We start from the raw sequence: 68304 nt of genomic DNA, 5'->3' as shown, positions 1-68304 counted from the left end.
TACTATACGATGTTCTTCAACAGGGACTTCCAATGACAGTTGTGCCTCAGTGGATCGAGACTAAAGGTGACATGTCAATGGTTAGCTTACGACAAAGATATCCTACATTGCACATGAGTGCATTCAAAATTTCTGAAAGCGAAGAATGCTTAATAGTGAAAGATTGGAGCAAAATTGTTAACGATCGCAGAGAAGTACTAGGGGGCAGCAAGGAGAAGCGCAACCCAAGATTAGGAGACAGATTCATTTGCATGCTCCAGTATGATGAATCAGGAGAGCTATACATGTTCTATGCTATTCTACCTGAGAGGGAGCAGCACTAGTTCATGCTCTTAATTAGTGTCTCATGTCCGTGTCCTGAACTTCGATGTTGATGATGATTATGTTGAACTCGATGATATCTTTGCTTCTGTTACAAAGTGAATGTTTCCTCTTTAAGCTGGCCAGTGTTGGTGATGATTAGATAGCTAGCGGTAATGACTATGATGATTAAATAGTGGTAATTAGACGACTATGATGATTTTTAGCTAGCTAGAGTTTATTTATTTATTAATATGCGATGATGATGATGATGACGACTACAACTCATTATAACGTAAAACAATCCTAAATTAAATTGATAACACAAATTTAATTGAAAAATATAAAATAAAACAAAAACCCACAAATATTTAGTACCGGTTGGTGATACCAACCGGTACTAAAGGGCTCCCGGCCCCCGGAGCTGGCTCGTGCCACGTGGTTTCCCTTTAGCACCGGTTCGTGCTGAACCGGTACTAAAGGGGGGGGCCTTTAGTGCCCACACTTTAGTGCCGGTTATGGAACCGGCACTAAAGGGCCTTACGAACCGGTGCTATTGCCCAGTTCTGCACTAGTGTATGAATCTTTGGCCCTTATCTCTTGGAAGTATGCAATTGTGCTCCCAACGTCCTTGTGGCGGTGCTCTAAGCGGAACTTAGCTCGTTGATTAGCAATGTCTTGTGTCGTGTAGGGTACGTCTTTAGCGCTCCCGTAGAACCATGACATCAGCTGCACCTGCCTCGCAGTCTCAACGTTGCATCCGTGCAGAACCCTCAAGAAGTCCTGCTCCTCCTTCGGAATGTACCGATGTGATGATAAGAATTTTGTTAGGGACGGCTTTTTGATCAGGGGGTGATTGTGGGTGTCCTCGAAACGGTTAACAGTCCACCATGCATCATCGTGGGATAGGTACATGTGCGCTTCACATTCAATCCTAACAACTTTCTATTTTTCCTTTTCTTGACAATGCTGGCTGGGTTTTCCACATCTTGCAGCTCATCCCCGTCCTTGCGTCGTTTGCCATATTTTGTACAAACTAGTAGCACCCTGCTTATAGTTCCATCAACCCTCTCTTTCTTGAATTTCTGCCTAATTGCAAAGCCAGTCCTGCGCGCGTAGGTGCTGTAGTGGTCACGTGCGCTCTCCAGGGTGTCAAAATTTTGTCCCTTGTAAAGGTGAGTTAGGTGTGGAATATGAAGGAAATATGCCCTAGAGGCAATAATAAAGTTATTATTTATTTCCTTATATCATGATAAATGTTTATTATTCATGCTAGAATTGTATTAATCGGAAACATAATACTTGTGTGAATACATAGACAAACAAAGTGTCACTAGTACGCCTCTACTTGACTAGCTTGTTAATCGAAGATGGTTATGTTTCCTAACCATAAACAAAAGAGTTGTTATTTGATTAACGGGATCACATCATTAGGAGAATGATGTGATTGACATGACCCATTCCATTAGCTTAGCACCTGATCGTTTAGTATGTTGCTATTGCTTTCTTCATGACTTATACATGTTCCTATGACAATGAGATTATGCAACTCCCGTTTGCCGGAGGAACACTTTGTGTGCTACCAAACGTCACAACGTAACTGGGTGATTATAAATGAGCTCTACGGGTGTCTCCAAAGGTACATGTTGGGTTGGCGTATTTCAAGATTAGGATTTGTCACTCCAATTATCGGAGAGGTATCTCTGGGCCCTCTCGGTAATGCACATCACATAAGCCTTGCAAGCATTGCAACTAATGAGTTAGTTGTGAGATGATGTATTACTAAACGAGTAAAGAGACTTGCCGGTAACGAGATTGAACTAGGTATTGAGATACCGACGATCGAATCTCGGGCAAGTAACATACCGATGACAAAGGGAACAACGTATGTTGTTATGCGGTCTGATCGATAAAGATCTTCGTAGAATATGCAGGAGCCAATATGGGCATCCAGGTCCCGCTATTGGTTATTGACCGGAGACGTGTCTCGGTCATGTCTACATTGTTCTCGAACCCGTAGGGTCCGCACGCTTAAAGTTTCGATGACAGTTATATTATGAGTTTATGAGTTTTGATGTACCGAAGGAGTTCGGAGTCCCGGATGAGATGGGGACATGACGAGGAGTCTCGAAATGGTCAAGACGTAAAAATCGATATATTGGACGACGGACATCGGAAAGGTTCCGAGTGATTCGAGTATTTTTCGAAGTACCGGAGAGTTACGGGAATTCGCCGGGAGAAGTATTGGGCCTTATTGGGCCATACGGGAAAGAGAGAGAGGCTGCCTAGGGCAGGCCGCGCGCCCCCCCAAGGCCTAGTCCGAATTGGACTAGGGGGAGGGGCTGCGCCCCTTCCTCGTTTCCTACTCCTACTACATGGAAGGACTCCTAGTTGGACTAGGAAAGGGGAATCCTACTCCCGGTGGGAGTAGGACTCCCCTAGGCGCGCCATAGAGAGGGCCGGCCCTCCCCTCCTCCACTCCTTTATATACGGGGGCAGGGGGCACCCCATAGACACACAAGTTGATCCACGTGATCATATTCTTAGCCGTGTGCGGTGCCCCCTTCCACCATAATCCTCGATAATATTGTAGCGGTGCTTAGGCGAAGCCCTGCGACGGTAGTACATCAAGATCGTCACCACGCCGTCGTGCTGACGGAACTCTTCCCCGACACTTTGCTGGATCGGAGTTCGGGGATCGTCATCGAGCTGAACGTGTGCTAGAACTCGGAGGTGCCGTAGTTTCGGTGCTTGATCGGTCGGGCCGTGGAGACGTACGACTACATCAACCAAACGCTTCCGTTGTCGATCTACAAGGGTACGTAGATCACACTCTCCCCTCGTTGCTATGCATCACCATGATCTTGCGTGTGCGTAGGAAATTTTTTGAAATTACTACGTTCCCCAACAGTGGCATCCGAGCCTAGGTTTTATGTGTTGATGTTATATGCACGAGTTGAACACAAGTGAGTTGTGGGCGATATAAGTCATACTGCTTACCAGCATGTCATACTTTGGTTCGGCGGTATTGTTGGACGAAGCGGCCCGGACCGACATTACGCGTACGCTTAAGCGAGACCGGTTCTCCCGACGTGCTTTGCACATAGGTGGCTTGCGGGTGACAGTTTCTCCAACTTTAGTTGAACCGAGTGTGGCTACGCCCGGTCCTTGCGAAGGTTAAAACAGCACCAACTTGACAAACTATCGTTGTGGTTTTGATGCGTAGGTAAGATTGGTTCTTGCTTAAGCCCGTAGCAGCCACGTAAAACTTGCAACAACAAAGTAGAGGACGTCTAACTTGTTTTTGCAGGGCATGTTGTGATGTGATATGGTCAAGACGTGATGGATCATGTTTTGTTGAAGTTATCGCAACTGGCAAAATCCTTATGGTTGTCTCTCTATTGCATAAGATGCAAGCGCCCAATAACTGCTTTACTTTATCGCTATGCGATAGCAATAGTTGCAAGAGCAATTGTTGGCGAGACGACCACGTGACAACACATTGATATAGATCAAGATGATGGAGATCGTGGTGTCATGCCGGTGACGATAGAGATCATAACAGTACTTTGGAGATGGAAATCAAAGGCGCAAGATGATGATGGCCATATCATGTCACATATTTTGATTGCATATGATGTTTATCTTTTATACATCTTATTTTTGCTTAGTTTGACGGTAGCATTTTAAGATGATCTCTCACTAATTATCAAGAAGTGTTCTCCCTGAGTATGCACCGTTGCGAAAGTTCTTCGTGCTGAGACACCACGTGATGATAGGGTGTGATAGGCTCTACGTTCAAATACAACGGGTGCAAAACAGTTGCACACGCGGAATACTCAGGTTATACTTGACGAGCCAAGCATATACAGATATGGCCTCGGAACACGGAGACCGAAAGGTCGAGCGTGAATCATATAGTAGATATGATCAACATAGTGATGTTCACCAATGAAACTGCTCCATCTCACGTGATGATCGGACATGGTTTAGTTGATTTGGATCACGTGATCACTTAGAGGATTAGAGGGATGTCTATCTAAGTGGGAGTTCTTAAGTAATATGATTAATTAAACTTAAATTTATCATGAACTTAGTCCTGGTAGTATTTTGCAAATTATGTTGTAGATCAATAGCTCGCGTTATTGCTTTCATATGTTTATTTTGATATGTTCCTAGAGAAAAATTGTGTTGAAAGATGTTAGTAGCAATGATGCGGATTGGATCCGTGATCTGAGGTTTATCCTCATTGCTGCACAGAGGAATTATGTCCTTGATGCACCGCTAGGTGATAGACCTATTGCAGGAGCAGATGCTGACGTTATGAACGTTTGGCTAGCTAAATATGATGACTACTTGATAGTGTAGTGCACCATGCTTAACGGCTTAGAATCGGGACTTCAAAGACGTTTTGAACGTCATGGACCATATGAGATGTTCCAGGAGTTGAAGTTAATATTTCAAGCAAATACCCGAGTTGAGAGATATGAAGTCTCCAACAAGTTCTATAGCTAAAAGATGGAGGAGAATCGCTCAACTAGTGAGCATGTGCTCAGATTGTCTGGGTACTACAATCGCTTGAATCAAGTGGGAGTTAATCTTCCAGATAAGATAGTGATTGACAGAATTCTCTAGTCACCATCACCAAGTTAGTAGAACTTCATGATGAACTATAGTATGCAAGGGATGACGAAAACGAATCCCGAGCTTTTCATGATGATGAAATCGATGAAGGTAGAAATCAAGAAAGAGCATCAAGTGTTGATGGTTGACAAGATCACTAGTTTCAAGAAAAGGGCAGAGGGAAGAAGGGGAACTTCAAGAAAAACAGCAAGCAAGTTGCTGCTCAAGTGAAGAAGCCCAAGTCTGGTCCTAAGCCTGAGACTAAGTGCTTCTACTGCAAAGGGACTGGTCACTGGAAGCGGAACTACCCCAAGTGATTGGCAGATAAGAAGGATGGCAAAGTGAACATAAGTATATTTGATATACATGTTATTGATGTGTACTTTACTAGTGTTTATAGCGACTCCTTAGTATTTGATACTAGTTCAGTTGCTAAGATTAGTAACTCGAAACGGGAGTTGCAGAATAAACAGAGACTAGTTAAGGGTAAAGTGACGATGTGTGTTGGAAGTGGTTCCAAGATTGATATGATCATCATCGCACACTCCCTATACTTTCGGGATTAGTGTTGAACCTGAATAAGTGTTATTTGGTGTTTGCGTTAAGCATGAATATGATTTGATCATGTTTATTGTAATACGGTTATTCATTTAAATAAGAGAATAAATTGTTGTTCTGTTTACATGAATAAAACCTTATATGGTTACACACCCAATGAAAATAGTTCGTTGGATCTCGATCGTAGTGATACACATAATCATAATATTGAAACCAAAAGATGCAAAGTTAATAATGATAGTGCAACTTATTTGTAGCACTGCCGTTTAGGTCATATTGGTGTAAAGCGCATGAAGAAACTCCATGCTGATGGGATTTTGGAATCACTTGATTATGAATCACTTGATGCTTGCGAACCATGCCTCATGGGCAAGATGACTAAGACTCCGTTCTCCGGAGCGAGCAACTGACTTATTGGAAATAATACATACTGATGTATGCGGTCCGATGAGTGTTAAGGCTCATGGCAAGTATCGTTATTTTCTGAACTTCACAGATGATTTGAGCAGATATGGGTATATCTACTTGATGAAACATAAGTCTGAAACATTTGAAAAGAATTTCAGAGTGAAGTGGAAAATCATCGTGACAAGAAAATAAAGTTTCTACGATCTGATCGCGGAGACAAATATTTGATTTACGAGTTTGGTCTTCAGTTAAAACAATGTGAAATAGTTTCACTACTCACGCCACCTGGAACACCACAGCATAATGGTGTGTCCGAACATCATAACCGTACTTTATTAGATATGGTGCGATCTATGATGTCTCTTACCAATCTACCACTATCGTTTTGGGGTTATGCATTAAAGACAGCTGCATTCACGCTTAAAAGGGCACCATCTAAGTCCGTTGAGATGACACAATCTGAACTGTGGTTTGACAAGAAACCAAAGTTGTCGTTTCTTAAAGTTTGGGATTGTGATGCTTATATGAAAAAGTTTCATCCTGATAAGCTCAAACCCAAATCGGAGAAATATGTCTTCATAGGATACCGAAAGGAGACTATTGGGTACACCTTCTATCACAGATCCGAAGGCAAGACATTCGTTGCTAAGAATGGATCCTTTCCAGAGAAGGAGTTTCTCTCGAAAGAAGTGAGTGGGAGGAAAGTAGAACTTGATAAGGTAATTGTACCATCTCCCTTATTGGAAAGTAGTTCATCACAGAAATCTGTTCTTGTGACTACTACACCAATTAGTTAGGAAGCTAATGATGATGATCATGTAACTTCAGATCAAGTTACTACCGAATCTCGTAGGTAAACCAGAGTGAGATCCGCACCAGAGTGGTACGGTAATCCTGTTCTGTAAGTCATGTTACTAGACCATGACGAACTTGCGAACTATGAAGAAGCGATGGTGAGCCCAGATTCCGCAAAATGGCTTGAGGCCATGAAATCTGAGATGAGATCCATGTATAAGAACAAAGTATGGACTTTGGTTGACTTGCCAGATGATCGGCAAGCCATAGAAAATAAATGGATTTTCAAGAGGAAGACGGACGTTGATAGTAGTGTTACTATCTACAAAGCTAGGATTGTCGCAAAAGGTTTTTGACAAGTTTAGAGTGTTGACTACGATGAGAGTTTCTCACTCGTATCTATGCTTAAGTCTGTCTGAATCATGTTAGCAATTGCCGCATTTTATGAAATCTGACAAATGGATAAACAAAACTGCATTCCTTAATAGATTTATTAAAGAAGAGTTGTATATGATACAACCAGAAGGTTTTGTCAATCCTAAAGGTGCTAACAAAAATATGCAAGCTCCAGCGATCCATCTATGGACTGGTGCAAGCATCTCGGAGTTGGAATATACTCTTTGATAAGTTGATCAAAGCATATAGTTTTATACAGACTTGCGATGAAGCCTGTATTTACAAGAAAGTGAGTGGGAGCACTACAGCATTTCTGATAAGTATATATGTATGACATATTGTTGATCGGAAATAATGTAGAATTAATCTGCGAAGCATAAAGGAGTGTTTTTAAAAAAGTTTTTCAAAGAAAGACCTCGGTGAAGCTGCTTACATATTAAGCATCAAAATCTATAGAGATAGATCAAGACGCTTGATAAGTTTTTTCAATGAAAACATACCTTGACAATATTTTGAAGTAGTTCAAAAATGGAACAGTCAAAGCCCGACCACGACAGAAAATAGAAAGAGAATGAAAGTCATTCCCTATGCCTCAGCCATAGGTTCTGTAAAGTATGCCATGATGTGTGCCAGATCTATTGTATACCCTACACTGTGTTAAGCAAGAGAGTACAATAGTGATCTAAGAGTAGATTACTGGACAGCGGTCAAAATTATCCTTAGTGGAATAAGAAAATATTTCTCAATTATGGAGGTGACAAAAAGGTTCATCGTAAAAAGTTTTGACACAGATCTGGATGACTCTAAGTCTCGATCTAGATACATATTGAAAGTGGTAGCAATTAGCTAGAGTAGCTCCATGCAGAGCATTGTAGACATAGAATTCGCAAAATACATACGGATCTGAATGTGACAGACCCGTTGACTAAAATTATCTCACAAGCAAAACATGATCACACCTTAGTACTCTTTGGGTGTTAATCACATAGCGATGTGAACTAGATTACTGACTCTAGTAAACCCTTTGGGTGTTGATCACATATCGATGTGAACTATGGGTGTTAATCACATGGTGATGTGAACTATTGCTGTTAAATCACATGGCGATGTGAACTAGATTATTGACTCTAGTGCAAGTGGGAGACTGAAGGAAATATGCCCTAGAGGCAATAATAAAGTTATTATTTATTTCCTTATATCATGATAAATGTTTATTATTTATGCTAGAATTGTATTAACCTGAAACATAATACTTGTGTGAATACATAGACAAACAAAGTGTCACTAGTATGCCTCTACTTGACTAGCTCGTTAATCGAAGATGGTTATGTTTCCTAACCATAAACAAAAGAGTTGTTATTTGATTAACGGGATCACATCATTAGGAGAATGATGTGATTGACATGACCCATTCCATTAGCTTAGCACCCGATCGTTTAGTATGTTGCTATTGCTTTCTTCATGACTTATACATGTTCCTATGACTATGAGATTATGCAACTCCCGTTTGCCGGAGGAACACTTTGTGTGCTACCAAATGTCACAATGTAACTGGGTGATTATAAAGGAGCTCTACAGGTGTCTCCAAAGGTACATGTTGGGTTGGCGTATTTCGAGATTAGGATTTGTCACTCCGATTGTCGGAGAGGTATCTCTGGGCCCTCTCGGTAATGCACATCACATAAGCCTTGCAAGCATTGCAACTAATGAGTTAGTTGTGAGATGATGTATTACGAAACGAGTAAAGAGACTTGCCGGTAACGAGATTGAACTAGGTATTGAGATACCGACGATCGAATCTCGGGCAAGTAACATACCGATGACAAAGGGAACAACGTATGTTGTTATGCGGTCTGACCGATAAAGATCTTCGTAGAATATGCAGGAGCCAATATGGGCATCCAGGTCCCGCTATTGGTTATTGACCGGAGACGTGTCTCAGTCATGTCTACATTGTTCTCGAACCCGTAGGGTCCGCACGCTTAAGGTTTCGATGATAGTTATATTATGAGTTTATGAGTTTTGATGTACCGAAGGAGTTCGGAGTCCCGGAGGAGATCGGGGACATGACGAGGAGTCTCGAAATGGACAAGACGTAAAAATCGATATATTGGACGACTATATTCGGACATCGGAAAGGTTCCGAGTGATTCGAGTATTTTTCGGAGTACCGGAGTTACGGGAATTCGCCGGGAGAAGTATTGGGCCTTATTGGGCCATATGGGAAAGAGAGAGGGGCTGCCTAGGGCAGGCCGCGCGCCCCCCCAAGGCCTAGTCCGAATTGGACTAGGGGGAGGGGCTGCGCCCCTTCCTTGTTTCCTACTCCTACTACATGGAAGGACTCCTAGTTGGACTATAGGAAAGGGGAATCCTACTCCCGGTGGGAGTAGGACTCCCCTAGGCGCGCCATAGAGAGGGCCGGCCCTCCCCTCCTCCACTCCTTTATATACGGGGGCAGGGGGCACCCCATAGACACACAAGTTGATCCACGTGATCATATTCTTAGCCGTGTGCGGTGCCCCCTTCCACCATAATCCTCGATAATATTGTAGCGGTGCTTAGGCGAAGCCCTGCGACGGTAGTACATCAAGATCGTCACCACGCCGTCGTGCTGACGGAACTCTTCCCCGACACTTTGCTGGATCGGAGTCCGGGGATCGTCATCGAGCTGAACGTGTGCTAGAATTCGGAGGTGCCGTAGTTTCCGTGCTTGATCGGTCGGGCCATGGAGATGTACGACTACATCAACCAAACGCTTCCGTTGTCGATCTACAAGGATACGTAGATCACACTCTCCCCTCGTTGCTATGCATCACCATGATCTTGCGTGTGCGTAGGAAATTTTTTGAAATTACTACGTTCCCCAACAGAATATGCCTCCATGTTGCTGCCTTCCATATCAGCATCAATCCCAGCAGATTCTGGAGTTGCTGGTTCGCTTATTGTCTGCTCTCCAAGGCTCCCAGCTCCTGTGCTTGCATTTGTTCCAGCACTATGTGCACTTGTTCCACCACTGGGCAAGCTGTTGTTTGCGCTGATTGCCCGAGCACATGCAATTTGGCCTGGTAGATTAGTGGAATATTACATGATAAGTAACAGTTTTTCATCATGGTAGTTTTCTGAAGATTCAGTGAATGTATCTTTCTTTTCTGCCTAAACAACCCTGGTAATTTGCATACTCTGAACCTGGTATTATGAGTGCACCAATGCTGGTAATTTACAAACCCACTTCAAAAGTAAAGCATTCTTTCTGCCTAAAAAATCCTGGTAATTTGCATTTTTTAGACCTGGTAATATGTGTGCACCAATGCTGGTAATTTTCAAACCCACTTCAATAGTAAAGTATAAGACTGGGTTTTTTATTCCATGATAATATGTAAACAGTAATGTTGGTAATTTTACCTGTCCCCATGATGTTTGGGTATGCTGAATTGTTGCTTGGTGTGCGCGCTGCATCGCCTTCTTCATGCATTCTACCTCCTCCTCCATCCTCTGCATTATCTCCTCCACTAGCATCCATTTATCTACTCCTACTTGATTTGTTTTTACGTTTGCACGTTAGTATACATTTACACGTGTTCACTCTTTTTTTGAAACTTATTGTTTTGTTTACTCTCTACATAGGTGTTTGAAGGCAAGAATCGCAGGGGTGATTGGGAAGAACACTAAACAGGACAATTTACAGTACAACATGAGCATCTCCATTAAAAGGCAGCACTTTTCTTTATCCAATGTTAGTACTTAGCTGAAGTGGATGATAACTTTTACTATGTACAGATTGATAACTTGTTTACTTCATGTAGTGTAACATTCTTGTAGACTGAAAAATGAATCTTTTTTGTAATGCATCTTCCATTGTATGAGAGAATGATTTTTGTGGTCAATAAAGGTTCCTCTTTCCTATATTTTGTCTTTATTTTTCCATGATAGACACAAAATCTATGTTTAGTGTAGCAAGGGAATGGGGTATTTTTTGGGTACTCTGTTTTGTTGCATAAAGTTGGTAACAAAAACTTGGGGGGGGGGCTGGTAATTTTGCACTTAGTTGATTGGTAAGTCACTGCAATAGGCAAAATTATGAGAGAAGTCTGCTTATTCTGTTTTCTAGAGGTGAAAGGATGGTAATTTTTGCACAGATTGGGAGGGGGGTGGGGTGGGGGTGGGTAAGTCTTTGTGTTAAGCAGAATTTTTTGGAGATTTTGGATGAGTCTTTGATTCTTACTAGGGTGAGGTGATGTTGCCTGGTGATTTCTTCGCCTATCCCTGGTAATTTCCACCGCTTCCCTGATGATCTGGAGGAGGGGTAGGTCTTTGGTGTTGACTTTGAGCAGCTGTGTAGGGGGGAGGGGCGGGTGGGTGGTGGGGAGGGGCGTGTGGGTGGTGGGGAGGGTGAGAGAGGGTATATACTTATGTGGAAGGTAAGGAGGGTGGGGGAAAGTTGTGATCTAGAAAGTGCGTCGTGGGGGGGGGGGTGGCATTTTCTGTTGGGCCTTATACAGCGATCGGCCTGGTGTTCTAGCGGGGTGATCGGCCTGGTTAGCTGGCGGGGTGATTGGCTTGGTTAGCTGGCGGGTGATCGACAGGTAAGATAAATTTTCTATCGAGCACACTATTGCCAAATATTACTGTCCACAAACGAAAAATGTAAAACTACAAATAATGTAGGCCTCAAAGTCTAGCCAAACGGCAGACGCGTGGTTAAGCCGTTTGTAACTCTACCAACCCGTTGAACAAATTTCCTACTTCTCTAACGGATCCCTTATATCTGGTTAGTTAAGTAAAGATCTCGGTTTACTTTTCTAATCTGTACCTACACGAACTATTAAAATCGTTAAGTGAGTAAAAAAAATTACTCTTCGGTATCGCAGACTCCTAAGTATACTCGGCCGCCATCCAACCGAGTAAAAGTTGCGACCTCTTTTCCATGCCCCCAACCCCCACTGCATCGTTGCTGTCGGCGACTACCCACCGTCTTCGCCGCCTTCCTTTGCCATCACTGCCCGAGTCCGAGCCGCCCTTGTCGAGCTGAAAAGTCACCACCACCACATCAACCCTGTCGCCAGAAAGCACCTCGGATCTTCATCCTCGTAGCCTCATCCGCACCTCTTTGTGCTTGGCTGGTCACCTCCACGCCCCGCCGACCGCTAATATTGTCTCAGCATCGCTGGTCGGCTGTTACACCTCCGTGGCCTTGCAACTGTTCGACGGTTTACCTAGGTAAGTTAAAAAAAACATTTTTGCCTCATTTTTTCCTTTTTAACTTTTTTTGTCTCATTTTTTCTTTTGTCAATTGAATTCAACCAAATCACATACATTGAAGATGAAGAGGCTGATATAGATGATCTTCAAGGACTCTTCATCATCGAAGGAGGAAAAAGAAGATGACAGTGACTTCGAAATGGTTGTTGGCATGATCTTCAACGATGATATTCGGCGATTGAGGAGAGGATCACAATTTGACTGCACACAACTCAACCGTGATAGAGCGTAGGGCCATGCCAAGCTTATGAGAGATTATTTCGATCCTCACCAAACAAGCAAGGGGGGGGGGGGGGGGGGGGGGGGGCGCCGGTGGGGCTAACCCCGCGCGGCGGATTCCACCACGAGGCCGAGGATTCGCTGGGTTCCAGAACGAAGGCGACACCCCATCTGTTCAGCAGCTCCGCTGGGATGTGATGTAGCCCATCTTCCATTTTACCAACCCCTTGAATCCGCTGGGATGGGAGGTTTTGTTTGCGACTGTAGGTGATGGACATGTACACATGCTGGGGTGTACATGCCCATCTTCCATTTTACCAACCCTTTGACACTCCATCTCGCGAAGCAACCACATACGTACGTACATGACAGTTGAAATCTGAATCTGGATTTTGTTTGCTATTGCACGTGAGGAAAAGCGTAGAGAAAAGAATAAGATATGAACACAGTTTTGCAGGTGGTTAAAGTAACTTCTTTATTTACAACCAAATCGAATTTCAAAAGTAACAAATATGAGCACAGCTAAAGTATCCCGCTCTTCGATTTCACCGACCCCTTGAATCCGAACCTATCTGGGATGCAGACTACGGTTCTGTTTGCGACTTGGGACTGTAGGTGCTGAAACAATGAACATGTACATATGTTGTCAGTATTCAGTAGTGAACGGCACCCACATGCATGTCAGTTGAAATTTCTGAACCATGCTATGCTTTACAGAAAGAAAAAAAAGGAAAATCTGAATCTGGATTTAAGACATCGAATCCTCAGTCTGGTTTTTTGCTTGCAATTGCAGGTGAGGAAAAACATAGTAGAAAAAAAAAGAACAGTGAAGAAAGTAAATATGAACACAGTTTGCAAATCGATGAAGTTATTTCTTTACAGCCAAATTGAATTCCGAAATTCAAAGTAAAAGCAATAGCATTGGAGATTTTTGTCCAAACTCCAAGCCCTCCCACAGTGGAATTACTCCACTCCACAAATTAAATCACAATGCATAAACAAAAACAAACAAGACACAAATCACAAATGTTTCCCTTTTCATCCATCTTTCTCCTCATCAGTGGCTGGTTGGCGGATGCTCTTCTAGAACTGCATTGGCCTTTGGTTGTTCGACTCTTCCGTAGAAAAGAATGTAGGCCTGACACTCCAGTACCTCCTCTAGCAACACCTCTGTGATGCTCTCGTCGCTTGCACGAAACCACGTGGGAGTGCCACGGCTCTCCTGCTGCTGGCATCCAATCTGGCTTGCTCTCACATAAGCAAAAAAGTGTCCGTCACACAACCTTGGTCCACTGTGTACAATGACAGCAACCAGACAATACTTGTACTCGTCATCCTCCACATGTCTGAAAATTAGAGCAAAAATAGTGGTCAGAACTTTTTTTCTTGAATTGAAACCATAAAAAATGTTTTACCCACTAAAATATGACATTTAAAGAAGCTAAAATCTTCACGCACAGAAAAACGAGAAGCTAAAATCTTAGCTGTATTAAACTATTATACCTAGGGTCCATGAACTTTATTATATCAAGCGTATCCTGAAAGCTCACGCGGTCTTCCAACTTGTCTGGCCTATCTGCGTGGGAATAGTCAAATCTCTTCAGTTGAATGGTTAGTAAAGGTGCAGCCTTGCTAATGCGATACTGTACTGTTGCATCTCTGTATATCCTGTCTTCTTTTTTCAGATTGTTATGGCACTGTTCCATTTGATTTGCATAGTCATCATGCACCTTTAGTTTTCCGTTGTTCTGATCTGTTGCTCTTACTTGTCTATCACTATCAGCTAGATGGCTACACTCCTCCTTCCCGTATGTTTTGTTGTCCGGCTGTTCAGGTTGTCCATTGTTGACTGTTGTATCTTCTTGGTTCAAAGAGGTATTTCTAGCGGCAGAAGCAGCTGAACAGTCCATGCAGTGCCAATCCACGATCACTCCAGCGGCATATAAATCCAAACAGTCATCGACTGATGCAGGCTTCTTTGTTGGTATTGCCAAACTGAGATTAAGGTCCTCAGTGGTAACTGATGTGTGCTCACATTCTTTACTGGAGACATGTTTATCAGCCTGGCAATGGAAGAGTGACTCAACTATTGTAGGTTCCTCATTGTTCAAACCATCTAGCAAGGAACCAAGCATGTTGTTGCTGTCTTCCATCACGCCAGGTCTGAAATCTGAATTTGGTAGAAACTAGGGTTCTATCCGGTCTAGGGCGTAGCCTGTAAGGGAAGGAGGGAGGAGGGAGGAGGAGATTGCGCGGCGGCCGGCGGCCGGGCGCCGTCCTTGCGGCTGGTGCGACGGCGGCGGACGCAAGAGGCGGCTAGGGTTTAGGTCTCCCGGCTCCCTAAGGGAAGCCGAGCAAATATTGATTGCTTCTTACTTGATTAGATTGATACATCCCCTCTCCTTATATAAAGAGGTTTACTTGACTCCTAAGCAAACGATCCTAATACGATAAGATAATTGGGCTAAGCCCCTAATAATGATTAAGATACTTGGGCCATAACCCACTTGGCTAAGCCCCTAATATGCTGGTCATAACACTTCTCCCCACCTGCACAAACAGCTCGTCCTCGAGCTGTAAGGTGGGGAAGCGCTTGCTGAACTCCTCGAGGTGATCAACCAGCGTCAAACACCTTCGTGACAGTTGGGGCGGCAAGGTCGGCGGCGACGACGTCCTCCGAAATGTAGTCTGCAACCTCCAGGTAGAAGAGTCGTGGGCAGGCGTGGCCGGGCGTGTAGGGCTCGTCGCAGTTGAAGCACAACCCTTGGCGGCGACGCTCGAGTAGCTCGACCGAGGTGAGCCGGCGGAACGGGCGCGCCGCGGTCGCGGCGAGGGGTGCCGCGGAAGCCTGAGCAGGCCGACCCTGAGTGGGATCTGGCCAGGGTAGCGACCCAGTGGCCCGGGACGGTGACTCCTGCTGGACGGCCACCGCGCGGCGCTCGAATGCGCGGGCGTAGTACATGGCCGTCTGGAGATCCTGGGGTCCCCGAAGCTCCACGTCCACGCGAATGTGATCCGGAAGTCCACCGACAAAGAGGTCGGCCCGCTGCTGCACCGTCACGCCGGACGCGTGGCATGCCAGGGCTTGGAAACGGTCGGTGAAGTCCTGAACCGTGGAGGTGAAGGGAAGGCGGCCTAGCTCTGCCAGGCGGCTCCCGCGGATCGGGGGCCCAAAACGAAGGAGGCAGAGCTCGCGGAAGCGCTCCCAAGGAGGCATGCTGCCCTCGTCCTGCTCAAGGGCGTAGTACCAGGTCTGTGCCGCGCCATGGAGGTGGTAAGAGGCGAGCCAGGTGCGCTCCGAGGCGAGGGTGCGCTACCCGCGAAAGAACTGGTCGCACTGGTTGAGCCAGTTGAGGGGGTCCTTCGTGCCGTCATAGGTGGCGAAGTCGATCTTGGCGAACCGCGGCGGTGTCTGGGTCGGAGTGCCGTGTTGAGCTGGCTCGGAGGCGCGGAGCAGCGAGGCGGGTGGCGCCTGGTCGGAGTACTCCGGGTAGGGACCCGCGGAGCCGGATGGCCCGCCGAACTGCGGAAACGGGGTCGGCTGCTCTGGAGCCGTGGTGCAGACTGGCGATGGCGAAGACCCAGCCGCCCAAGCTGGTAGTGGCGACGGGGAGGGCGGGAACCGTACTTGGTGTATCGGCAGGCCGGCCGGTGACGGCAGTCCGGAGCTGGGCAGAGGTGGTGCCTGGAGTTGCAGCGGCTGCTGTGGAGAATGGGCGGACGCGGCGGTAGCCGCGGTGGCAGTAGGGGGCCACTGCGGCCAGAGGGGAGCCGTGGCTGGGGGTGGCTGCAGGTGCAGCAGCGGCGGTGGCAGCCCGCTGTGGTGCCCCGCCTGGAACGGCAGCAACGGTGTCCCGCCAATTGCAGGCGCGCCCTGGGACGGCCACGGCAGCCAGAGCTGGGCTGCGGCTGAGGGCGGCTGTAGGTGCAGCAACGATGGGGGCCCGCTGGTGTGTCCCGCCTGGAACGGCAGCAGGGGCGTCCCGCTCGGGCCAGACGTGTTCTAGATCGGCCAGTGCAGCGCCGGATGGCTATAGGTGGGGGGCGCAGCCGGCGGGGTGGCGTGCGGGCCGGCCAGGTACAGGGTGATGCCCTGGACGGCCGTCATGAGGTCCCGCAAGGTGCTGGACATCTCCTCCGGCGTGAAGACGGGGATCGTTGACGGCGGCGCGGAGGTGATTGGGGCCGGCGGTGTTGGGGACCCGGCCGTGGTCATCGGGGCGGTGGTGATGATGGGCAGCGGCGGCGTGGGTGGGGATGACGACATGATCGAACCTGAGTCTCTCGATACCAAATTGGTAGAAACTAGGGTTCTATCCGGTCTAGGGCGTAGCCTGTAAGGGAAGGAGGGAGGAGGGAGGAGGAGATTGCGTGGCGGCTGGCGGCTGGGCGCCATCCTTGCGGCTGGTGCGACGGCGGCGGACGCAAGAGGCGGCTAGGGTTTAGGTCTCCCAGCTCCCTAAGGGAAGCCGAGCAAATATTGATTGCTTCTTACTTGATTAGATTGATACATCACCTCTCCTTATATAGAGAGGTTTACTTGACTCCTAAGAAAACGATCCTAATACGATAAGATAATTGGGCTAAGCCCCTAATAATGATTAAGATATTTGGGCCATGACCCACTTGGCTAAGCCCCTAATATGCTGGTCATAGCAGAATTCATTAAGCACACATGTAAGAAGAGCTTCTCTGGATTCAGCACACCTCTTGTGCCATTGGTATTTGTTGTCATTATGAAGAGCTTCTGTATTTCCTGACCAAGGTTCCCTTTCAGAGCATCGGGTCCTAACATCCTTGCACGCAGCTTATCAAGTGCAAGGAGACTCTGCAGCACTGCATTGAAGTAACATGTGTTCCCGCCATTCTGCATCCCTCTGACCCCCATACTGCCACCTTGCCCATTCTGATGATCAGCCGTATCTGCGCTTGGCGTTTCGGTCCACCCATTCCTCTCCTTTGCATCAACTTGCTGCATCTCTGATCTCTGTATGACAGCTTCCTCTCTTTCTTTCTTTGGTCCTGCTGCACAAGTCTGCTGTGCATGCTGAGTGCTATTAGTTTGAACACTGTTATCCTGAGGTGGTGTTCCAGGGCCACCATTTTCATGCAAATCTTCCTCAGGCCATAATTTCCTCTTCTCGATTCCACAATGCCATAGCAATGCCCAAATATAGGTTATGAATTCCCCTCCTGACTCGAGGCACTCCTTGTGCGCCTCTGCGTTCCAAGTGGGGGCAATGTGCACTAGTAACTCTGCCCATACCCCAGACAGGATCTCCCAGCAGCCTTCTTCACTCTCTTGATCAATCAGTAACTTTCCCAGCTTTGCACCTTGTCGTACGACATCATCCTTCATGACGTTGTTAGCATCTTGGATGGCCTCGACTCCTACTTGCAACAGTTTTTCATACCTCTTCTGTAATGAGTCACAGTCCTTAAGAATACCATCACGAGCTTGTGTTACGGTTTCTTGGAAGACCATTTTGGGAACATAAAAGCTATCAGGGATCAGGTCGGGCTTTGAAACTAGCAGATATGCACAGTACCGAGACAAGCTATTGGCAGTGATATACATTTCCTGGATCTTATCGGGCAACTTCTCATTCACTTTCTTCTTTTCTTTCGTCGTCTCGTCCACATCCACAAGATATGGTTTTGATGAACAGCAACTTGTCATGTACGACAAGAGGGAGACCAGGAACCCATGTTTGCTTAAATCGACGCCATGTGCCCGAGCAAGCTTCATCTCGCTGAGGCTTGTTGCAATGTGCCACACAAGAATTACATGAGAGCACGTGGGCAGGCCATAGAAGGCCCAATCATACTTCTCCCTTCGGTTTCCAACAGCTTCAGGCAGTGATGTGATGAACTTTGGTAGAAAACGACTACCCCAAATGATGGGCTCCTCATGATTTATGTTAGGACTGTCTGCCTGATAATGTACGGTGTCAGGAGAGTTGGGCTTCTCTAGGCTTGCACAGAGCTTCTTCAGTATTGTAGGCCTGACACATTCTGGCACATCGATGGCATCACGGAGTGTTGCTCCATCATCCTTCTTTGGTGCCATTCCTGTGGTTATCTTGTGAAGCAGATTCCAAAATCTTGGTCTGTCATCATATGACTCCAAGAAGACATACTGGTCAATAAGCCCATGCCACTGCTTAGTAGTTACCCTAGATCTGAAAAGGGATGACATTGTTCTCTCCATACATCTATTTCTAGTGGGCTCTTCCTTCCGCCGTGCATAGCTGCACACAAGGAGCAACCTTGTCCAGTCTGAGATTATATAGCTGACCATCTCCCAGATCTCTTTGAACACCATAAAGAAAATGAATACAAATGTGATGAACATGTCGACGTTGAACCCATGCACCACATTAGCCCTGTGATTCTTCGGGGGATTGTACTGGTGATTTTGCGGGGGATCATTGTTATAGTTTTTGCAGATGTCCACAATAAGCCAGCAGACAAGAGCCAAATTCACCACAGAGAGAAGCAGATTTGAGAAGAGAGAATTGAACCCTTCCCAAAAGACCATAGGGTAACGGCTGTTGAAGTACTCATTTATGAAGGATAGTTGCAACTCCATGATCTTGAAGGCACGATCAGCATTCTGGTCCTCAAGGATCTTAGTCTTCACTAGCTTTCGGTTAATGCAGAAGATTTCTTGTTGCAGTGTTACATCCTCGAGCCTGCACCAGAGCAGTCTGGACAAGGCGAAGGCCAGAGAGAGATCCTTTGGATCATTACTCTTATTGTTTTCTGGGAGTAACTGGTGCCTACGACATCCCCAAATCATGTCTAGGGTGACCACTGACGAAAAACCACGCCCAGTAGCAGTATCGATGTCCAAGACATAGCGAGGCTTCTTGAATTTTATTCTCCGACGGTTTTTTTTTTTGAGAATGACGCGGGGGGGGGGGGGGGGGGGGGGGGCGAAAGCCCCACCGGTTGTTATATTACCCGAAAGCGACTTAGCGTCATACAGTGTTTTCCATTGAGGAGATAAAAAACATCAAGATCGGAGGCAAAAAAACAGAAAAAGAGAGAGAGGAAGACTAGGTGGCTGAGAAAAGGAAGGAGCGAAACAGGAGGAGCTGCTCCCTCGGTCCAGTCTCAAAGCGCTTGGACCACAGAAGCGTATCGTCGGCTGCTCGCCAGAGGACGTCGCAAGTCCCGCATATGATGGAGTTGAAGACCACATCGTTCCTGACTTTCCACACGCTCCACATCAGGATGTAGAGGCCATCTTTCCAGGCAGCAGCATCAATTTGCAGCGAGGGTTGAGTAGAGAGAATTTCACCAATTGAGTAGAAGGTGCCCAGGCCAAGCCTAGCCCAGACCAGAGCCACACGAGGACATGCAGCGAAGAGGTGGTCTGCTGTTTCCTCCGCCTGGCAGGAGGCACATGTTAGAGAAGAGGCGCAGTTTTTGGCGTACAAGTTAGCCCGAGTGCTAAGCCGATTGCCGACCAGTAGCCTCGCGAAAATCTTGATTTTGCTAGGGAGCCTGGAGCCCCAGATGTCGATGGAGTCCTGGTCGAGCACGCCATGTGGCGACAGAACACGAAAAGCAGCCCCGGAGCTGAAGGTAAGGTCGCCTCCCCACGCCATGAAGCGACGATCATGCACACCCAACAGATGAACATCGCGCAAGAGTGCATGCACGACACTGAGCTGACCGGCCGCCACCGCAGAGAGCCTCGGCTGGAGCGCGAGGCCGCCCTGGATAACTGCAGCGACCGAGGCATTGGGCCGCGTCGAGTGGGAGAAGAGCGCCTCGAAGGTGAAGCAGAGCGCGCCGCCTGGGAGCCACCGATCCTGCCAGAAGGAGGTGGTGCGCCCGTCTCCAAGCTGCACCCGAGTGATGGATCGGTAGGTCGGGAGCGCCGCCTGCATGATCGTCCGGAGGAACGAGGGCGCCGAGCAGGGGTCCCCAACGTCACCCCTGACGTTACGGAGGAACCAAAGCTTCCAAGGCGGGGAACCAAGCCGGTGAAGAGCGTCGACGAAGTTGAGAAGAAGGCACATGTTTTGCCGCCGGAGGTCGCGAATGCCAAGTCCGCCTTCCTGCACATCAACACACACTTTGTCCCAAGCAATTAAACAGTGGGCACTAGAGCAAGTATCCTTGCCGGTCCAAAAGAAAGCACGACGTCGTCGACGATCAATCTGCTCAAGCACTCCAGGGGGTAGCATAAAGGAACACATATAATAGGTGGCAAGGTTATTAAGCACGACATTACAGAGAACAAGCCTACCGCCCGAGGAAAGGAGAAGAGCGCGCCACCCGGACAGATACTTATCAAAGGAGTTGATGAGGGGGTCATAGGCAGAGATGGGGAGCTTTAGAGGGGAGAGGGGGAGACCAAGGTAGGGTTGAGGGAAGGTGGATATGGGGCATCCCAGGATAGCGGCCATCTGAGCAGATAGCTCGGAGGAGTAGTGCATGGGGACAAATCCAGATTTATGGAAGTTAATGGTGAGCCCGGTCGCCAAGGCAAAAGCATCGAGGATGTTTTTAAGATAAGTAACAGAAGGGAGGTCGGCACGACAAAGGATTAAAGTATCATCTGCGTATTGCAAGACGGGGCAAGGGAGGGAGGGATCGATTGGGTGCTGCAGCCGGCCGGCGGCACTTGCAGCCTGCGTCATGCGTTGAAGAATGTCCGCAACAATAATAAAGAGGTAAGGGAATAGGGCGTCACCTTGGCGAAGGCCGTTGCGGCAAAGGATCCAGTCACCTGGGACATTGTTGAGAAGCACCGAGGCGTGGCCAGTAGAAAGGATAGAGTGGATCCAGCCACACCAACGGTTGTCGAAACCCCGAGCAGACAAAATCATGAGAAGGCTCGACCAATTAACGGAGTCAAATGCTTTGCGAAAGTCGATCTTAAAGACCACCGTAGGAGCCTTGCGCAAATGGCAGGCTCGGAGAAGGTCGGCGGCGTAAACGATGTTCTCAGAGATACGCCGCCCAGGGAGGAATCCCGTCTGGTCAGGGTGTTGGGTTTCGTAGTAATTTCAAAAAATTTCCTACGCACACGCAAGATCATGGTGATGCATAGCAACGAGAGGGGGAGTATGATCTACATACCTAGTGGATCGACAACGGAAGCGTTTGGTTGATGTAGTCGTACGTCTCCATGATCCGACCGATCAAGCACCGAAACTATGGCACCTCCGAGTTCTAGCACACGTTCAGCTCGATGACGATCCCCAGACTCCGATCCAGCAAAGTGTCGGGGAAGAGTTCCGTCAGCACGACGGCGTGGTGACGATCTTGACGTACTACTGCTGCAGGGCTTCGCCTAAGCACCGCTACAATATTATCGAGGACTATGGTGGCTGGGGCGCCGCACACGGCTAAGGAATAGATCACGTGGATCAACTTGTGTGTTTCTGGGATGCCCCTGCCTCCGTATATAAAGGACTAGAGGGGGGGGGGGAAGCGGCCGGCCAAGGAGGGCGCGCCAGGAGAGTCCTACTCCCTCTGGGAGTAGGATTCCCCCCCCCCCAATCCTAGTTGGAATAGGATTCACGGAGGGGGGAAAAGAGAGAGAGGGGCCGCCCCCCTCTCCTTGTCCTATTCGGACCAAGGGAGGGGAGGGGCGCGCGGCCCATGTAGGGCTGCCTCTTCTCTTTTCCACTAAGGCCCATCATGGCCCATTTAGCTCCCGGGGGGTTCCGGTAACCTCCCGGTACTCCGGTAAAATCCCGATTTCACCCGGAACACTTCCGGTATCCAAACATAGGCTTCCAATATATCAATATTTATGTCTCGACCATTTCGAGACTCCTCGTCATGTCCGTGATCACATCCGGGACTCTGAACAAACTTCGGTACATCAAAATGTATAAACTCATAATAAAACTGTCATCGTAACCTTAAGCGTGCGGACCCTACGGGTTCGAGAACAATGTAGACATGACCGAGACATGTCTCCGGTCAATAACCAATAGCGGAACCTGGATGCTCATATTGGCTCCTACATATTCTATGAAGATCTTTATCGGTCAGACCGCATAACAACATACGTTGTTCCCTTTGTCATCGGTATGTTACGTGCCCGAGATTCGATCGTCGGTATTCCAAATACCTAGTTCAATCTCGTTACTGGCAAGTCTCTTTACTCGTTCTGTAATACATCATCCCGCAACTAACTCATTAGTTGCAATGCTTGCAAGGCTTAAGTGATGTGCATTACCGAGAGGGCCTAGAGATACCTCTCCGACAATCGGAGTGACAAATCCTAATCTCGAAATACGCCAACCCAACATGTACCTTTGGAGACACCTGTAGGGCTCCTTTATAATCACCCAGTTACGTTCTGACGTTTGGTAGCACACAAAGTGTTCCTCCGGCAAACGGGAGTTGCATAATCTCATAGTCATAGGAACATGTATAAGTCATGAAGAAAGCAATAGCAACATACTAAACGATCGGGTGCTAAGCTAATGGAATGGGTCATGTCAATCAGATCATTCACTTAATGATGTGATCCCGTTAATCAAATAACAACTACTTGTTCATGGTTAGGAAACATAACCATCTTTGATTAACGAGCTAGTCAAGTAGAGGCATACTAGTGACACTTTGTTTGTCTATGTATTCACACATGTATTATGTTTCCGGTTAATACAATTCTAGCATGAATAATAAACATTTATCATGATATAAGGAAATAAATAATAACTTTATTATTGCCTCTAGGGCATATTTTCTTCAGTCTCCCACTTGCACTAGAGTCAATAATCTAGATTACACAGTAATGATTCTAACACCCATGGAGCCTTGGTGCTGATCATGTTTTGCTCGTGGAAGAGGCTTAGTCAACGGGTCTGCAACATTCAGATCCGTATGTATCTTGCAAATCTCTATGTCTCCCACCTGGACTAGATCCCGAATGGAATTGAAGCGTCTCTTGATGTGCTTGGTTCTCTTGTGAAATCTGGATTCCTTTGCCAAGGCAATTGCACCAGTATTATCACAAAAGATTTTCATTGGACCCGATGCACTAGGTATGACACCTAGATCGGATATGAACTCCTTCATCCAGACTCCTTCATTTGCTGCTTCCGAAGCAGCTATGTACTCCGCTTCACATGTAGATCCCGCTACGACGCTTTGTTTAGAACTGCACCAACTGGCAGCTCCACCGTTTAATGTAAACACGTATCCGGTTTGCGATTTAGAATCATCTGGATCAGTGTCAAAGCTTGCATCAACGTAACCTTTTACGGTGAGCTCTTTGTCACCTCCATATATGAGAAACATATCCTTAGTCCTTTTCAGGTATTTCAGGATGTTCTTGACCGCTGTCCAGTGATCCACTCCTGGATTACTTTGGTACCTCCCTGCTAGACTAGCAAGGCACACATCAGTTCTGGTACACAACATCGCATACATGATAGATCCTATGGCTGATGCATAGGGAACATCTTTTATATTCTCTCTATCTTCTGCAGTGGTCGGTCATTGAGTCTTACTCAACTTCACACCTTGTAACACAGGCAAGAACCCTTTCTTTGCTTGATCCATTTTGAACTTCTTCAAAATTTTGTCAAGGTATGTGGTTTGTGAAAGTCCAATTAAGCGTCTTGATCTATCTCTATAAATCTTAATGCCTAATATGTAAGCAGCTTCACCAAGGTCTTTCATTGAAAAACTCTTATTGAAGTATCCCTTTATGCTATCCAGAAATTCTACATCATTTCCAATTAGTAATATGTCATCTACATATAATATCAGAAATGCTATAGAGCTCCCACTCACTTTCTTGTAAATACAGGCTTCTCCAAAAGTCTGTATAAAACCAAATGCTTTGATCACACTATCAAAGCGTTTATTCCAACTCCGAGAGGCTTGCACCAGTCCATAAATGGATCGCTAGAGCTTGCACACTTTGTTAGCTCCCTTTGGATCGACAAAACCTTCTGGTTGCATCATATACAACTCTTCTTCCAGAAATCCATTCAGGAATGCAGTTTTGACATCCATCTGCCAAATTTCATAATCATAAAATGCGGCAATTGCTAACATGATTCGGACAGACTCAAGCATCGCTACGGGTGAGAAGGTCTCATCGTAGTCAATCCCTTGAACTTGCCGAAAACCTTTTGCGACAAGTCGAGCTTTGTAGACAGTAATACCGTCAGCGTCAGTCTTCTTCTTGAAGATCCATTTATTCTCAATTGCTTGCCGATCATCGGGCAAGTCAACCAAAGTCCATACTTTGTTCTCATACATGGATCCCATCTCAGATTTCATGGCTTCAAGCCACTTTGCGGAATCTGGGCTCACCATCGCTTCTTCATAGTTCGTAGGTTCATCATGATCTAGTAGCATGACTTCCAGAATGGGATTACCGTACCACTCTGGTGCGGATCTTACTCTGGTTGATCTACAAGGTTCAGTAGTATCTTGTTCTGAAGTTTCATGATCATCATCATTAGCTTCCTCACTAACTGGTGTAGGTGTTACAGAAACAGTTTTCTGTGATGCACTACTTTCCAATAAGGGAGCAGGTACAGTTACCTCGTCAAGTTCTACTTTCCTCCCATTCACTTCTTTCGAGAGAAACTCCTTCTCTAGAAACTTTCCGAATTTAGCAACAAAAGTCTTGCCGTCGGATCTGTGATAGAAGGTGTATCCAATAGTCTCCTTTGGATATCCTATGAAGACGCATTTCTCCGATTTGGGTTCGAGCTTATCAGGTTGAAGCTTTTTCACATAAGCATCACAGCCCCAAACTTTCAGAAACGACAACTTTGGTTTCTTGCCAAACCACAGTTCATAAGGCGTCGTCTCAACGGATTTTGTTGGTGCCCTATTTAACGTGAATCCGGCCGTCTCTAGAGCGTATCCCCAAAACGATAGCGGTAAATCAGTAAGAGACATCATAGATCGCACCATATCTAGTAAAGTACGATTACGACGTTCGGACACACCATTACGCTGTGGTGTTCCGGGTGGCGTGAGTTGCGAAACTATTCCATAATTTTTCAAATGTACACCAAACTCGTAACTCAAATATTCTACTCCACGATCAGATCGTAGAAACTTTATTTTCTTGTTACGATGATTTTCAACTTCACTCTGAAATTCCTTGAACTTTTCAAACGTTTCAGACTTATGTTTCATTAAGTAGATATACCCATATCTGCTTAAATCATCTGTGAAGGTGAGAAAATAACGATATCCGCCACGAGCCTCAATATTCATCGGACCATATACATCTGTATGTATGATTTCCAACAAATCTGTTGCTCTCTCCATAGTACCGGAGAACGGCGTTTTGGTCATCTTGCCTATAAGGCACGGTTCGCAAGTACCAAGTGATTCATAATCAAGTGGTTCCAAAAGTCCATCAGTATGGAGTTTCTTCATGCGCTTTACACCGATATGACCTAAACGGCAGTGCCACAAATAAGTTGCACTATCATTATCAACTCTGCATCTTTTGGCTTCAACGTTATGAATATGTGTATTACTACTATCGAGATTTAACAAGAATAGACCACTCTTCAAGGGTGCATGACCATAAAAGATATTACTCATATAAATAGAACAACCATTATTCTCTGATTTAAATGAATAACCGTCTCGCATCAAACAAGATCTAGAAATAATGTTCATGCTTAACGCTGGCACCAAATAACAATTATTTATGTCTAATATTAATCCCGAAGGTAGATGTAGAGGTAGCGTGCCGACCGCGATCACATCGACTTTGGAACCGTTTCCCACGCGCATCGTCACCTCGTCCTTTGCCAGTGCCCGCTTATTCCGTAGTCCCTGTTTCGAGTTGCAAATATTAGCAACAGAACCAGTATCAAATACCCAGGTGCTACTGCGAGCTCTAGTAAGGTACACATCAATAACATGTATATCACATATACCTTTGTTCACCTTGCCATCCTTCTTATCCGCCAAATACTTGGGGCAGTTCCGCTTCCAGTGACCAGTCTGCTTGCAATAGAAGCACTCAGTTTCAGGCTTAGGTCCAGGTTTGGGTTTCTTCTCTTGAGTAGCAACTTGCTTGCTGTTCTTTTTGAAGTTTCCCTTCTTCTTCCCTTTGCCCTTTTTCTTGAAACTAGTGGTCTTGTTGACCATCAACACTTGATGCTCCTTTTTGATTTCTACCTCCACAGCTTTCAGCATCGCGAAGAGCTCAGGAATAGTCTTATTCATCCCTTGCATATTATAGTTCATCACGAAGCTCTTGTAGCTTGGTGGCAGTGATTGGAGAATTCTGTCTATGACGCAATCATTTGGAAGATTAACTCCCAATTGAATCAAGTGATTATTATACCCAGACATTTTGAGTATATGCTCACTGACAGAACTGTTCTCCTCCATCTTGCAGCTATAGAACTTATTGGAGACTTCGTATCTCTCAATCCGGGCATTTGCTTGAAATATTAACTTCAACTCCTGGAATATCTCATATGCTCCATGACGTTCAAAACGTCATTGAAGTCCCGATTCTAAGCCGTAAAGCATGGCACACTGAACTATTGAGTAGTCATCAGCTTTGCTCTGCCAGACGTTCATAACATCCGGCGTTGCTCCTGTAGCAGGCCTGGCACCCAGCGGTGCTTCCAGGACGTAATTCTTCTGTGCAGCAATGAGGATAATCCTCAAGTTACGGACCCAGTCCGTGTAATTGCTACCATCATCTTTCAACTTTGCTTTCTCAAGGAACGCATTAAAATTCAACGGAACAACAACACGAGCCATCTATCTACAATCAAACATAAACAAGCAAGATACTTATCAGGTACTAAGTTTCATGATAAATTTAAATTCAGTTAATTTACTTAAAGAACTCCCACTTAGACAGACATCCCTCTAATCCTCTAAGTGATTACGTGATCCAAATCAACTAAACCATGTCCGATCATCACGTGAGATGGAGTAGTTTCATTGGTGAACATCTTTATGTTGATCATATCTACTATATGATTCACGCTCGACCTTTCGGTCTCCGTGTTCCGAGGCCATATCTGTATATGCTTGGCTCGTCAAGTTTAACCTGAGTATTCCGCGTGTGCAACTGTTTTGCACCCGTTGTATTTGAACGTAGAGCCTATCACACCCGATCATCATGTGGTGTCTCAGCACGAAGAACTTTCGCAACGGTGCATACTCAGGGAGAACACTACTTGATAATTTAGTGAGAGATCATCTTATAATGCTACCGTCAATCAAAGCAAGATAAGATGCAAAAAGATAAACATCACATGCAATCAATATAAGTGATATGATATGGCCATCATCATCTTGTGCTTGTGATCTCCATCTCCGAAGCACCGTCGTGATCACCATCGTCACCAGCGCGACACCTTGATCTCCATCGTAGCATCGTTGTCGTCTCGCCAAGCTTGTGCTTCCACGACTATCGCTACCGCTTAGTGATAAAGTAAAGCATTACATCGCGATTGCATTGCATACAATAAAGCGACAACCATATGGCTCCTGCCAGTTGCCGATAACTCGGTTACAAAACATGATCATCTCATACAATAAAATCAGCATCATGTCTTGACCATATCACATCACAACATGCCCTGCAAAAACAAGTTAGACGTCCTCTACTTTGTTGTTGCAAGTTTTACGTGGCTGCTACGGGCTTAAGCAAGAACCAATCTTACCTACGCATCAAAACCACAACGATAGTTTGTCAAGTTGGTGCTGTTTTAACCTTCGCAAGGACCGGGCGTAGCCACACTCAGTTCAACTAAAGTTGGAGAAACTGTCACCCACAAGCCACCTCTGTGCAAAGCACTTCGGGAGAACTGGTCTCGCGTAAGCGTACGCGTAATGTCGGTCTGGGCCGCTTCATCCAACAATACCGCTGAACCAAAGTATGACATGCTGGTAAGCAGTATGACTTATATCGCCCACAACTCACTTGTGTTCTACTCGTGCATATAACATCAACATATAAAACCTAGGCTCGGATGCCACTGTTGGGTTTCGTAGTAATTTCAAAAAATTTCCCACGCACACGCAAGATCATGGTGATGCATAGCAACGAGAGGGGGAGTATGATCTACATACCTAGTAGATCGACAACGGAAGCGTTTGGTTGATGTAGTCGTACGTCTCCACGATCCGACCGATCAAGCACCGAAACTACGGCACCTCCGAGTTCTAGCACACGTTCAGCTCGATGACGATTCCCGGACTCCGATCCAGCAAAGTGTCGGGGAAGAGTTCCGTCACCACGACGGCGTGGTGACGATCTTGACGTACTACTGCTGCAGGGCTTCTCCTAAGCACCGCTACAATATTATCGAGGACTATGGTGGCTGGGGCGCCGCACACGGCTAAGGAATAGATCACGTGGATCAACTTGTGTGTTTCTAGGTGCCCCTGCCTTCGTATATAAAGTACTAGAGGGGGGGGGGGGAAGCGGCCGGCCAAGGAGGGCGCGCCAGGAGAGTCCTACTCCCTCTGGGAGTAGGATTCTCCCCCCTAATCCTAGTTGGAATAGGATTCGCGGAGGGGGGAAAAGAGAGAGAGGGGCCGGCCCCCTCTCCTTGTCCTATTCGGACCAAGGGAGGGGAGGGGCACGCGGCCCATGTAGGGCTGCCTCTTCTCTTTTCCACTAAGGCCCATCATGACCCATTTAGCTCCCGGGGGGTTCCGGTAACCTCCCAGTACTCCGGTAAAATCCCGATTTCACCCGGAACACTTCCAGTATCCAAACATAGGCTTCCAATATATCAATATTTATGTCTCGACCATTTCGAGACTCCTCGTCATGTCCGTGATCACATCCGGGACTCCGAACAAACTTCGGTACATCAAAATGTATAAACTCCTAATAAAACTGTCATCGTAACCTTAAGCGTGCGGACCCTACGGGTTCGAGAACAATGTAGACATGACCGAGACATGTCTCCGGTCAATAACCAATAGCGGAACCTGGATGCTCATATTGGCTCCTACATATTCTACGAAGATCTTTATCGGTCAGACCGCATAACAACATACGTTGTTCCCTTTGTCATCGGTATGTTACTTGCCCGAGATTCGATCGTCGGTATTCCAAATACCTAGTTCAATCTTGTTACCGGCAAGTCTCTTTACTCGTTCTGTAATACATCATCCCGCAACTAACACATTAGTTGCAATGCTTGCAAGGCTTAAGTGATGTGCATTACCGAGAGGGCCCAGAGATACCTCTCCGACAATCGGAGTGACAAATCCTAATCTCGAAATACGCCAACCCAACATGTACCTTTGGAGACACCTGTAGAGCTCCTTTATAATCACCCAATTACGTTGTGACGTTTGGTAGCACACAAAGTGTTCCTCCGACAAACGGGAGTTGCATAATCTCATAGTCATAGGAACATGTATAAGTCATGAAGAAAGCAATAGCAACATACTAAACGATCGGGTGCTAAGCTAATGGAATGGGTCATGTCAATCAGATCATTCACTTAATGATGTGATCCCGTTAATCAAATAACAACTACTTGTTCATGGTTAGGAAACATAACCATCTTTGATTAACGAGCTAGTCAAGTAGAGGCATACTAGTGACACTTTGTTTGTCTATGTATTCACACATGTATTATGTTTCCGGTTAATACAATTCTAGCATGAATAATAAACATTTATCATGATATAAGGAAATAAATAATAACTTTATTATTGCCTCTAGGGCATATTTCCTTCACAGGGTCCACCAGAGAGTGGATGAGTCGCTGAAGGCGGGAGCAGAGGGCCCTAGTGATGGCTTTCATGATGCAATTCTGAAGCGAGATAGGCCGAAAATCAGAGGGGGAGCGAGCCGCCTCTGATTTAGGCAAGAGAACTAAAAAGGCGCCGTTGATTCTGGAGAGATCAATAGTGCTGGCATAGAAGTCATCGAACACCGCCTGGACGTCGGAGGAGATCAAGTCCCAGAAAGAGACATAGAAGGATGGGCCAAAACCGTCGGGCCCGGGGCTAGAAAGGCGGTTCATTTCATAAAAAGTTGTCCGAACCTCGTCCGTGGAGAAGGGTCCTGACAAATAGTCAGGAAGGGGAGCGACGCCAGGGTAAAGATCAGATAAAGAGAACGTCCAGTCACAGTGATGCGCAGTGCCTAGGAGATCTTTATAATAATCCCGGAGGATAGCCGCTTTATCCGCGTGAGAGGTGAATTCCTGCCCCTCGAAGGAGAGGACCGGGATGCAGTTCCTGCGAAAACGGGCCGAGGCAGAAGCATGAAAAAACCCAGTGTTCTCGTCGCCCTCGATGGCGTAACGGAGTTTCGCACGAAGTTTCCAGTAGAGGACTCTCTCCTTAACAGAGGTATGAAGGGCACCAATGGTAAGGGTGCGAAGAAGTGCCTCGAGCAAAGAAAGGCGACGAAGTTCTTCAATGCGATCAAGAATGTCAATAAGCAGACGGCAATCTTGCTCGCGATGGGCTGCCGGAGCAACACGCTTCGCCCAACGTTTGCAGGTGAGGCGACACTGGCGAAGTCGAACCACAAGACGGGCAGTAGCATCCGGTCGAAAAGTTGAGGTCCAGGCAGAGCGCATAGAGGAGCGAAAGGACGGGTGAAGGGTCCAAGACTTCTCAAACCGAAAGATACAGGTTTTGGGAGCCGTTGAGGAGATGGACGCGACGAGAGGGACATGGTCGGACGTGGAACGGGTGAAGGATGCAAGCGTAGAGGTGGGAAACGTAGAGTCCCAAGCGACGTTAATGAGAACTCGGTCGAGGCGAGCAAGAACTGGAGAGGCCTGCCTGTTGGACCAAGTGAACTGGCGGTCACGGAGCGGAAGATCAATGAGTGCGAGGACATTAATGAAATCATTAAACCACATCGCCTCGACCCGAGAAAAGTTATCATTACTACGATCCTCAGGCGTACGGATGAGGTTGAAGTCCCCCACAATAGCCCAGGGGGTGGAAGTTGGAGGAGCATGACCGGCTAACTCGCTGAGGAAAGCCTCCTTAGCACTATGGACACAGGGGGCATAGACATTCGTGATTCTAAGCGGTGAGTTGTCAAGGCAAAGGGAGAGGTCAATAGAGAGGACGTGGGGGTGGCGAAGTGATTTGAGAGTGAAAAGATACTGGTATTCCAGGCGGAGCAGATCCCGCCCGAGGCGCCCGTGGAATCAATGGAGAGAAAATTACGGAGGGAGGGGGAAGAAACGAGTCGGTTTTTGCCAGGATGGGGCATTCAAGTTTGGTTTCCTGGATCGCGAGGAAAGAGGGCTGCATGGCCTCGAGGTTAGCGCGGACGTCCCTACACTTTCATGCGTCGCCAATCCCACGTACATTCCACGTACAAAGAGAAAAAAGAGCCGTCATGACGGACCCGCAATGCACCAACAAAAGAACAACAAGAAGAAAACAACAGGAATGATGAGAGACACAGGAGGGCCTAAGGCCGTTACACACCCCACGGGGGGAAAAGATAAAGGAAAAAGAGGTAAGGGTCTCCGGCAGCCAAGCAAGGCCCACGGACAGGAGACCCGAACCAATCCTGAGGATCTAATAAAGGGGAGGGAAGGAGTCGGGGGGAAGCAAGCATAGGCCCGAGCTGGAAGTGGCAGCAGCATGGAGAAACGGGGCCCTACACAGAGGACAGAAATCATGCAGCGTCGAACGCCTCCTCAGCGCGAGCGCAAGCGGCAAGCGCGTCCAGGTCGACACCGCATGGCTCCCCCAGGGCCTGAAGCTGACGAAGGGAGAGGGAGTCGGGCACGCCGTCGTCGACGCCAATGCCGGCAGCCCGCATAGCAGCGCGGAGGCGGGGGGAGCCCTTGGAGTAGTCGAAGCGCGCCGCCTTGACTGCCTTGGCCCGGTCCATCATCTTGACGTACAGGGACGGCTCCTTTACGGCGAGGCGGGAGCTACGACGACCGGTGTGGTTCGTGTCAACCACGCGCTTGCGCCGGCCACGACGCTTGAGGAAGGCGTGCTCGTGGTCGTCGTTTGCCAGCTCGGATGGCAGCATCACCGGGGAGGGAACTAGCAGGGCGTGGCCATCAGCAGAGGCGGGGTCGGAGATGGAGGAGTCACTGCTCTCGTCTTGAAGCAGAGGGGTTGCCGGAGGGAAGATGGTGCACCACTGGGGAGGGAAAGGCTCAGAGAGCAGCCCAGCCATGCGGCGCCCAAGCCCCCGGCGAAAGGCGGCCATGGCCGCGCTCTGCTGGGCACCGAGGAAGTCGTCGATTGGAGCAGGAGCAGCAGGGCGTGGCTCGATGGAGAGGGAGTCGAAGCCGCGAAGACTGAGCGTGTCGATGTCGTCCATGCCGGTGGAGCGAGGTCCATGCGGCGAGCGAGGAGGGGAGCCACCGTCTCCCTCAAAGTGGAAGGAGGAGACGGACGAGCCATCCTCCTCGACGGACCAGAAGCGAACGCGCCGGATGCCCACTTCCGTGGAGAGGTCGCCGTCGAAGTTGCGGACGAGAAGAGCGTGGGGGACGTCGTCCTTGTGCTCCAGGCGGATGACAAGACGCACAGTGGAGAAGTCGAGGTCGTTGAGGCAAAGGGGGTCGATGCAGCAGACGTTGCCGATGGAGCGGAAGGCGTTGCGGATCCCACCCTCGTGCCAGTGCTCGAGGGGGAAGCCGGTGGCCGAGAGCTGGGCGAAGCAGGTGTATTCCCACCCGAAGCGGTTTTCCCCGTTCTCTGGGCGCTCGAGGGTGATGACGTGCCCGGCGAACGGCATGGGGAAGTGCTGCATGGCCTGCTCGCGAGCATTCTCGGAGGAGAAGACGATCATCATGGCGCCATAGTGGGAGGCAGCAAGACCGACGGTGGGGTTGCCGGCGCGCTGCTCCAGGGCCCGACGGAGGAGGTCGCCCGGACTGGAGGAAGCCGGGTCGACGAGGGCGTAGGCGAAGTGGCGGGAGTGCGCCATGTCGACCACCATAGGCATGAAGACCTCAGCGTACTCCGGCCGGCGGCGCCCTGAGGCGGCAGCTGGGCGGGCGGAGCCTCCATCTCCGGAGCCGGCGGGGGCGGCGGCCTTGCGGACGAGGATGAGCCGCATGATGGCGGGGCCCCGCACGGGAACGGAGTGGGAGGACGCACCGAGAAGGGGATGGTGCGCTTCGCCTCGACCTCCCGGTAGTAGCGGCCCAACCAGTGCTCGCGCGGAGGAGCACGCGGCGTGGGGGAGTTGGGCGGCGAGGTCGAGCGGGAGCGGGACGGAGACCGGAGAAGCGCGTCGGAGAGCCTGCGAGGGGGAGAGGAAGGGTGAGAGGCAGGGGACACACAGGACGGGGGGAGGAAGGAACAAGAAGGAGGGGCTCGAACTTACATTCTGAGCTTAAGTGCCCGGAACGTCCGCAGTCACGGCAGCGCACGGGGTCGCGGCAATCGCGGACGAGGTGCTCAACGGAGTAGCACTTGTGGCACAGTTTTTTGACTGGAGAGGGGAGGAAGGCAAGGAGGCGGCGACGTTGGAGATGAGGAGCCGGGGAGAGCAGGGCGTCCTTATAGGACTTTGGCGGAGTGGGAGCGCTGTCCGCAACAGTGGCGGCCAGGGAAACCGGAGATGGGCGAGCGGCGCTGCAGGCCGCATCGCAGAGCGGCCGGAATCGCGGTGTAGAGGGCGGAGAGGAGGAGGGAATCGTGGGTGTCAGCGGCGGGAGTTGGGGAAGGATAGGACGGGGAGGGGGTAGGACGGGGGTAGGAGAAGACAGAACAGGAGAGGGGGGGATGGGGGCGCCGCGCGGGTCAGGTCGAGGGGCCAGAAGCTCATGGACCCGCAGAGTGGAGGGGGAAGATTCATGCACGCATGCGGGTAAAGAGGCGGATTCAAGGGCACGCGTACCGGATGCGGAACCAGGCAGATCAACAGACTGCATGCGCGAGGGATCCACGGCGGCAAACGGGGCATGCACGGGATCGAGTTCCAACGCCAGAGCCGGGGGGCTCGCGGTGCAGGCCCGAACGCGCTCAACGGCCGCCATGGCGTCCACCTTGCGGCGATGCAGAGCAAGTTTCGTCCGGCCAAGGCACAAGGACGCAGTCGCAACAATGAAGCTCGGCACGTCCAGCGAGGCGGCACGAGCGCAGAAGACGTCGGGGGCAGCGAGCTCGACCGAAAACGCGTCCGGGGAATCCGTGAGGAGGAAATTCAGCGCATTTTCACAAAGAAAACATTGATCCGGGCGGAGGGCACTACGGGAGTAATCCAGAAACGGCAAGCAGCAGTCGCATTTAGATGGACAAGAGGAGAAGCTACCATGGAGTGAAAGTTAAGCAAGACGAAATCGAGGAACGCCGCACCTGGCTTTTGGAAGACGACACGGCCGGGTTTCCCCAGCCAAAGACCCCGCAACAAGGCGTCGCTGTCGTCGCTGCCTGGGACAGCCGCGGAGGTGATGCAGGAGGTCGAGGCTTCAGCGGAGACCGGGGGGAGGCGGCTGGCACGACGGGCACGCGCCACGGGAGGAACAGTGGGGAAAGCTCCGGCTCCGGCAGCAACGAGGAGAGGCTGCCAAGGCACACCGGGAGGGGAGGAAGCGACGCCGGCAGGCGCGGAGGGGGCTCGCCGGGCTGCGACGAGGGGTCGCTATCGCCAGAGCTCATCCCACCCAATCGTCCCCCCCCCTCGACTTCTGCGGTTCACCTCTCCGACGGGTTTCTCCATGCACCAAGTATTTGTATCCTTCCAGATCATTCTCTGGATTGCACTCATTTGGTTTCCAGTTGCTACTATGAGGGCCTGCACGCATGTACTCTGTGACCACCTCTGAACTCTTGCCATGCCAGACAGAACGGAGCGCCAAACTATATGCTCTCAATCTGTACCAGCTCCTCAGCATCAGCAGAGCCAAAAGCGACCAAAGTGGAAGTATGAACCTTGAGCCTCCGATCATCAAGAAGGCTGTTCCCAGAAGTTTCACCACGTTATTCCATTCCCTGAACCGTCGCCCATGGCGGTTATAAACACCATAGCCAGAGATGAAGTCAATGGTGTAACGAATACTAACAAGCACGAGAGCCCAGACAGGGAACAACTGATTTGTGAAGCTTGCTTTTGCCATGGCCCCCAGCAGGTAGAAGACAATAGAGTCAGAGACCGTACCCAAGATGTTGAAGATGACTGTCACCGCTGTGTTGCGGATGTGGCGACGAAAGATGTCCATGATGAACATGACTGTGACCAGGACCACAAGAAACTCAATCCGAAACAGGACGTATGTCTCTTTGTTTAGCATGATGAACAGGGATGACACAACATCGCGGATTTCTTGAACACCCATCGTTTCCTAGCTTGCTTGTCCTATTGGGCAAGTGGGACCTGCAAGATCAATTTGTCAAAGATATTCACAAGCAAAGACTAAGAAAAAGGACTTTGAACAAATGTGGTGAAGAAAGACTGGATTAGTTTATTTAGAACCCCGTCTTTGGAAGCAGAAAAACAAATTTATGGTTATACGGGTGTACGTCTAGAGACTAGAGTGCCCTTTTAGCATCAAGTACCACCTACAATTACAATATAGTTGTGCACTTCTCAGTTGTCAAGAGTGTTCAACCTCATTCACTTGTAACTGCATAGAGTTTCGCTTGAGGTAAAACCACTACCAAAGAGCAATCCGCTTGTGCAGAAGACCACATTGATGCAGCAGTCCAGCAGCATTTTCTCATAGACGAACCTTCTTCTTTGATTTCATTGCAGAGCAAAATTATTTTTCTCCAATGCAACCTTGTTCAATGCAATGCTGGAAGAGTAATAACGGGACTGCAAGGAGCATGTTGGTTCCCGTAAACTTGGTGTTATCTAGCATTACAAACGTTCACATTTTTTGTTTTTCAAACCTACCGAAAGAAGTACGTAAATGATTGCATTATTTCTCGTCTTGATTACGCCAGATAAATAGATTAGTAGATGTGGGCCCAGAAACCAAGGGGTTCTAGGTATTCAGAACCTTCAACAAACAGAAGATAAAACGTATGCAGATTAAGGGAGTCTAGGACTCTAGGTATCCAGAACCTTAAACAAAACAAAATTTGCCTACTGAGCAAATGGATCTATTTAAGCTCGAACAAACTTGGAATGTTGTTGTTAGAGTACGTAAGGGGCCTAATGGGCCTGAGCTGGCTGCATAGCCCGTTAGTCTTAGCGTTAATTAGAGATAAGGGTCGCTTGTTTAGGGGTCAAATAAACATTGCTTGGGAGTCAAGTAAACCTCTCTATATAAAGAGAGGAGATGTATCAATCTAATCAAGCAAGAATTAAGAAGGAAATCTCTTCCCTCTTGCCCGGCCGTGGGCAAAAGGCCCTCGGCCGGCCCTCTCGCGCCCTCCTTCTAGCAGCACCATAACAATCTGGTATCACCTTTCCTGGGTTCGATCATGTCCAGCCCTCCACCGAGTTCTTCCCACCCGCCGCCGCCACCTACCCGTCGTCACCAGCGTCTTCATCGGCGCTGATGCCCCACACAGCAGGCGCGCCGGCATTGGGCGTGCTGGCGTCCTCAAGGGCGATTGCACCCTCTGCCCTGGCGCCGTCCCCCCTCGTCCTCACCCCGGAGCAGATGACAGCCGCAATCCTGAAATTACGGCAGGCCATGGCGGGCATCAGGGCCTTCCTCGTCGGGCCCTATGCGGCCCAGCTGCATCCCCAGCAGCCACCTTCTCCGCCGCCACACCAAACAGCAGCTACACCCGCCGCCGCCCCCCTCGACCGCGACCACGGCGCCGGTCATCTCGTACCAGTATGGGATGCCCTACGACGGGACTGCGACGACCTCGTTCCCATCAGCACCGCCGCCGTCCCAGGGCGTCCCCATCCAGCAGATCAAGTACCCCCCGTCGCCGTCACCGCTTCCATCTTGGATCACTACCCGCCACGTGTCGGCGGCGGTGAGGCTGCAGGCTGCTGCGTGCAGCCTCCTAGCGCGTCGGCGTGTGCGGGAGATGCGTGGTCTGTAGCTGCCGCTCCTCCAAATCGCCCTTCGCTGCGCAATAGACCTCGATCTCGTCCGTTGCGTCGGGGATCTTGGGCATGCGGTTTCCCCCACGGGTGGCGGGCATGCTATTTTCCCCGCGGGCAGCGACCTCAAGTCTGCGACATCGATGGTTGGGGGGGCGCACCCCTCCTCGTCATTCTCCATCGCAAGCACTCCACTCTTCCCTATGCGGTGCAGACCAACAACTGTCCGGCGGGGAGAAGGCATGGTGTCACCGACAGGAGCGCACCGCGTAGCACCACTACATTCCGCCACCGGCCGCTGCGAGGGCGCCTCTGCTGGTCACTCTTGCGACCACTTCCAGGTGGCCGTACACATGCACTCCTTTTGTCCAGGTGGTGTCCATGGGATCCAGGTGGCTGTACACGTGCACCTCTGACGTGCGGATGGTGTCCACTTTTTGATAAGGGGTCCAAAATAAAGCGTTCAAGTCCATTTCAGGTTGAGAGTAATAAAACAAGCCGAGATGTAAAAGGCTTGTTTTTTAGGTGTTCGATTTGTGTTGCGTCGAGTCATGGTCATAAGTTGGTTAGGGTATAGCTCGAGGACAAGCTGCATGTCCAGGTGGGGTATAGTGTTAGAGTACGTAAGGGTCCTAATGGGCCTGGGCTGGCGGTATAGCCCGTTAGTCTTAGGGTTAATTAGAGATAAGGGTCGCTTGTTTAGGGGTCAAGTAAGCCTTGCTTGAAAGTCAAGTAAAACTTTCTATATAAAGAGAGGGGGTGTATCAATCTAATCAAGCAAGAATTAAGAAGGAAATCACTTCCCTCTTGCCCGGCCATGGGCAAAAGGCCCCCGGCCGGCCCTCTCGCGCCCTCCTTCTAGCAGCGCCATAACAGTTGTCTTGTACAATAAGACAGAAATAGTTACGGTATAAAACTATGTCACATGTTGAAAATCACGAATTTGATTTTGAACTCTTTTTGTGCCGCTTGGTAGATATAACATCCACAATGAAATGGAAATGTGATTCTGGAAAGACAAATGAGACAATGAACAATTATGCTTGTATCTATTAATGTTACGAGGCGGGAGCATGTAACAATGGCACAACTCAACCGAGTCATACTGAGGAGTGCAATGATCGGGTCCAAAAGGCGGCTTCGGTCCAACAATCACAACAACAAGAGTGAAATGCGTCATTAGTTGATTAACCCAAATCGGTCGCATACTTTAGAAAAAAAACTAAAAAATGGTCAGCTTTATGTCTTAAACTCGTATAGGTGGTTTGGAAGGAGAAAAACACAAGTGGTTGCCACGTCAACGTGGGCAGAGCTTCTTTTTTTTTTGACGGCGGAGGCTTTCAATCACAAGTGTTTTAGAGCATCTACAACCGCATTGGAAAAATCCGACCCCTCAAATGCCCGCAGACGCGCCGGGCGCGTCCATAGGCATTGACCGGGCATGTCTTATATTTCGTCTTCCACACTCGCATCCCTTATATCCGAAACCTTAAAACCATGCAATTCATGCAACGCTACGTAAAATATATGATCAAAGCGCAGTTCATCGGATTAGCCGGACAAAAGAAACATAATCGATTCATCGGAGTTCAACAATGGATAGTGCAAATCCATACTACAAACTTATGAAACATAGATAAAATATAAACAGAACGAGGAAGGGTGGAGGAAATCATCATTTCCTCGCCGACCCCTTCCTTTCCGGCCGTCGGTACGGCTGTGCCCCTCCTCCGTGTAGGCGTCGGAGCTGCACCTCATGCCCGACAACCTGCAGAGCAGGCGGTCCTGCTCCTTCGCATGGTGGGCTGCCTTCGCCTTCGCCGCCGCCTCCTTTGTTGCCTTGCGCTCCAACAACTCGATGGCGAGTCGGAGCGCCTTGGCATTCTTGCGGCAGAGGCGCCGCGCATCCATCTCCGCCGTCGTGAGCAAGTGGCGGAGGACAGAAGTGAGTAGCACTGCCTCAAGATCGATCGGCACGCTCGCGCGCGGATGGCACGTAGACATCCACTTGGACGCCGCTACGCTCTCCCTCACCCACTACCGCTAGCGCAGGGCTGCTCGTGCCTCCGACTCGGGCGTCTGAGTGCGCGCCGGCCCCGGTGTGGGCACAAGGATCGTTCATCTACGGTTTGAGAGACTCCAAATACGATCTACACTGACTCGTCTTCTTTCACTGGAACTCAGAGTCGGTAACATCTGATCCAAACCGTTCATCGCATCTTCATAATGTTCCGGGTGATCGTATGGTGATTTTTTTATTTTCTATTATGTTTCCTAAAACGCGCCACCTCGTAGTTCGGCCAGTGAAGGACGAGACCATGCCCTCCGCGCATGCCCCACCACACAGGAGGCCATTCCTATTGAGCTAGCAGGCACCTTCAGTTTGAGACAACTGGAGGTGCCTGCTGGCTCAAAAAAAAAGCAGGCACCTCTAGTCCGCGCAGCTGGAACCCGCGGCTCCAGTTGCCGATCTGATGGAGTCGGCAAAATAGCCAGCCACCCCGCAATCCTACCGTGTCGGCCTGCACCACCACCTTTGCCACGAGTCGTCGCCAATGCAGCACTATGCCCAATGCCAGGTCGCGTCGCCTTGCAGGAGCACCATGCTCCCCACCCGGTCTCACATCCCGCGTCGCAACCAACAGGGGAGGAGGGAGAAAGGGCCCGCGTCGCCGATGCCAATTGGGATTCTCCATCAGAATATATACAGACACCGCTTTGTACACAAAATACTTTGCATTCTAGTGATCACTTGTTGCTCCTTTTCTTAAGGGCACGGCCGGTTCGGCCCCGCTTTATTTTAGTGTCAAAACGCTCTTATATTATGGGACGGAGCGACTATGCAAAAAGAGAAATAAACCCTAGCGCAAGCGGTCCAATGTATGCTGAAGGCAGTCACCTGTTTATAAACTAACCCTAACGCAGGCGGGTTTTTTCCTCCAGGAATTCTTTTCGGTCTTAATTGATCACATAACTAGTTTCTGGCTTATCTAACCACTTCTCGAGTTAATGGGATGCACATTTCGCTCCAACAACTGGACATATTTCCGCAAAAGAAAGAAAAAAGAGGCAGTACCCTAATCTTGGCAGTAGGATGTAATCTACTCCCTCTATAAGACATTTTAGGCCACTATTAGTGACCTAAAACGTAGTGACCCATAGTTTATAGAGGGAGTATTTGGTACAGTCCATGTACCAACATCATATGAGCACAAATGCTCAACTTAGCATGAACATATTTGGATGCTTAAGGTCCCTCCTGAGAGCAACGTTCTCACATGGTATCCTTAGAGACGAGCAATTCTTACATAAGATCACCTTAGTTTATTTTCTTTACGGTGGAAGATAACATCTCTACTACTTAATTTTACGGTGGAAGACAACCTTAGGGCAACTCCAACGCGAATCACAAATCGCTCGCAAATGTCCAGACCGCCCGATCCGGACACTTTTTGCCATTCAACGACGATCAAAAATTGTCCGGACCAATCCGGATGTTTGAAATCTCCCAAACCGGCACCAAACTAGGGAGATTTGGGGGAGTTCGGACATCCACCAAATCGGACTCCGACACTACCGGCCTATGCAAATACCCGGCTTGGAGCCCTTTTTACCTCACTCCGTCACCTACACTATATCCGCACCCTCAGGAGGCCAATGCCGCTGCTGACCACCCCGGCTCTAGCCAGCCAGACACCTGCCATCCTTCGCCTATGTCGCCATTCCAACCCATATCCCGCCGGCGTCCAGTACCATCTGCCCTTGCGTCCGCCATCCATGGCAAACACCACGCCAGACAAGTGTTCGGCCCAATGCCGTAGCGAAATATGTTGAAGTTATCGTTGTTGACTTTGAAGAAAACACAATGACTGCATACTTGGTGAAGGAGGATGATTGTCGTAGGCGTGGTCGGCCACAAGTGTGGAGTTTGAAGGCATGAAGCGAAAGGCGGCATTTTGGCAAAGTGTGCATGTCCGGTTCAATGAGCAAAAGCACTACGAGCCATACAACATGGAAGTGATCCATGATCGCGATGAGATGTTGCTACCCCATCGATGGCACGCCATCCAAAATGCCACGTATTGCGGTGCATATGCACCATCAACAATATATTGAGGAGCACTTTGTTGCCCAAGGTTGGAGACTCAAAACACACTCGCTGAAATGCCATTGACCTTCTCATATACCTTGATCATTATGCGCCATTCAGTGTTATGGACTTCATATTTGAGACAAGCAAGAGGACACACATGGATCTCAAGCACTCATGCTTCTATGCTCGATTCATTCAAAGACACATCAACTCCAAAGTTAGTGCTTTTGGTCTCGATCTTAAGCATGTGGTATTCACTCCCGCTCTTTAGATGTATGAGACTACTTGTGCTCCTCATGAAGAACCTTGTCCTAAAGTGAAGATGGCAAAGAAGGATATGCCCTTTAGTTCCACAATTTCTCCAGGAATCTCTTCAGCTCGACCACCTTCAGCTCCTAAGGAAACTGTCCCTACTCTAGTCCCGAAGACTACTTTTGGACAACTTTCCCACACCGTTGCTTCTCTTGGCCACAAACTGAACTCGTATTCATTTGAGTAATTGAGTTTACACAATACAAGAATACACAGCACGTTCTTCTAAGAACTTATGTACGTGCTCGCGCAGGTGTGGGCTAAGCCAACTGTCCTTGATTCTGAGTCAAAGACTAACTGACAAATGAATGAGGCGCCACAGTAAACAATGTAGGAGTATGTACCCTTCAACACATCAAGGATGGGCCGAGAGCCACCCAGAATGACTAAAATACTCTTCCTAAGAAAAGGCTAATTAACGGGCAAGTGGTCTTAATCACAGCTGCGGCTAATTGAAGTTAGTGCGGCTTTTATTTGGAAAGCATAGAAGCACTTTGCAATCATTTGCCCATGATTGTCCACACGAAGATTCATGTGCCATACATGAAATACTATATGGGTTGTTTTACATAAAATAATAAAACTAAAAAACGAAGAGGCTGCCGCCGGCGGCTAAGGGAGAAGAAGCAGCTCAGACTTGCCCACCACATCGAGGCTCCACGGCCGTCAGCCAGATTGTCGGGAGAACTCTGATCAGATTCTCGCTGGCATGAATCGTGTCGAGGAGATAGTCTGAGGGGGACAGAAGTGACTCGCATCGAGACGAATGAATGCAAGAGAGAAACGATGAGGTGGGTTTTCTTCCGTTTTATGAAATCCGAGGACACTACCTATTAGTATCGTGTTGGTCTACAGTTGGTGTTCCAGTAACTTATATATATATATAGCTTGCTCACAATCGGGGGGTGAACGTTACAGCTGATTGTTACGAGTAAAACAGCAGTTTGTCCAAATTAATCCATTTTGCAAATTTGAGATAAAAGAGTACATGATGAGCAGTTCGTACCTGGGATCAGTAAGTAGCTAGCTGCTCCCGGGCGATGCGTCGACGTAATACTGGTTTGTGTTCTGTCTTATGGAGTTGTAGTTGTCTGTCCTCGGGATGAATGGACAGGCACTGTCTAATGGAGATGATTACCATCTATATATAGTACTAAGCGTGTATATATTATTAGTGTGAGTGCACCTGACTTTAAGAGGTGCAATGCATATGGAAGAAATGTTGGTGATGCTGAGAACAGTCTATCTTAATCATGTAGAGGTCTGGTATGCGATGTTTCGATTCACAAGATTCTTTATCGAAAAAGAGAAATTATATGTCAAATACAATAGTCTGTATGTAAAGCCTGTCTATTTTTAGTTATTACTATATGTGAGTACAAACTACATATACATGATACATCATCTTTTCAAGAATATTGCTTCTATTTTTTACAAGATATACTGGGAGAGGCAGCATGGTTGATTGAAAACTTAGTAATCAAGTCATAACTCAATGCGCTTAAGAGACAAATATTTGAAACATAATTACCTAGACATCGTGACCACTAACAAAGTGGTTGTGATGGGCTGCTGATTGAGTTTTAGCGCGTATGTATGTAGCGTATGCGCATGTGGTCAGAATTAGGGTGCGGTATACAGTGCTGGTGGATAGGGCAGTTGCACGGTTGGTAGCTAAATTAGCTATTTCCTCTCTGACGTTCTCAAAAGTTTTAGATAAAGAAGGTTCCGTAGGAGCAAGTCAGAAAGGTTCTAGAGCGAAATGCTAAGTAGTGCATTTTTTATCCCTAAAGATTTGAATGAACGGGGTATTCCACTGCATTGTTTCTACCGTTTTCTTCTTCTTCTTCTTTTCGAACTTTCCCGATTTTCATTGCAGAAAATCGATAATACAACCCAGGTTCAAGACGGTTACTACATCACGCACGCGAAAACAAACATCTACAGTCCAACTACTAGCTCCCAGGAACACTTCCCAGCCAGGAAAAGAACTACTCCCTCCGTCCCATAATATAAGACGTTCTTATATTATGGGACGGAGGGTGTACCTTTTGACAGTAAAACCAATTAGCCCAGCATGCAGCACAAACATTGAAACGACCATTACAAAGGGCAACCTTTTGATCACAGCCATGAAGACATAGGGAGACAGATGTTTAAGAGGAAGCCCGTGGGAACGTCATCAGCAAAATTGTTTTGACCGTATCACAAGCTTTTATTGTCCTGGTTGTTGTCTACTGCACTTTGGCTGTTGTGTACAAGTGTGTACTGCACTTCTTTCTAGTGCAATTAATATCTGCTGCGCGCACCTTTTAAACTGTGCAATGCAAGTGGATTACAAGTTTACAACTAATGCACCAGTTGCTCGGTCGTGGTCTCCTACTCCAAGGCATGGACATGTATGCGCTATGGGGTGGTTCATATATTTAGACAAAGCACTTTAGCACCTACTCCGGTTGCTGCATCAGAAAGAAAGAGGAAACACAAATGGGTTTGGCCATTGTGGTCTCGTGCGTCGTCGGAATCTGCGTTTGCATGGGCGCAGCCCTAATTAAGGTGGTGTTAATCACGTTTTTTCATGGTCAACAACTAATAAAGCGCTACCTAAAAAAAACCTAATAAAGCACATGAACAATGAGGAAATACTCGACGCGCTATCATCTCTCCAGCTACTGCTAATTAATTTCAAAGTCAATGGATTGTGATGCATATAGGTCTTCTGAATCCGTGTAACTAGTTGTCCTCCGAAGCTTGTGTTCGATTGAACCTTGCAGACAACAACACACACACACACACACACACACACACACACACACACACACACTCACGATGCCGTCCCCAAACATTGTTGCATCTTCAATCTTGGCTACCTTGAAACATCTCTTCAAGGCTGACAATGTCACTGGCTTTGCTAGCGCGGAGCTGTGGGTCTTGGTGACCACGGCGGGTCTGGTGTTGAGGTTCCTGCTGGACTGCTTCGGGCCGTGGTCCCAAGACAGGAGCATGGCGGGCTTCGTCCAAGTCATTGAGATACTGAACTACTCCACAATGCAGTACACCTTGGGGCTGATGCAGCTCTCAGCGAAGAAGGTGAATGACTACTTTCAGGTCTGGGCGGTGCTGCTGGTAAACCTGCAGTACAACGTCAAGACTGGGCGCCTGTACTGGAAGTCCAAGCAGCAGCCAGTGCTCGACCTCATGTCGTCCTTATGGGCAGCCAGTCTCCTCCGAGTGCAGACCTTCTTCCTCCTCAAGATACTTCTCTGGCTCATCTGGACGCTCAATGCGGTTCGCATCATTTCATACTTTGTCTCATCTGACAGGGCTGCGACCATCAACCAAGAGAACACAAGGTTGGTTAATTAGCGACTATATGCGATACGAGCACACACTCGGTCCTTCTGGTGATAAGGCCGAGTCCGACAACGGGATCAGGATGCAGTCTTACAAGTACTTGGTCCGTGGGGAAGATCTGGTGCTGCATGACATCCAACGGGAGAGGAAAACTGCATCAGCACAATACCGGATTCGGTTGGATCCGGATAATAAGAAGCTTGTCACCATGGAGAAGTTATGGAATGTTGATGCTGGCAGTAGTGGGTTGCTGGGCGTTGCCAAAGACACTGGCAACCGATTGAAGGATGTCTGCCTTTCATTTGCACTGTACAAGCTGCTGCGCCGTCGGTTCTATAATCTCCCGATACATGAGGCTAGCCAAAAGAAGACGAGGCGGCTTGTCTTCGACTACATCCTGCAGGAGAACACTGACAACTACGAGAGGGCATTCCGCATCACAGAAGTGGAATTGTCCTTCCTCCAAGACTTGTTCTATAGCAAACATGCTGCCATGTTTGCGGCCGGATTCCCAGTCTTTGGTATGCTGATGTCTTTGTTTCTTGTTGCGGCTACGGGCTACCTTGCATATCCTGTCCATGATATACCAGAGTGGAGGGATCAAGCCGGCAAAAATATCATCACTCACGGGTTGATTGTCAGTTACATCATAATTGGCCTTATCGTCGCCAAGGAGCTGTCGGAGGTCTATCTATATGTATTCTCCAAGTGGACCAAGGTTCTGATGATCTGCATGTACGTCAGGCATCGGTGCTTGAGGAATCCAGTGGTGGAGGCTGCAATGAGGATGGTTTTCTGGTTCATCAGGTGTAAGTGGAACCAAAGGATCTCTCAATGTAACCTTCTGATTTCTTATTCATGCAATAAGAAGAAATTAACCAGAAGCATCAAGTTGGAGCCAGAAGTAAAGAGAATGATATTTGTATCGTTGAAGGGCCTGCAGGAGCATCCAGTGAGGTTGGACTCCTACTTATTACATGCCTTTGGACCAAAGAAATCACCTATGAAGAACCTAGAAGGGGTAGTTGATCTGGAGGCTGATACCCACAGGATACTGGTCTGGCACGTCGCAACATGCTTATGCGAGATACACATCTCTGCTGAAGTGAAAAAGCTGGAGACTGTACGGCGTCAACATAGTGGGCTATTGGCCAGAAAATCAACAACTCCAGAAGGTGTGTGGCCACATTATTTAACTGCTATCAGATTATCCAATTACTGTGCATACCTGCTTACCAGGGCATTGGTGCCGGACAACGGCATTGTCGTTACAAAGGTCTTGACCGCGGTACGTAAGGAAACCTATCGTGCTACTGATCGCTCTGCATCCCAGTCATTGCAAGATGTCTACAACAAACTTATGGACATTGCCTCTGAAGAGTCCGGGGAGATGGTGGCCAATGCAATGGGTGATTTGGAGGGACAGGTAGCATCTGGCAGTTCGGTGATAACTGAAGAACAGATCTGGGTTACAGCCAATGATGAGGAAGATCCTAATAGAACGGGAGCTGATGCCACTAACAGTTCCATACCAGCTACCAACAGAGAAGATACTTTTGCCGGTGATGATGACATCCATAATTCGATAACCCAGATGGGTGCAAAGCTTGGGAAGCAGATGATAGAGGCTTACGGAGAAGACACGGTAGGCCTATGGAGGGATCTAGCAGTGTTCTGGACAGGTTTCCTCCTCCACTTGGCAGCATCAACCAGAGCAGCCAAGCATAAGATACGACTGGCTGGAGACGGGGAGCTTATAACGCACCTGTGGGTTTTGCTGTCTCGTGCTGGGTTTCTCGGAAATACCAGGCATGGGGAAACACTCCTAGACCCACATGACCTTGATGATATCAACCCACTCAGGTGATGGATTTGACAAGCTCAGTCCAGCCTTGCACGGTTTACACCCGCAGTCTATCATGCGTGACTTTGATGTTGTTTTTCTGCAATCAGGTTTCCTTTTACTGTGCCATGCCCAGCAATTTAATTGTATCGCGACGATTTCGATCGGATTTCCTTTCAGTGTACCATGCCCGACAGTTTAGTTGTATCACTACAATTTCAGGTTTTCTTTCAGCGTACCATGCCCAACAACTTAATTCTGTCATTGTATGTTTAGCTTGGCACATCTGGTGCATCCTTGCACCATGCACATTTTGTATTTTCAGTTGGCTGCTGTGTCTTCAGCAGAGCAGACATTACCTTTCAGTGTATATGCACAGTTATTTAAATTGTACTCCAGGATTTCATGTTCCATGTATATAGCTGCAGTATAATGCATGTTAAAACTCGGGTGCCAAAAATCTGTTGTGTAATCTATCAAGTGAGGACATAAACTTAGCAAGTGTTGACCGCACGACATTCATTTTTGCATCTGAATCTGACTTTGCACTGACAATGACACAAATCAGTGAGCCAACCGAGCCAGAACTGCTGTATAGTGAAATGGATTGTAAACCGGAGCCAGAGGATAAATAGATCTTGTAGTGGAAGCTCCAGCTCAGTGATGTGGATCGCGATGCAGTGCAATCGTGAAAAGAGCATGGAATTTGGTGCCTGACGTATGTCATTGCCAGTGCTATAACAGCGTGAGCCAGCAATGTCATTCATAGTTGGATAGATTACTGGATGTTGATAAGCAATATGTGTCTGGATTTATAGGTTCTTATAAGCAATTCTATTTGACCAGACTAAACTCCAAGTAATGTGAGATACGGAGTACTTTGTTACGCGTAGGGTTCAGTTTACTCTGCAGGGCTCACAAGTTTCAGACTTGGAACCTAATCACTCTGCAGGCTTGAGTTATATGTGATCACGGGCATAAATAGACTGAGGATTCTAGGTAATTCAGTCGACCATCGAAAGCTAGAAAAGTAGGAGTAGAATTAAGAGTGCTGAGGATAAAATCATAAATCCACCCAAACCTGGGAGCCATCCGACGAAATCAGTGGTGGTGGCGATTTCTCTCCGGGCTCCGCGCCCCGTAAATTGCTCCCAACTCCGCTCCAACCGCTCCTCGTCTTCTCGGAGCCAGGCCTCCCCCGCGCGCCCGGCAGCGGCGAACCGGGGCGGACACCATTGGCTCGTGCCGCAAGCTCGGACGGCGTACGGACCTAAAGGGGGATCCCAGAATCACTCTGTCACGGCGGATGGCGGCGGGGAAGAGCAGAGCAAGACGGCGAGGGGTTCTCATCAGCTGCCGCGTATCTGTGGGTGGGTCCAAATCTTCTATATCTAAATAGCTAACCCCAGTAACATATTTCTCTCAACATGCAAACATACCACATCATCAAGCAACATGCATGGCAAAAGACCCATCATAATTCACAACATGCATTCATGCATATGAAAATGTCCACCTCAACATGCAAACATATATTGTATTAGATATTTTACAATACATTAATCAAACACAATAAAGCATATAGATTTGCAATTTTAGTTTTCGTAGTATCACTATTTACGTTCCATAGAAATCATATATCATCGAAATATATTGCAAATATTCCCGCAACAACGTGTGGGATATCAGTATGTTAAAGGTCGGGTCAAGACATAACACACGGTCTCCTTTGAAATCAAATTTTGAGAAGCTCAAAATCGAAACTGGTTTTTATCCGATAAAGGGTGGTTGCTTTTTTTTCAAAAACGATAAAGGGAGATTACTTTTCTTACGGAGAATAATAGGGTTTTATTATTCCAATGTGACGGAATTACAATCTTCATCGACAAAATCGCAGAGGGGGTTGACCGAGTTAGCAAGCTGTACTATCCCCACTCCGCCTAAAGTTCGCTAAACAATCTATAGTTCTATTCTGTTCACAAAGAATTCTAACGGGAATAACTATAACCTTTGATCCCCCAAATCAAGTGGCCATATGTTGATCTATCCAACGAATCATCCCAGAGCACTTCGAGGGCCACTGACAATCAGATTCAAGCATAATCGGGGTGTTAGAATGCTCAACAGCGAATCTAAGCCCTTCAATCGCTGCTTGTAGTTCTGCCTCGAGGCCTCATTGCAATGGAAGAGTTTACGATAGGCAGCAAAAATCACACCACCTTTCTTGCCGCTTCAGGCCGGTGCAAGCCAGCTCGCGGAGGTGGCTGCTCCTAGCCGGCGTGTGGTTCAGCAACGCACTGCTTCAAGCCAGCTTGCTGAGGTGTGGCCAGTTGCTTCAAGCCAGCACGCGGAGGAGCATGGCGGCACGAGCATCATGGCTATCGTGGACGAGGCTGTGTCGTACCACTCCTCCCGTGCCTGTGGCCAGGCCATCCGCTATTAACATTCGTGGAATTGCACCCTGCCGGCTGGCTTCACGGGGATCGACTAGGCGAGACCAAGCTTGTCAGCGCCCGCCGCCATTATCGTAGAAAAGTAGAACATCGTAGGCCGCCGCTTGGGTCCAACGAAGGCCACCGCCGTGGCGTCGCCGGTGTGCACAGCTGGTATGTTTCCTGCTTCGCAGGCCAGCTCTGATCGATGTGAAGGGCACGCTTCCACTCCGGCTGAAGCATATCCCTCTGGTGCCACTCCGATGAGCGGCGCAACCGGACATGGGGAAGCGGAGGCTACTCTTGCCCTTTGCGTTGAACCATATACCTCCGGGGCTCACGGATGTCCGATGAGCAGGCTGCAGGACATGAGGAAGACAATGGAGATCCATCGCGGTTGACCGTAGACTAGTTTAATGTATCCATGTCGTGGGAATGGAGATCCGAAGGTGACATCTATAGACTAGTTTTACCTTAGTCCGGTATAGTTTTTAGTTAAAATATGTCTGAAATGTAAATATTCTCGTCTCGTTTGTATGAATACCATCCGGTTTGCATGAAGCTTGTCCGGTTCGTTGAAACATTGTTTCAAATGTATGCGGATAGCATTGGATGGCTGGCTCCCACGTCCTTCTCCGCGGACTGGTCCTCTCTGGTGCCACTCCGATGAGCGGCGCAACCGGACATGGGGAAGCGGAGGCTACTCTTGCCCTTTGCGTTGAACCACATACCTCCGGGGCTCACGGATATCCGATGAGCAGGCTGCAGGACATGAGGAAGACAATGGAGATCCATTGCGGTTGATCGTAAACTAGTTTAATGTATCCATGTCGTGGGAATGGAGATCCGAAGGTGACATTTGTAGACTAGTTTTACCTTAGTCCGGTATAGTTTTTAGTTAAAATATGTCTGAAATGTAAATGTTCTCGTCTCGTTTGTATGAATACCATCCGGTTTGCATGAAGCTTGTCCGGTTCGTTGAAACATTGTTTCAAATGTATGCGGATAGCATTGGATGGCTGGCTCCCACATCCTTGTCCGCGGACTGGTCCCCCCAGTCCGCGCACGGATGCGGGAACAAATTTGTGAGTCAGCGTTGGAGATGCGCTGAGGCCAAAAGATGTTTTAAATACATAAATCTGAGTTGAAACGTAGTAGTTTTAAGTACAAATTTGTGGCTCTCCGAGTTGATAGGCAGTATTATCTCGGCAGAAATTTTAGAAAAATCTATTTTTTAGTTGAAAGGTACTATCTAAGACGAAAGTAAGTAATCTTCGGACAAACAGTTATTTTCATAGTACAAAGTTTGTACACTGGTGCCTCAATGTCGGCTCATAGATAGGTTAGGGCTAGTGTTTTGCGGCGGCGTGTTGTTGGTGGTGGCGACAACAAAGTCATGACAAATAATGTTTCCTCAAGCCTCGCCATCTCGATGGCGTCCTCTACGGTAGCATTAATGGTCTGTTGATGTAGATCCAGGCGGCCTTTCTGGTCGGTGAGGCTAGGGTCTGCAATGTTTGTCGGCTAGATGGTGCCGGCTTCCCTTTGCAGTTTGGTACTCCGGCCTCGTCTTTGTTACCTCGGTCCTGCCTCCTGTGCCAACGTGAGGCATCTGAGTAGTTTTGGAGGTATGATCTTGGATATGTGTTTCTTCCGGTGGCGATGACATCTTCTCTAGGGCATTGGTCTGGCACTAGTATAGTTTAGGGCTATTCACACGGCTCAGGCCCCAATCACACACAGTTTCCGGAACCGTGTGTTCGAGTGGGTTGGGGATAGGGGCAGTCCATCACTGACTAATCAGAAAACTTCCCAAACTTCTTGTAAGGTTCACACACGATGTATAAAATAGAGTCGTTCGCGAAAGGAAATACATTGCAGACAGTTATCTTGATGTCTCTCGTGTACAATGTTGTCCTAGTCCGCAAACAGTTTGGCAGGCCAAATTGTGTGTAATTTGGCTGCTAGTAGAGACTATTATCTTTGTATGAATGTGTGCCATGAAGTTGGCTATCGTAGTCGGGCTGTTTAAATGAGGCATGTGGGTTATTCAAGTTCAAGGCTCATGACTTTTCGTCAAGAACCAATGTTATGTCCGACACCAGGCTATTAGATTCAATATAATTGAACTGTTGCAATATATAATACACCAAAAACTTCATTCCAATTTGAACGCATGCATAATTTAATATCGTCCACATATATCAACAAATATACAGGTCAACGTATGTTCAAGAAGCACATGCATCAAACTAATTAAAATGGCCGAAATACAACATCTAGCTAGCACTAATTTGACATCAAACACTTAGCAGCATTAGCTTTAGAGACAATAAAGCACGACGAGTAAGACATTTGGGTCAATCTCGTTGTTGAAGAAGCGAAAGGCCCATATTGTGCCTTCCTTCATGTGGAAGGCTATAACAACCTTAATTAGTCCAACCCCTTGTGATGACTGCCACCCGGCCATCCTTCACTATCTGAGGAAGACATCAAGTTCTTCATCATGGAAATGCTAATTTTTCACTAAATGCTGAAAATCATCATGTGAATGTCACTTCTAATATTCCATCTGCTCCGAAGAAATGCCTGAGAAGGTTGCAAGAAAACTCCCAGGACTACTGGCGTCATGAAGGAGTCCGTTGATGTAAAGTCTATGGAGGGAGGTATAAATTTGCACTGGCTTCTTCAAACCCTTCAAAGCAAGCAAATCTTTCAAATAATAAGTACAAAAGCTCTGGTGAAGATGAAGTTCCATTGGCTCAGAGGGTAATTAAGCCTCTCACCACCAAGCCTCCATCTCCCTCGATAAGATTTCAGCAGAAGCGGGCGCATCTGTCCCGAAGTATGATTTTGTAGATTATACTCCCTCTGTTCCTAAATATAAGTCTTTTTAGAGATTCCACTACAGACTACGTACATAGGGAGAAAATGAGTAAATCTACGCTCTAAAATATGTCTATATACATTAGTATGTAGTTCGTATTTAAATGTCTAAAAAGACATATATTTAGAAACAAAGGGAGTATGACTTATGATGCTACCTCCATTGTGGAGAATCTGGATAGATTTTCTGTTGATCCACTCAACGTTGATCTTCATTCACTGTGAATTCCCTCCACGATTATCGAAGCCACTTCAGAACTTCTTACAACACTTCAAAAATATATGTTGATCTTCACGATGCAACCTATGAAAGAAATGATGCCAAGAATAATATGAACAAGTGTTTATGGAAGAAGAAATTTGCAAGCTTGAAGAAGTATTTTGCTAAATACAACAAATAAATCAAGTATCTCTATGAGAAGATCACTTGGCATGCTCACTTGTTAAATGTTGTCTTTGAGCTAACTTAGATTCACAATGCAGAAGTAACTGGATATAATGCCACCAGGAAGAAGAGAAAGGCCGTGGATGAACTTGTTGAATAGCCTCAGCCGAAGAATATCTCAAAAGCGAAAGAAAATACTGACCGCCAACTTATTGTGGTTAGTAGTGAGAATGTTCCGCTGGGCCAGAGTGCCCCTAAAAATATCTTGAGCATGAGGCTCAATAAAATGTAATCATTGATGATATTCCTCTCGAGCCATGGACTCAGACAATGATGACGAAGTTTCACCGTAGCCGAGTGCTTTGGAAGATAATGTTGTCCCGTCCTTGGCCAAGGTTGTTGATTCTTCATCCAAGTCAATTCTGGAGGAAGCCAAAATCCATCCACCCGAGCCAAGTGCTCGTACTAAATAAAAAGATGAGGATATGTTGTGAAAAACAACTCATCTCAGCAGCAAGCTCAGAAGAAAATTGAAATCGAAACCTCCTAGGTTCATGTTCATGAGGATGGTGTGAATCAAGCTGAGATGAAAATTGAGTAGAAAGCTCAAAACGATGCGATCACGGCCCAAGTGCTAGATGGACATGAAGAAGGAAATGTTGATAATTCCCTAGTGCTACCTTTGAAGGGAAATCAAGATTAGGCCGTAGATCCCGGGAAAAATGTGAACAATATGGACATCGACAAGCATAATGAGTAGTTTGTTCCTGATGCACATTTGCGAGCGAATCAATATTGATGGAGATTCTCAGTCACAGTTGCCACCCGTCAATGTAATGTGGTCGCTCTTGAGAAAGAATTTTCTATGACTATTGAAGAAGAATTGTTGCATCTGAATCCAAAAGAGAAGTATCCAGTTTTCAAGGAAGAAATAGTGTTCATGGTCTGCTTTTAATGCAGCCAAGCACTGCGAGAAACTTGCTTTCTTCAGAAAAAGTCCTTACGATGAAGAACACACATGTCTCTCCCCGCTTTTGGAAAAATGAACAAGCTATATATATTACTCAAGAGTGGCATGCTTCAAAAACAGAATTTATCATGAATATCTTGCTATTAAAATGATAAAAAAAGCTCAACTGCTTCAAAGAAGTTATGCAGACCATTGATGATCTTTGTCTTCACAAAGTTCTCACTAATAACCATGGTTGGAATAGTGAGTTAATCCTCCAGTTCTATGCCACTATTTGTGTGTCGGGTGATAAGATGGACATCAATTCATGGACTATGGAATGGATGACAGAAAATCACCAAGTAAATGCTCTACATCTGAATTTCTAGAATGTCTGCATTTCCCTTGCTTTGAAAATGAAGAGCATACAATTATAATGCATCAATGTGATGAGATCACCGACGAAGAATTGCACCTATTGATGGATACCACCAAAGTTGGCAATGCCATCAAGAGAGATCCAAAGCCGGATGATCTGAAATTCAATTTCAAGACCTTTTATTATATCTTATGCAAAACTCTCTACCCGATCGTTGGAGCTCACAGTCAGGAGAAGATTGGAGGTGTTCTTCAAAATACTTTATATGATCTATGTTGAAGTTGTGTCTTCTACGTGGAAGATCTTTTTATCCGGATTCGAATGGATTCTGCTAAACAAGTTTTAGCTCCCAAACCGTATGCCCCGTGGATACAATAGATCATTAACATTACACATGGCATTAAGTATATTGCTTGATTGGTTCCATATAATTTTTTGCCGCCTTCTCGTGATACGTTGCAAATGGTAAAGGACAAAGCCAAGGGCTAATAAATCCCATGTATTCATAAAGTACAATATATGATGTTATTTCTTAGAAGAATTGCTTTCCCAATACCTCAACTCCTTCGCATATGGAAGTTAGTCTTTAGACTCAACAAATGCTTCAAAAGCCTATCCATCAAGATCACAAGGAGAAAGAACGCATTGCTTCTGAAATTAACATTGTTGCAAATATGTCGAGACTTATACATCTGATAGTCAAAGAAGACAATCGTCATTTGTGGAAATTGCCTTGGAGATTCTTCACTAGGAGCGAGCTGAAGACGGCTGGAATTCTCAAGAACTATGACTTCATTGATCTGCCATCTAATGCTGAGGATCATAAGCGAACATCAACTCCTCCTCTTCCAATAAAGTCCAACACAACTGATTTGATTCTTTATAGTGAAGATGATGTTATGTATGAATCTAAGACACTTCACCAACATTTCAGTCAAACGAGGATTTAGTTCACGAAGACAATCTTACAGGCCCCAATGAACCGACAATCCCCGAAGAGCAACCACATCAAGCTGAATTTGATGAAGTTGGTGTAACCTCCAAAGAAGAAATGCCATTCGCTTCTTCTTCCGGAAACGGTGACGATCCTTCTTCACCAGGACCTTTATCGAGCGATGCCGATTCGTCATCTTCTTCGGGAGATTAGAATGCCACATGTTATTTAACACATTTCTAACACTTGTTGACAAAGAGGGGGAGAAGACATCGAGTGTTATAGACGGCGAGTCTTTTGCAAGGCATTCGTTCTTTGAGTTTTAAAACACTTGTTTCTTATTCGATTATTAAGTATGTTATAAAAACTCTCGGTTGTGATACTCTGAACTATTGTAATGTTAATGAACCCTCGTGCTGCATTGTCATTGAGTTATTTTGCAGGTGGAATTATTACCAGAGATCAACTTATGCATGCATTGAAATATTTCTCAAATTATTATCTGCAATGTGATCCGTTTTCTTCTAAGATTTTGAAATATCTCTCCATAGAATTATCCTAACATATGCATGATTCGAGAAACAATTGGTTTGGTGTGTTCTTCAAGGAACAGTTGACTACAACAAATAAGATGAAGACTGCGAGAAGGCGTAGTTTTTTTTTTCTTATTTTCATTTCTTTCATTTCAGTCATAGAGCAACTATACTATTAAGGGGGTCCGAGGTAGTCAAGACTTTTGTGTTCATGCTTAATCATAAGCCTATCTCTGAGTGGAGTCGACAAAAATCTCTTTGTGCATTCAGTTTTTACTCATGAAGCAGAGACGAGGTTCTTTTGGACTCCAAGAGAAAGTCTTAAGAAGTTTAGTCAGCTTTACTTGTTCCTTAAGTAAACTTGTCGCGCGTGTTTGAAATTTACACTACTAGGAAAAGGCCTACTAATGGCGCACCAGTTTTGCCTACTAATGGCGCATCACTGGTGCATCATTAGTATCACGCCGCTAGTATTTATTACTAATGGCGCACCACTGGTGCGCCATTAGTATCTCGTATACTAATGGCGCACCACCCAGTGCGCCATTAGTATATAACACCATGCGCCATTAGTATGCCTCCTAGGGGCCATATTTAACCATGTGCTTTGGCACACTAATGGCGCACTGCGGATGGATGCGCCATTAGTATATTTGGCATACTAATGGCACACTGTTTGGTGATGCGCCATTTAGTATACTTTGGCATACTAATGGCACACTCTATAGTGATGCGTCATTAGTATGAATATTAGGTTTTATTTTTTTTACTTTTCTGATTTTTGCACATGTTACAAAATATATTATTTGACAGAATATAGACAGTAACACACAGCAACAGCAGATTCATCGAATACAATAGAAGATTAGTCTCCTAATACAATTCATCATATTAGTCTCCGAATTCAAAAGACTGAACAAAGATAAAACATTACAAGTCTCGAGACCGCGAGTATCGAGTTTGTCTTCACATTACAAGTCGATATCGATCATCTAAACTACCATCACATAGAAGAGAGCTGCGGTCATCACGATGAGCATCATCGCGATGAAACTGGTCTTCATCCGGTTCCTCCAACGCTCCCTCCTTTCTCCCGCTAGATAGCGGGCGTATCTAGATTCCGCCTCCGCCCTAGTGGTGTACACTTTGTAACTGTACCGCTGAAACGGTGAACCTGTCTTCGACACTCCTCCCAGTCGTCGTAGACTCCGGAAACCTTACCCTTGTACACGACATACGACGGCATCTCTATGCACAAGCCAAACAACAGACAATACATACATAAGCAATATATAAGTATGCAACAAAAGGATCGGAAGAGAAAAGCAAGACATCACATTAATAGCACGATTCATGGTCCTACTAATAAATAGCATCGATTACATCTAAGTTGAACGACTGTCCAAATCAAAGAGACATACAAGTTCATTAAAGTTTAATTACAACATGAGCTAATCAATGTTTTAGAACTACACATAGCATCACTACTGTCGACTCGACTCATGAGACCGGAGCGTGGATGAAGCCGCCGTCTGTCGTGATGGTCATGAAATCACGGGTGTTGTCAGCCTGCATTTGTAGCGTTCCGTCTATCTCCCTGTTGGACGGTTGATATCTGAGGTAGAACTGCCCCGAGGTATGAAGGACATCTTGATGGATGATGTCCGTAAACTCCGACTGGATGCGAAAGAATTCTTGTCTGATGTCCGCGTCCTGGATTGCCGACAAGCTCGTGGCCCAATCTTTGAGATTATTTGGTAGCAGAAGGTGATGATGGTCCCTCACGATCGCCCGCATGTGATGGAGGGCGTAGTAGGCATCCTTCTGACTGCCAGGCGGCTGCTTGATGCAGCAGAACGTCGTATTGTGGGCGAACACGTGCTTGCCGTACTTACGAACTGCCCTGGTGAAGGTGCCTCCAGATTTGGCGTAGCCGGGGAGAACATCATCAAGAACTTTCTTAATATTTGTGTAGTCTATCTTGGAGTTACGGTTCGGGTCAAAATACGTGGCCATGGAATATTTCGGGCTTAAGAGGATGAGTGTGCAATGTGTGTCACTGCACAGAACACGGAATGTTAGAAAAAAAAGAACGATCGAAATCTAAGAAATCATATGTTACGGGGCGGTTAAGGGATGACTTACTCAGGAAAGTAAGCCACAAGGAAGTTATCCTTATCTGGGTTTGCCAGAATGACGTCTTCGATGTGTGAACTCGTGACTTGGCGGTCCCCAGCGCTGCTCAAGAGCTTGGCACGCATGTAGAAGGGGTCGACGATCACGATGTCCGGGGTCTTGTCTCTAATGATCCGCATCTCCATACTCAGCGAAAACAGCCGAACGGAGGTGTAGTGTAGCAGACGAAGGTTAAACATAGCAAAGATGTCATCAAACCGCAGGACGATCATACCCCTGATGTCGCCATCCACAAAGCCCTTGCCCTCTGGCACCTTGGCCACGAAAACCGGGTATGCCACATCATTCTCTCTTAGACGCCGCTTCTCCAAAGAAAGAACACTGTCGTGCAGACTCCGCATAGCACCGGTTGCGGCATTGAGCATATTTGTCGGTAGCATCGCCCTACCCGCCACATGCACCCTCCTCGAGATATTCTTAGGTGAAGGTGGCCCGCCCTAAGCACAGATCGTACTCGGTGCCGGCTGGCTCGCACCGGCGCCCTTTTTAGTCTGCCGTTTCCGGCTCTTCTTGATCTGTTGTAATGGGACCGAGTTCTGCTCAAAGACCGCCTTCTTGAGCGTGTTGGGGCCGATAATATTTCGCACCTCAGCTATCTGAGGCTCGGTGAAGGCGGCAGCTGGAGGCGTCTCCTGAGAACTGAACGCCAGACGACGCCTGTTGCAACTGGGTTTCTCCGACGTACCAGCTAGATCGCGGTCGTCTTGGTTGGGTTCTTGAGAAGGAGGCCCGCAGAACTCGTCATTGTACCCATGTTCGGCAAAGTACTTATTGACGTTGGTAAATGTACCGTTGTCGTCGTCGTCCGGATCTTGTGCCATATGCATGTCCGGATCCTGTGCCATAGGGATGTCCGGCATGTCCGGTAGCGTTGCGGCATTCTTGCCATGGCTTGGCGCCGGCACGACTGGCGGTCTTGTCTGTGGGGTGGTGTCCCCTGCCCCCAAATGAATCTGGCTCTTCGGCCAAAGCAGGGGCCAACTTACGCACGCGCTGAGGGTCATCTCATCTTCTTCATCGGCCCCAGCGGGTCGAATCGGAGGTAACAGCTCGTCGCAGCCTGGCAGCACCCGAACCACTTCAACCCTATACATTGTGGGTGGCATAGGATTACCGTGGAACACGGGGTTGCCCGGTTGAACGATTCTGCCCTTGGCGACATCGACCAACTCGCCGCCCATGAAGTGCAGGAGAGTGCAAGGAACGTCGGCGGCGCCCTGCGAAAACATGTAGGGCGTCAGGGATGCCCAGTCAAAGGCAAGGAGATGAAGTCCTCGGCCGAGAGGCTTAGTTACCGTGATGCCGTCGAGCTCGGCTAATGTCGAGGCACCGCCAACGGTGGGCGTGCAACTGACGAAGGGGCCGCTTGCTGGTGAGGTGTCGGCCGGCGTACACCCGGGTGCATTAAGCTCCAATGCCGGTGTCGGAGACACCAATGGCGCCGCCGCCGTAGACACCAATACCGCCGCCGCCGGAGACACCAATGGCGCCGCCTGCGCGTTGTGTGAGTTGCTGGCCGTGAAGCTGGGAATCGGGGGCGGCCCCTGTTGGCCACCCGCAATCCACGTCGTTATCCCATGAATCAAGGTAGGCATAATGCCGGTGAGCGTCGATCCCAGTTGTTGTTGCACTTGCTCTTGGACCATCTCCAGAATCAGCGCCACTTGCGCCTTGAGTGCTTCAACCTCGCGCGACTGGCTTTCCGAGCTGGTCTTTTTCTCCTTTCGCCCACCAGCGGTATAGTATGACGACCATTTTGTGGACAAGCCTTTGCCGGCCACACGACCAGCTGACGTTGGCTTACTGAGCGGATCCTTGTTTTTCATTACGTTCAATGCCCTATTCAAAGGGGTGTCGAAAGGGGAGCTCTGAGACGACCCCGCGCTACTGCTTTCTTTGTCCTGCGGAAGGAACGTGAACCATTTAGAAATATTGGGGATTAATTATAATGCAACCATATGGAGCTAATTACGCGGGGGTGCATTCCTTACCAGAACAAGCTCAAGCGCCTTGGTCTTCGGATCCGTGGTAAGCTCCTTTGTTACCGGGTCCTCCTTGTACCGGGCCCTGAGAAAGTTCCTGGTCTGCTTGTCACGGTATTTCTTGAAGCGGGGCGGTAGGCCTTGCTCGACACGCTCCGCGTCCTCCTTGTCCCATATAGGCTCCGCCACTTTGTAACCGCCGGGACCGAGTTGGTGGACCCCTAAGTTCAACTGCCGCATATCTTTCCCCCACTGACTTGATTCGGAGATTGCGGGGCTCTTGCACTTGATCTTGAACTCCTTGTAGTCATCTTCGCTAGTCAAAGGATATTTCGCCTTGATCTTCTCATAACTATCACCTTTGTCAATCATTGCCTTCACCATGCTTTTCCAAGTAGACAGAGCCGTGCTCATCCTCGTGAGGGCGGCACCGTTCACTTTATTCCCCGAGAGGCGTGTGTTTGCGAACTCATCGAGGAACTTGTATCGTTCGTGCAACTTCGTGAAGAGGAGGCTGCACAAATTCCCTCGGTCCTTATGCCTTAGGTTCTCGGTGTTGATCGAGGCAGTGCTCCGGAGAATGCACCCGAGCTGAACCGAGTACCCATTGACTACGTGTTTGGGCGCCGTCGGATGCCCGTCGGAGTTCACTTCAGTAAATTCCTCCCTGACGGTGCCGAGCACGTTCGGGCGCCGGTCCTTCCGTTGCCTCTTCGGTTGGCTGCCATCTGTGCGTGCGCCGCCATCATCAGTGGTGGCATCCGCGGCGCCATCATCAGTGGTGTCATCCCCGACGCCACTAGGGGTTGTGTAGTCAGGATCGGTGTCTTCCGCGGCGTCCTCATAGCGGTGAGGTTCTTCCTCCAACTCCTGGGACAGCTCCCAGAATTGCTTGCCGCCCGAACCGCCGGCCTCATCGTTGTGGGCCATGTTTCGCTCTAAATAGAAAAAAAGTTTGGTCAAAAAGTTGGTTATTGTCAAGGAACAAGATCATGGTCTCATCATTTAGGGTTTGTCGACACCGAGGCATCCTAAAAGCTAAGCTTTTATCATTTAGGGTTTGTCGACGCCGAGGCACCCTAAAAGCCTAAGCGTACATCATTTAGGTTCTCATCAACACCGAGGCACCCTATAGAAGCCAAGTTAAGTTTTCATCATTTAGGGTTTATCGATGCAGAGGCACCCTAGGTTGGGCCTAATCACTTGGCTCTATTGCCACCTATGTTGGATTTATCATCTAGGGTTTATCAATGCTAAGGAGAATTCTAAGTTGGGCCTAATCACTTGGCTCTATTGCCACCTATGCTTTAATGCAGCAAGAATGGCGGGGCAGTTAATCCTACTTAACTAAGTACTAAGATACCCCGGCCCATGCATTAGTCGCAAGTACCCCATATGTCCTATTTTTAGCAAAGTCATGCTAAAATTCATGGAAAATTTCAGCATGACCTTTGCTGAAAATAGGGCATATGGAGTACCCGAATTTGCCGGAACGGAAGTTAATCGACATTCCGGCAAACTCAAGGGCCTCTCGGGGTACCTGCAAATTCATTACCCCACCCCCACCCAGCTGCAACCCCCCAACCAAACACAATATCATCACGACACGATGGTTGGAGACAAAACCCCCTAATATCATCAAAATACTCCAGTTATGAAGTAAAATTCCTGAAGTGTTCCAGGAGTAGAACCTGAAGTGTAGTCAGTGGCTTCACCTATGTGCATAAAAATCATAAAAATTCAAAATCATTTGAAACCTGATCACTAGTCATAAAAATTCAAAATCATTCAAAATCAAAATCTACTAATTAGTTCTTGTGCTCATCCAGTAGCAACATCTTTCATACATGATCAGTAGTCATGTACCAAATTTTTATTTAAACTGAATTTGCAAATCAACAAGAGCTCTACTAGTTTCAGACTAGATTTACACTAAATACACTAGAGTATTTGACTAGTAGTCATGTGAACTCTTTGAATTTGTAAACACTTCCAGACTTGAGCATTGAGAGTTCACAATTGCAAAAAATGTCCCTTGTTCCTGAACTTGTATTGTACTCCATTCATTCAAGCAGAAAGAAACAATTATTGTTGATACTCATGTGCTTCTTTCCAAATAATTTTATTTATTCAGAGTTTGAGAAATTTTGAACAAAAAAAGAACGCAAGATATAGACTGAATTTGATGTTGAAAAATAACTGATAGTAGCATGCTATGGTACAGATAAAGTTGGGTCATAGTAACACACAGTAACATTTCTGGAATCCAAATTGAAACAATAAATCACAGGTAGCTAGCAACTGAAAATCAAATTGGCACTTTCTCCAAACTCATACATGTCTTCTCTTTTTGTAGCATCAGTGCTCACCTCGATGGATTAACTGAATTTTCTACAAACACCAAGTACTAGGGCAATCAAAAGTTCTGAAATTTGTGTGCCTAACTGAATTAACTGAATTTTCAGTAACCGAATAAACTGAATTTTCAAAACTGACAAATATTAATAGGTTGACTATAGCAAATCCAATTTGCATGCTTCACTACATATAATTTACAATAATCTGAGGGGACAAATACAGCACTGGAAAAGTCAATTCAGGTTTATCTGAATTGGCAGCTACAGTGTGTTGGAAATATGCCCTAGAGGCAATAATAAATTGATTATTATTATATTTCCTTGTTCATGATAATCGTTTATTACCCATGCTAGAATTGTATTGATAGGAAACTCAAATACATGTGTGGATACATAGACAACACCATGTCCCTAGTGAGCCTCTAGTTGACTGGCTCGTTGATCAATAGATGGTTACGGTTTCCTGACCATGGACATTGGATGTCGTTGATAATGGGATCACATCATTAGGAGAATGATGTGATGGACAAGACCCAATCCTAAGCCTAGCACAAAGATCGTGTAGTTCGTATGCTAAAGCTTTTCTAATGTCAAGTATCATTTCCTTAGACCATGAGATTGTGCAACTCCCGGATACCGTAGGAATACTTTGGGTGTGCCAAACGTCACAACGTAACTGGGTGGCTATAAAGGTACACTACAGGTATCTCCGAAAGTGTCTGTTGGGTTGGCACGAATCGAGACTGGGATTTGTCACTCCGTGTGACGGAGAGGTATCTCTGGGCCCACTCGGTAGGACATCATCATAATGTGCACAATGTGACCAAGGAGTTGATCACGGGATGATGTGTTACGGAACGAGTAAAGAGACTGGCCAGTAACGAGATTGAACAAGGTATCGGGATACCGACGATCGAATCTCGGGCAAGTACAATACCGCTAGACAAAGGGAATTGAATACGGGATTGATCGAATCCTCAACATCGTGGTTCATCCGATGAGATCATCACGGAACATGTGGGAACCAACATGGGTATCCAGATCCCGCTGTTGGTTATTGACCGGAGAACGTCTCGGTCATGTCTGCATGGTTCCCGAACCCGTAGGGTCTACACATTTAAGGTTCGATGACGCTAGGGTTATGGGGAATAGATATATGTGGTTACCGAATGTTGTTCGGAGTCCCGGATGAGATCCCGGACGTCACGAGGAGTTCCGGAATGGTCCGGAGGTAAAGATTTATATATGGGAAGTCCTGTTTTGGTCACCAGAAAAGTTTCAGGGTTTATCGGTAACGTACCGGGACCACCAGGAGGGTCCCGGGGGTCCACCAAGTGGGGCCACCAGCCCCGGAGGGCTGCATGGGCCAAGTGTGGGAGGGAACCAGCCCCATGTGGGCTGGTGCGCCCCCCCACCAAGGCCCAAGGCGCGAGGGAGAGGGAAGGGGGGCAAACCCTAGGGCAGATGGGCCCTAAGGCCCACCCCAGGTGCGCCTCCCCTCTCTCCCCCCTTGGCCGCCCCCTTAGATGGGATCTAGGCTGGCCGCCACCCCTAGGGGTGGAAACCTAGTTGGGGGCGCAGCCCCTCCCCTCCCCCTATATATACTTGAGGTTTGGGCTGCCCAACACACACGAGTTCCTCTCTTTCTTAGCGAAGCCCTACCCCTCTCCCTCCTCGTCTCTTGCGGTGCTTGGCGAAGCCCTGCTGGAGTAACACGCTCCTCCACCACCACCACGCCGTTGTGCTGCTGCTGGATGGAGTCTTCCTCAACCTCTCCATCTCCCCTTGCTGGATCAAGGCATGGGAGACGTCACCGGGCTGCACGTGTGTTGAACGTGGAGGTGCCGTCCGTTCTGCACTAGGATCTCCGGTGATTTGGATCACGACGAGTACGACTCCTTCAACCCCATTCTCTTGAACGCTTCCGCGTAGCGATCTACAAGGGTATGTAGATGCACTCTCCTTCCCTCGTTGCTGGTTTCTCCATAGATAGAGCTTGGTGACACGTAGGAAAATTTTGAATTTCTGCTTCGTTCCCCAACAGTGGTATCAGAGCTAGGTGTATTGCGTAGATTCTATGCACGAGTAGAACACAAAGTAGTTGTTGGGTTTCGTAGTAATTTCAAAAATTTGCTACGCACACGCAAGATCATGTGATGCATAGCAACGAGGGGGAGAGTGTTGTCTACGTACCCAACGCAGACCGACTGCGGAAGCGATGACACGACGTAGAGGAAGTAGTCATACGTCTTCACGATCCAACCGATCAAGCACCGAAACTACGGCACCTCCGAGTTCGAGCACACGTTCAGCTCGATGACGATCCCCGGACTCCGATCCAGCAAAGTGTCGGGGAAGAGTTCCGTCAGCACGACGGCGTGGTGACGATCTTGATGTACTACAGCAGCAGGGCTTCGCCTAAACTCCGCTACAGTATTATCGAGGTATATGGTGGCTGGGGGCACCGCACACGGCTAAGGAATAGATCACGTGGATCAACTTGTGTGTCTAGAGGTGCCCCCTGCCTCCGTATATAAAGGAGTAGAGGGGGGAGGCTGGCCGGCCAAGGAGGAGGGCGCAGGAGAGTCCTACTCCCTCTAGGAGTAGGATTCCCTCCCCAATCCTAGTCGGAATAGGATTCGCGGAGGGGGAAAAGAGGAGGAGGGGGCCGGCCACCTCTCCTAGTCCTAATAGGACTAGGGGAAGGGGGAGGCGCACAACCCATCAAGGGCAGCCTCTTCTCTTTTCCACCAAGGCCCACTATGGCCCATATAGCTCCCGGGGGGTTCCGGTAACCCTCCCGGTATTCCGGTAAAATCCCGATTTCACCCGGAACACATCCGATATCCAAACATAGGCTTCCAATATATCAATATTTACGTCTCGACCATTTCGAGACTCCTCTTCATGTCCATGATCACATCTGGGACTCCGAACAACCTTCGGTACATCAAAATGCATAAACTCATAATATAACTGTCATCGTAACCTTAAGCGTGCGGACCCTACGGGTTCGAGAACAATGTAGACATGACCGAGACACGTCTCCGGTCAATAACCAATAGCGGGACCTGGATGCCCATATTGGCTCCTACATATTCTACGATGATCTTTATCGGTCAGACCGCATAACAACATACGTTGTTCCCTTTGTCATCGGTATGTTACTTGCCCGAGATTCGATCGTCGGTATCCAATACCTAGTTCAATCTCGTTACCAGCAAGTCTCTTTACTCGTTCCGTAATACATCATCTCACAACTAACATATTAGATGTAATGCTTGCAAGGCTTATGTGATGTGTATTACCGAGAGGGCCCAGAGATACCTCTCCGACAATCGGAGTGACAAATCCTAATCTCGATATACGCCAACCCAACATCTACCTTCGGAGACACCTGTAATGCTCCTTTATAATCACCTAGTTACGTTGTGACGTTTGGTAGCACCCAAAGTGTTCCTCCGGAAAACGGGAGTTGCATAATCTCATAGTCATAGGAACATGTATAAGTCATGAAGAAAGCAATAGCAACATACTAAACGATCGTGTGCTAAGCTAATGGAATGGGTCATGTCAATCAGATCATTCAACTAATGATGTGACCTCGTTAATCAAATAACAACTCATTGTTCATGGTTAGGAAACATAACCATCTTTGATTAACGAGCTAGTCAAGTAGAGGCATACTAGTGACACTTTGTTTTTCTATGTATTCACACATGTATTATGTTTCCGGTTAATACAATTCTAGCATGAATAATAAACATTTATCATGATTATAAGGAAATAAATAATAACTTTATTATTGCCTCTAGGGCATATTTCCTTCAGTAGTTGTGGGCGTTGATTTTGTTCAATATGCTTACCGTTACTAGTCCAATCTTGTTTCGACGGCATGGTGGGATGAAGCGGCCCGGACCGACCTTACTCGTACTCTTACGTGAGACTGGTTCCACCGACTGACATGCACTAGTTGCATAAGGTGGCTGGCGGGTGTCTATCTCTCCCACTTTAGTCGGAACGGATTCGATGAAAAGGGTCCTTATGAAGGGTAAATAGCAATTGGCATATCACGTTGTGGTTTTGCGTAGGTAAGAAACGTTCTTGCTAGAAACCCATAGCAGCCACGTAAAACAAGCAAACAACAATTAGAGGACGTCTAACTTGTTTTTGCAGGGTACGCTATGTGATGTGATATGGCCAAGAAGAATGTGATGAATGATATGTGATGTATGAGATTGATCATGTTCTTGTAATAGGAATCACGACTTGCATGTCGATGAGTATGACAACCGGCAGGAGCCATAGGAGTTGTCTTTATTTATTGTATGACCTGCGTGTCATTGAACAACACCATGTAATTACTTTACTTTATTGCTAACCGGTAGCCATAGTAGTAGAAGTAATAGTTGGCGAGCAACTTCATGGAGACACGATGATGGAGATCATGATGATGGAGATCATGGTGTCATGCTGGTGACAAGATGATCATGGAGCCCTAAGATGGAGATCAAAGGAGCTATATGATATTGGCCATATCATGTCACCACTATTTGATTGCATGTGATGTTTATCATGTTTATACATCTTATTTGCTTAGAACGACGGTAGTAAATAAGATGATCCCTCATTAAAATTTCAAGAAAGTGTTTCCCTAACTGTGCACCATTGCGAAAGTTCGTCGTTTCAAAGCACCACGTGATGATCGGGTGTGATAGATTCTTACGTTCACATACAACGGGTGTAAGACAGATTTACACACGCGAAACACTTTGGTTGACTTGACGAGCCTAGCATGTACAGACATGGCCTCGGAACACAAGAGACCGAAAGGTCGAGCATGAGTCGTATGGTAGATACGATCAACATGAAGATGTTCACCGATGATGACCAGTCCGTCTCACGTGATGATCGGACACGGCTTAGTTGACTCGGATCATGTAATCACTTGGATGACTAGAGGGATGTCTATCTGAGTGGGAGTTCATAAGATGAACTTAATTATCCTGAACATAGTCAAAAGGTCTTCGCAAATTATGTCGTAGCTCGCGCTTCAGTTCTACTGTTTAGATATGTTCATAGAGAAAATTTAGTTGAAAGTTGATAGTAGCAATTATGCGGACTAGGTCCGTAAACTGAGGATTGTCCTCATTGCTTCAAAGAAGGCTTATGTCCTTAATGCACCGCTCAGTGTGCTGAACCTCGAACGTCGTCTGTGGATGTTGCAAACATCTGACATACACATTTTGATAACTACGTGATAGTTCAGTTAAACGGTTTAGAGTTGAGGCACTGAAGACGTTTTGAAATGCCGCGAAACATATGAGATGTTTCGAGGGCTGAAATTGGGATTTCAGGCTCGTGCTCACGTCAAGAGGTATAAGACCTCCAACGATTTTCTTAGCCTACAAACTAAGGAGAAAAGCTCAATTGTTGAGCTTGTGCTCAGATTGTCTGAGTACAACAATCATTTGAATCGAGTGGGAGTTGATCTTCCAGATGAGATAGTGATGTTTCTCCGAAGTCATTACCACCAAGCTTCTAGAGCTTCGTGATGAACTATAACATATCAGGGATAGATATGATGATCCTTGAAATACTCGCGATGTTTGACACCGCGAAAGTAGAAATCAAGAAGGAGCATCAATTGTTGATGGTTAGTGAAACCACTAGTTTTAAGAAGGGCAAGGGCAAGAAGGGATACTTCATGAAACGGCAAATCAGCTGCTGCTCTAGTGAACAAACCCAAGGTTGAACCCAAACCCGAGACTAAGTGCTTCTGTAATAAGGGGAACAACCACTGGAGCAGAATTACCCTAGATACTTGGTAGATGAGAAGGCTGTCGATAGAAGTATATTGGATATACATTATGTTGATGTGTACTTTACTAGTACTCCTAGTAGCACCAGGGTATTAGATACCGGTTCGGTTGCTAAGTGTTAGTAACTCGAAATAAAAGCTACGGAATAAACGGAGACTAGCTAAAGGTGAGATGACGATATGTGTTGGAAGTATTTCCAAGGTTGATCAAATATCGTACGCTCCCTCTACCATCAAGATTGGTGTTTGCGTTGAGCATAGACATGATTGGATTATGTCTATCGCAATACGGTTATTCATTTAAGGAGAATAATGGTTACTCTGTTTATTTGAATAATACCTTCAATGGTCTTGCACCTAAAATGAATGGT

At 47.3% G+C, this 68304-nt stretch overlaps 2 protein-coding genes and 2 pseudogenes across 2 annotated transcripts; 1 reads left to right on the top strand and 3 right to left on the bottom strand.

Moving 5' to 3' along the window:
* Positions 1–13615: 13615 nt before the first annotated feature.
* Positions 13616–48432, bottom strand: LOC125516946 (uncharacterized). Its single transcript, XM_087533189.1, has 5 exons — positions 48161–48432; positions 35155–35842; positions 17206–19442; positions 14062–14728; positions 13616–13904 (listed from the first exon to the last, which is right to left on the bottom strand). The coding sequence occupies exons 2-5, from the start codon at positions 35802–35804 to the stop codon at positions 13616–13618; spliced, it is 3843 nt and encodes a 1280-aa protein (XP_087389315.1). The 5' UTR covers positions 35805–35842; positions 48161–48432.
* Positions 14999–16825, bottom strand: LOC147993029 (uncharacterized; annotated as a pseudogene).
* LOC147993028 (uncharacterized) lies at positions 29977–33703 on the bottom strand. Its single transcript, XM_087533196.1, has one exon. It carries the CDS (start codon positions 33578–33580, stop codon positions 32174–32176), a length of 1407 nt encoding a protein of 468 aa, XP_087389322.1. The 5' UTR covers positions 33581–33703; the 3' UTR covers positions 29977–32173.
* LOC147993027 (uncharacterized) lies at positions 44681–48145 on the top strand (annotated as a pseudogene).
* Positions 48433–68304: the final 19872 nt, after the last annotated feature.

This window comes from Triticum urartu, chromosome 1A (assembly GCF_056163025.1).
Source record: "Triticum urartu cultivar PI428250 chromosome 1A, HENAU_Tu73, whole genome shotgun sequence".
Lineage (NCBI taxonomy): Eukaryota > Viridiplantae > Streptophyta > Magnoliopsida > Poales > Poaceae > Triticum > Triticum urartu.
The sequence above is the reverse complement of the archived record's forward strand: the minus strand, read 5'-3'. Positions and strand labels throughout refer to the sequence as shown.

Coding starts and splice junctions, on each gene's coding strand:
- LOC147993028 (XM_087533196.1), bottom strand. CDS start 33,580: ATGCGGCTCATCCTCGTCCGCAAGGCCGCCGCCCCCGCCGGCTCCGGA.
- LOC125516946 (XM_087533189.1), bottom strand. CDS start 35,804: ATGGGTGTTCAAGAAATCCGCGATGTTGTGTCATCCCTGTTCATCATG. Junction 19,443..35,154: donor CGGAGAGGTGAACCGCAGAA/GTCGAGGGGGGG, acceptor AAACCGTCGGAG/AATAAAATTCAAGAAGCCTC. Junction 13,905..14,061: donor ATAAAGTTCATGGACCCTAG/GTATAATAGTTT, acceptor TCTAATTTTCAG/ACATGTGGAGGATGACGAGT.